Below are 57,225 nucleotides of genomic sequence, written 5' to 3'. Positions count from 1 at the left end.
ACCATTATATTGGTACATTTTGTATCTAAACAATTACATGGCCATTATATTGGTACATTTTTATCTTTACATGGCCATTATAGTGGTACTCTTTGTATCTTTACATGGCCATTAGATTTGTACTCTTTGTATTTTTACATGACCATTATATTGGTACACTTTGTATCTAAAAATGGCCATTAGATTGGTACTTTTGTATATTTATTATGTTTATATGGTCATTAGATTTGTACACTTTGTATTTTTACATGATTATTATATTGGTACAATTTGTATCTTAACATTATCATGAGATTGGTACTCTTTGTTTCTTTACATGGACATTATATTGGTACTCTTTGTATCTTACATGACCATTAGATTGGTACTCTTTGTATTTTTACATGGCAATCATATTGGTACTCTTTATATCTTTACATGGCTATAATATTGGCACACTTTGTGTTTAAACATGGCCATTATATTGATACTTTTTGTATGTTTATCATGTTTAAATGGTCATTAAATGTGTACATTTTGTATATTTACATGACCATTAGATTAGTAAACTTTGTATCTAAACATGGACATTATATTGGTATCCTTTGTATCTTTCCATGGTCATTATATTGGTACTCTTTGTATCTTTCCATGGCCATTATATTGGTACACTTTATATCTTTACATGGTCATTTGATTGGTTCGCTTTATATCTTTACATGGCCATTATATTGGTACTCTTTGTATCTTTACATGGCCATTATATTGGTACTCTTTGTATCTTTACATGGTCAGTATATTGGTACTTTTTGTGTCTTTACGTGCCCATTAGATTATTTTTTTCTTTGTGTCTTTACATGATCGTTATATGGATTTTCTCGGTATCTTGACATGGCCATTATATAGGTTATTGTTTTGTTCTTACATGTATGCCCATTAGATAAGTACTCGTTGTGTCTTTACATTGTATTAGATTGGTATTGTTTGTATCTTTACATGACCATTATATTGTCACTATGTGTATATTTACATGGCCATTATATTGTCACTCTTACTGACTATACAGGCCATTACATTGATACTCACTGTATCTTTACATGGCCATTAGATTGATACTCTATGTACATGTACATTACCATTATATTGTTAGTTTTTGTGTCTTTACATGGCCATTAGATTGGTACTCTTTGTATTTTTACATGGCCATTATATTGGTATTCTTTGTATCTTGGCATGACCATCCAATCTATACCATATGTGTCTTTACATTTTCGTTATATTGATACTAATTTTTTTTATGTTTACATGACAATAAGATTGTTACTTTTTGTATCTTTACATCGCCTTCAGATTGGTACTCTTTGTGTCTTTTCGTGGCTATACAATATATATACGCTTTAATCTTTACTTTAGCAAGAGATACTTTAATTTGCATAGCTTCGATGGAACATTCATAATTTGATGCAATGTATCAATTTATTTTTTGCAAAAACAAAACCAGGTGAGCGATACAGGATCGCAACAGCCTCGTGTTGTTCTTTGACCTGAATATGCATGGGATATTTGAAACTGGACGTGGAGTAAATAATAATCAATAAACTGTTCCTGCAAAATACGCGACACATTATTGTCATTGATTGGTTGTTGCACCATAAATGTCCAGTGGAACATATAGATTAACTCAATTTGTTGATTAATTGATGCTTGCTTAATTAACGTGTCATATGCATTTATATACAGTTATATAAGTGATCAGTTAACTCATTGTTAATTCATTGATTAAAGTTAATGATAATGCATGGCACTTATCTATTTCATCAGCTGAATCCGTTACTCTTCTTCAAGGTATAGAATTTGCCGATTTGTGACGAATGTTATCTTTTTTAAAATGAACCTATTTCACTCTGAGAAGAAAGGGGAAGTGTGATGCAGTTCATTGTTTTAAGAAATAGAATAAAAAATAAATTTTCATCAAGATGTCACATAAATTTAATTTTTTTGTCTAATTTTGTTCTGTCTCAGTTGACACAATCTGTTACATTTTTGATGATATAAAAAATATATTTCGCATCTAAAGAAATCTTATTCAGGACTGTACGTTTTCACTGCTCAGTTTTGATATTAATCAAGATGAAATTTGTCGCAATTTTGTCCTTCTGGTTTGTTTGTTTAGGAAGTGTTAATTTCGTGAACACGGCAAGGGTACGCAAAACCATAACTAAAAACGAGGACCCCACAAGCCCTCCATCGGACGTCGACCAGCATCACACAAGTAAGTTGACTTTTTCTAAATAGTTATACAAACCCTCCATTGGACCAATATCACGAAAGTAAGTTAACTACAATATATCTACCTTTCTACATAGTGATACATTTTGGCACAACTATTTTGAATTTGAATTAGTTTTCTGTACTCTTCAAATTACCTTTTGGTCCACTCCTGTATGATATGTTGCCACTCCAAATTGAGTACTTGTTCTTCGGACTTTAATAGTCAAAAGTTGGAGCGTCTGTCGTTTTAAATTATAATCCTGATACCTTTGATAATAATTAGAAAGCAATACATGAATTTGGCGAGCGAAAGCGTAGTTTCATATTTCTTTATACAAAACTTCAGTTTTCAGGAGCGAGAACTATTTTTTAAGACTAAGAAAATTGTTAGTTTCGACGAAATGTAAAGAGGAGGGGGGTGTCAATGGTTTTTAGAATAAATTTGTTGATTATATATCAATCGAGCAATATATGTTCATTAGGTTTGGAAGAACTTTGAATTAATCTCTGATAGCCTTCTTAATTTTGATTTAATTCAAAGAGATGTTATTCACTGCAATTAGGTACTAAAGTTGATGTGTAACCCTTGTTGAAATACAGGTGGTGATCTATTATTTATTTAAGGTAAAAATGTTCATGGAGGGCTAATGTTTGGATACTTTCAAAAGTTTTTCCCTGAAACTGGTCAAGTATTAACATCAGAATTAAAGCACAAATGACTAAAGTTTGGGTTAACCGTGAGATTGGCTACTTGTAACAAATTACAGATCGGACATAACCATCACCATATAACTAAGATGTGGAAAGGAGAGGGTTTGGATCTCAAATTACCGATTTTCATCTGCGTGTTTCCAGTCAGAACAAGTTTGTTTATTCTTTGAAACCTTAAGAGTTTGGAAATTCATGTAGACACTTGTTTTTTGTATTTTAATCTCTAAATATGTTGTTATTATCATTTGTTTGTCATTTGCTTGCTCTTGTTAACATATATACATACTTTATCGTCCGAATCTCTTTTCGTGATTCACCTTCATTCAAACGTCCACACCCAAATATTTGATAATAGATCCATCAAAGTGCATACGTTTATAACAATAATATTTGGTTTGCTTTTAATTTACTGATAAAAAAAATCAATATTTGTATCAATAAAACAATATTCAAAGATATAATGTTGAATTGGTAACTTTTTAGATAAAACAATATTCAAAGATCTAATGTTGAGTTGGTAACCTTTTAGATAAAACAATATTCAAAGATCTAATGTTAAATTGGTAACCTTTTAGATAAAACAATATTCAAAGATCTAATGTTGAATTGGTAACCTTTTAGATAAAACAATATTCAAAGATCTAATGTTGAATTGGTAACCTTTTAGATAAAACAATATTCAAAGATCTAATGTTGAATTGGTAACCTTTTAGATAAAACAATATTCAAAGATCTAATGTTAAATTGGTAACCTTTTAGATAAAACAATATTCAAAGATCTAATGTTGAGTTGGTAACCTTTTAGATAAAACAATATTCAAAGATCTAATGTTAAATTGGTAACCTTTTAGATAAAACAATATTCAAAGTTCTAATGTTGAATTGGTAACCTTTTAGATAAAACAATATTCAAAGATCTAATGTTGAATTGGTAACCTTTTAGATGAAACAATATTCAAAGATCTAATGTTGAATTGGTAACCTTTTAGATGAAACAATATTCAAAGATCTAATGTTGAATTGGTAACCTTTTAGATAAAACAATATTCAAAGATCTAATGTTGAATTGGTAACCTTTTAGATGAAACAATATTCAAAGATCTAATGTTGAATTGGTAACCCGTTAGATAAAACAATATTCAAAGATCTAATGTTGAATTGGTAACCTTTTAGATAAATCAATATTCAAAAATATAATGTTAAATTTTGTAACCTTTTAGATAAAACAATATTCAAAGATCTAATGTTGAATTGGTAGCCTTTTAGATAAAACAATATGCAAAAATCTAATGTTGAATTGGTAACCTTTTAGAATAAGTTTATTTAAGGATCGGTAAGACCGTTTTACTTTAGTTCATATTGACCTATTTTTTGTTAATTTCTGTGTTATTGTGCTCTTGTGAAGAGTTGTCTCAATGGCAGTTATACCACATCTTTTTTATATTGATACGGGAACGGAGTTAAAGGCCAAAGCCAGATCTGGTGTGGACAATACTAGCATTTTCTATGCTTAAATTTAATTCCAGTAAAAATAAAAAGTTTGCAACTGTTTACTTTCAGACGGTGACTCTAGATATGATTCTGGAAAAGGAAAAGGTCCTGATCATGCAGGAAAAGGAAAAGGTCATGGCCACACAGGCAAAGGGAAAGGTCATGGCCATACAGGCAAAGGAAAAGGCAAAGGTCATGGCCATGCAGGAAAAGGTAACGGCTATGGTTCTGACGGAAAGAGTAATGGTCATGGTTATGATGGCAATGGCAAAGGTTATGGCTCTGTCTATGGAGGAAATGGTAAAGGTCATGGTTATGGAGGAAATGGCAAAGGATATGGTTATGGCTATGAAGGGAATGGTAATGGATATGGAGGAAAGGGTGAAGGCCATGGTTATGGAGGGAATGGCAAAGGATATGGTTATGGAGGAAATGGTAAAGGTCATGGTTATGGAGGAAATGGCAAAGGATATGGTTATGGCTATATAGGGAATGGTAATGGATATGGAGGAAAGGGTGAAGGCCATGGTTATGGAGGAAATGGTGAAGGTCATGGTTATGGTAACTATGGTTACGGAGGAAATGGTAAAGGTTATGGTTATGGAGGAAAGGACGAAGGTCATGGTCATGGTTACGGATATGGCTATGTAGGAAATGATAAAGGTTATGGATATGGAGGAAAGGGTGAAGGTCATGGTTATACAGGAAATGGCTATGGCTATGGAGGAAATGAAAATGGTCATGGTTACGGAGGAAAGGGTAAAGGTTATGGACATGGTGGCTATCGCTTTAGAAATGTCAAAGGTTATGGATATGGCAGCATGTATGAATAGAAAAAGACAGTAAACACCACTTAAAACCAAGACACTGATATTCCAACATTAACATAGAGATATAGGAGTACTGGAAAAAAAGAACACATCAAGATTATAAATTAAGTTAGATTGATACATTGATATAATAAAGATACTGATTGATGATATTGAAAAAAATAAAGTATTCCTTTATCTTAAATTTAATTGTTAGTCTTTTGAGTCTATGGCTTCAATTTGCTTTTTTGGTATAGAGTTGTACCATACAACTTAAATGATGATGTTACTATATACTAAGGTGTGAGATTTTCTAAATGGTCTTACAGTCTGATTAATCAACTTTACAGTAACTGTATGAACCTTTGAAATACAGTGAACTAAATATGTCAGACAGTTTTCTTACAATGAATTTACAGATTTTTATTAGTTTTGATATACTTCCGTTTTATAACGAGGACCTGATATCAGTACCAATATTTGGTGGGATTTGTGTTGCTGTTTACTTTTTTATGCTCCATTTACATGTATTATGCTTTCTGGTCTGTGCAACCTTTCGTTCATTCATCTGTCCTTCCTGCTTTAGGTTAAAGTTTATGGTCGAGGTAGTTATTGAAGAAGTTGAAGTTCAATCAACTTGAAACTTAGTACACATGTTCCTTATGATTATGATTTCCCCCATTTTTCACGATCCATTGAACATAGAAAATGATAGTGCAGATGGGGCATCTGTGTACTAGATACACATTCTTGATTTGTAATGTTTTAAGACTTGTTTTTTAATACTTTTTTTGCCATGTTTTTTTTCAGTCTTTCTTTGGCAAATAGTCTTTATTCTCTATTTGGTATCTTCCTGCTCTTTTCAAACGTCTGGGAAAACATCCTGGATTTAGAATTTATCAAAATAAGAATACGTGGTATGCACCAATAAAAATATAATGATGTAGGGGAAATGTTAACCTAGGTTTGCAGTTTTCAGACACAAGACATCACAAACAGCCCTGCTCTAAATGCAGTGTTCACTAATCTATGATTTAAGTATTACTTTAATAATAGATCTACCTTATGAATTAGACATTGAATACATACCTTGTTTGATTTTAAGCTTTTATGTGTCAAGTTTTGTATATTGTTGCCTGACTTTACAAACTTATATTTTAGGTTATGGTATAGTTTTTTTCTTACATACAAGGGTTTTGTTTAGACAACTCTATACCTTTATATAAAATTGATCTAAAACATTTTCAAATTTTAATATGAGGCTTCACACGAAAAATGGAAGTCAAGATTGGTTTATTATTTCCAAATTTCTGTTGAGGAGTTATGGTCGCTGGTTAAATTAAAATTTGCATGTTATTGAATAGAGAATAGAAACGGAATATGTGACAACAACCTGAACCACAGAGCAGAAAATAAACAAAGTCCTCCAATGGGTCTTCAACGCCGTGAGAAAATCCTGCCTCAAGGTAGCTTCAGCTGGCCCCTAAACAATAATGTTTTACCAGGGAAATAGAAGCTACACTAACTTTGAAACATACAAATGAACCAAAATTTCAAAAACACACAAGATTTAGCAAGGCTATAAATTCCTGACATGAGACAGGCACAAATATGGCAGGGCTGAACATATAAAAAATGTCTAATTCTGTGAAAACTTGAGATAATGCTTGATTCAATTCCTTTAAATATGAATTTGCTGTTCTCATGACAATATGGAGCTCACTATTGGTTTGTTGCTTTAATAATTACAAAAATAAATGTACTAAAAACCTGGTTTGCTTTTCTATGACAGGCAGATACCCCAACAAAATATTAACATTTCAATGTTTAGAATTTTATTGTGTATAGAAAATCAGAATTTCACATGGACGGAAAACTCGGATATAAAAACAAATATTCAATAACTTAGACAATAAAAGTTTACAACAAATTGTACAAAAATAACAATTTCATATTATCTACCTTGAAGAAAACCAAAGCAGAAATAAGTAATAAGAGTAAAATTTTAGATTCCCAGACAAAAGTTTGACATTTCAAAAATGTAAAATACTTTTGTCTGTTTTGTTAAATGTATCTATAGAAAAAATAAATTATAATCAGAATTAAATTACTCTGTACTATCTTCTCTTCTTTTCATAAATGTTAGCAATTTTCTCAAACTTGAGTTCAAATTTAATATTACACATCAGTAGTCAATAACTCCATTAAGAGTAGATTTGGAATGTTTTTTTCTTAGAAGAAAATAAATTAAATTGAATACATATATCTAATTACTTTCATAGTGTTAAACTTGTGTATGACAGAGAGGACATGTTTGACGATTTGAAATTTCTGTTTCATAAGCTCGATGTTTGCATGCGCTACACATCCAAAATTGGTATTCCATCAGTGGTCTTCCTGTAACAATGCATGTTGGGAATTTTGTATCACAATTTGGACAAACTGTACACCTGAAAAATAATATAAATATAATTTAAAAGGTATATACCTTCTAGAAACTTCTGTATATAAGAAAATTGATGCATTGGTTTAAATAAGATTTGTTTTCGTGGTGAACATTTAAAGCTGAACTACATGAAAATATCATGTTGTTATCTAGATGTCTTTCAGTTATTTATGTTGTTGGGTTGCTTGGTCATTTCCCCCCTTGTACATCTCAATTTATTCATAATAATTTAAACAAAAACAGTGCAGAAACAAGATGACAAATAATATGTAGCATAAATACATCTTATCAGTGTTTGGAATTGGAGACAGTTGACCTGAAAACTTGCACCGTTTGAACTATTGACGTTATACAACAATCAGTTTTCCATTGTGGGGTCAAAGATTTTGTATTATAACGTCAAAATATTTCGGGAACCTTTTTGATGTCCAGTTATGGCAGAAAATAGGAATAAGGTGTAATTATCATACTTACCAATCTGGTATACTTGTAGCACAGCTGGTACATTCTACTTTGTTAGCTCTGTTATCTTTAGGACTGTGTCTACAAACATATACAACCATCAAGATTCAATCAAGGCATTATTATTTATTAACAATAGGTAATTTATCTGTATTTCAAGATTGTAGTCCAGTATCACATATTTTTTTTTGTTCATTATTTAGAATTACATGTATTCTACTGAAACATTGTTTTCGGGTTCATTTTGATTGGATAATGTCACCAACTTTAATGGTATCAATTCATGATTAATGCTATGAAAATGTATGGGCAAGTGCAGACAATGTATGATTTGAAGTTATTTCATGTCAGTTTCATTAGAATGTAGATAACAATTATATATTTAAAGCAATGAAACATCAATTGGTGATTTGATGGAAGCAAATACCTGTTTACTGACCAGATAACGTGTCACTAGTAAACAGGTATTTGTGACCATCAAATCCTACTTGATGCAGTCAGACCTTAAAATAAAATACAGTTACCTCTTAAATACCCTGTTTTTATTTTGATCTAATAGAACTGAATTTTCTGTCATTTTGTATCAAATAAGTACCCTATATTTGACAATGTGTTTGTAGTCAGGCAATGAAGGACAGTGTTTCAATTATTTTTCAATTGTTTATTTTGTCCAATAAATGATTTTCAATCACTGGTCTATCACATGTAAATAGATTCATATACATAAAATATGCGAGTGTGTTTATTGTGTATATTCTACTATTTAATTAAATGTAGTTGAAGTTGGCATAATAAAATGTTTACAAATAAATTAACTGTAGACGGGAGGCCTGTAAAACTTGGTTTGATATGAAACCGTTTTCCCATTATAGAAAATATGTATTGTTTTTCATATTTTTGGTGCTCTTTCAGTATTTTCGGCACTTTCTCTATACTTCATATTTTGACTGACCTCCCTACTATTGTTATTCATACCTAGTAAATATTTCCAGAGCTAATTCTTCATAAGGATTTCTCTGTTCAGGTGTTAATGTTTCTAATGTTTCCAGTTTTATAAAAGCTTTAGAACACATTCCAAAGGCTTTGTTTGCCGTGGCTGCCAAGGCTGAAATTTTAAAATAAATGAAGAGAAATTTTAACATTGTCAAAATTGATAACAACATCAGTCGAATATTATACAAATACTGTCTTTTGATGGGGTAAATATGGGGTTTTATTGACTTTTGAAAAAACTAAAAATCACTGAGTCCAAGTGAATATTTAGTTTTCAAAAGGCAATTAAACCACATATTTATGAAATATGATATTTACTGAGGCCAACAGTACAACATAAGAACAAAAAACTATAAAAATCAGTTGAAAAGGCTAAAAGCATCAGGTGGATTAAGTAACTCACCAACCATAACATTTACACAAAGTTAAAGCATCTGTGACACATATCTAACGGTATTCTAGGGATTCACTGTATTAGAACATAATCAATAAATAAGATGTTCATCAGATAAAACAAAATCATTTGACAAACTTCTTAGTTAACGGTTCTAAGGATTCACCGTTTTAGAACATAATCTATAAATAAGAAGTTATTTAGATAAAACTAAATAATTATAGCATAACAATAGACACTTGTTTAATTTAAAGACAATAAAGATATTTCTAGAGTTTGATCATCTTGAAAATGAAATTCCTCAAGCAAAAATAAAATGAGACAAGTAAATTTGAGCTCTTTAGACAATATTGGAAAGTTTTTCAGCATCCACCAGAATATTCAATGGGGAAACTGCCAAAATTAAAACTGCCAATTTTTTTTCGTATACTTTGATGCCTCTCAGTCTTGAAAAATAAAACCCAAGAAAAAACTTGATATACAGAAACTTCATGTTCTCACTATTGATAAAACCTTCCTGTTGATTGATTGTTGGTATTTTGAACTAGTTTGTGGCCACCAGATTTTATTGGTGGAGGAAACCTGAGTGCTGGGAGAAAACCATTGACCTTTGATGAAAAACTGACAATCATAGTCACATAAGAATGGAGTTGAGTGCACCTGCACGAGCGGGGTTTGAAATCAAAACCTCAGTGCTGACTGGCTAGAGTTTACAGTAGTAGAACAACTAAGACCACTTGGTCACCAAGGCCCCCACTCCAGATAAAACCTACCTAACAATGAATAAGCATCACATGGGTCTATGATATCTTCATATTCTCTGAGATACAAAGCAGTTTTCATGGCAGCATCAACATAACCTGAAAACCAAAGAAAATACTTATAAAAAATATGTTTGCTATTAGCTAGATTTTGATATAAAAGAAATAATGGGGATTCATTTATGTCTTTATTTGTATCAACTTTTCATGAATTCAGGAAATATTGTAGTTTTGAAGACACTTAAGTTCATACTGTATTCTGTATACAAGCCTACAAGAAATGTGTATTTTGTTTAACATTTGAACATGGTTCACTTATATCCATGAAATCCGGAAAAAACAGTGCTGAACAAATAATAACGATTCAAGAGTAAGCCATTTGAATATGTTATATGATATTTGTTGTTATCTCTTTGGCGTATTCCACATGTCCATTCTCAATTTTACTGTCTAATGATTGATTGATTGTTGGTTGCTTAACGTCCAGTGGCACTTTCTAATTTGTAATGTTCTGTTCTAAAAAAAAAATTAACCCAAACCTTCATTTAACTGTCTCTGTGCTAGTAAGTAGAAATGATAGGCCTCTGCTCCTCTCCATGCATTATCTATAATACTTGTATCTGTAATGGCTGAAGCATCCTCCTCTAAGAACCCTGCTAAAGCTGAAGCCGCCTGTATAACAATGTCAAAGTTATAAATCATATCTGTTAAATACAACAAAATTCTTTTTGTAACAAAATAATTGGTTATCTTTTGTGTCACACACAGGTTTTAAGTTGATGAGAAAAGTAGACCATTCTATTGTAATAGACCTATTAAAAGAAGATTAACATATAACCATAAGGAGATGTATAGTATGATTGCCATTAGACAAATATCCGCCAAATTTCAAATGAAGAAGATGTAAGCAATTCTAGGCAACCAAACTAATCTGATATTTACATAGTATACTTAAATAGATTATAATATTTATTAAGTATTAATAATTGTTTTAGTCTAATCTTAAAAAAATCAAATAGACCTACCATTGCCCCTTTCTTATCCTTGACCTTTGCCCTTGAGGTCATTTTCATCTGTTCATGATAATGTTCTACCAGTAGGCCTCCTAGAACATACATCTTCTTGATATGCAGAGGTTTTAATTTCTTCTTTGTCTGCTCATTGGCTAGCTGTTGATGGCAAAAAAATAAAACAATATAATTTTGTTATTTTATAGTAATGTAAGAAGATTATTCATTATTGCTGACATTTGAAAAAGTTTTGTATTTCAGACCTGTTTACCCATTCTGATGTCTATCAGTAGAATTGTCAGTAGTTTAGCAATGTTGTCAGTAGTCCTCTCGATGAGTGCTGCTTAGCGGCACGAACCTTCTAGGGGGGTTTGGGGGCATGTCCCCCCAAGAAAATTTTTAAAAATCAGATGCAATTTCCTGCATTCTGACAGTATCTGCAGTCTTATTCAGACATGTTTGGAACAAAGATTTTGACTAAGATTATATCCTATAATTTGCATGATTTGACCAAAAAAATTCTGAAAAAGTTCAACTTTCATAAAAATTTGGGCAGCACAGCTCCTAGAAAATCAAAATTTCCCATTTTTTTTCAAACAAATTAAGGCCTTGAAAGATTGGGCAATTGAGGAAGAGCTTGCACTAAGAAGGAGGGCAGTTCCCCTTATCCTAAAGGAACATCTTCTTAGCACAGTGAATTATAGACTTTACAAAAAATAAATTACTTACCAGCCTCCCCCCATTCAGCAGTTGCAATAAAGCAGTAAACAAATGTTGGGCCCTTCTTCGAAACCCCAAAAGAAGGGAAAGTTTCCCTGTAACAATCTACGAATTTTTGGCATGATTTCTTTGTCGGTGTTGGTCCGGTTGTATTATTATTATTATTGTTATCAGTGGTTCTTGGACATGCTTTCAATTTACCTTGTCTTATATGCGCTTTACAGCATTGATATTCTAATTAATTCAATCATTTAACTGATCAAGATCAAAATTTAACGGATTTTGAAACAAAATGATTAAAATTTAACGGATTTTGAAACGAAACAATTTTTTTTCAAACCCGTAGTTTTTGATATGACAATCGTAGTCCGTATTTTTTCACTGAAATCCGTAGAAACTACGGCAAAATCGTAGATGTAAACACCTCTGGTATTTGCATGTTTCTTGCATTTTCCTAATAATTTAGATTAAGGATAATATTTATATTTATAAACTGAAAGTGAGATGTACATCATTGGGAAAATTTTGAAACAAAATAACTTCTGTGTGAAAAATTCCAAAAATTCCAATTTGCTGTCACAATTTTTTTTTAGCAATAATTAGCAAAAACATTCACCATGTTAGATTTTACCATTTAAATATGATATAAACAAATTATGTCTAGGGGACAGCAACACATAAACCAAAAGAAAGTTACTTATTGAAAGTATGATATCACCAATAAAAACTAAAGATCTAAAGAAATTTCTTTTTATCAAACAATAGATATAAGAAAATTCAGCATGTTTGATTTTAAATCTAAAATTAATAAAAGGAGGAATGCTATAAGAGGGACTTAATGGGGTTATTTTGTCTGTCTCTTATTTCTAAATCTGTCAATCCTAAAGAGATCCACCTATAAGTCTCAAAGAGACAGCAACACAACAACATAAAGAAGATAATTTTTGTACATTTGTAACTTACTTTGAACAATAATTTAGCAGCCTCCAGGTAGTGTCCAGCCTTCCTATACAACTCTATAGCATTGACAAACTTACTTTAAACAATAATTTAGCAGCCTCCAGGTAGTGTCCAGCCTTCCTATACAACTCTATAGCATTGACCACTTTGTTTTTCTCCAGTAGATGTTGAGCATATTTGGCCAGTAGAGAGTCGATCTCCCGTACATTATGTGTCTTGGCCAGTTCTATCGCTTGATTCCATTGGTTAAGGTGGACACAACAATCTATAGCTTTCTTTATATGGTTACACTGAAAATGAAAATAACACTGTATAAAGTAAAAACACTCATAAATTCTATGTGTCCAAATTGCTTATCTGGAATCAACTTCATCCGAACACTCCAACCTACTTTTTATTTGGCATTCATTCTGACTTCTTTCAGTTCTGACACTTACCCTGATATATGCATTAACTGTCTGTTCACACATTCTGACACTTACCCTGGTGTAAGCATTAACTGCCTGTTCACACGTTCTGACACTTACCCTGATATAAGCATTAACTGCTTTTTTACTCATTCTGACACTTACCCTGACAAGCATTAACTGCCTGTTCACACATTCTGACATTTACCCTGATGTAAGCATTAACTGCCTGTTCACACATTCTGACACTTACCCTGATATAAGCATTAACTGTTGAAACATTCTGACACTTACCCTGATATAAGCATTGACTGCCTGTTCACACATTCCAACAGTAACAAACATGGCTGCTATTTCCTACAGAAAAATACAATAAATGATATTTACATTAAGATTTGTAGTAACCATATCAATTACTCATGCATAAAATGTACATGCAAGGTTCTCTATTCCAATTCCAATACAGTACTGCTTTTTAGACATTAAATAGCTGATAGGTCTTTATATCACTAATTTGCAAAAATGTAGGGGAATGCAAATAATATTTTATAACTTTTTGTGTGTCCAACTAACTTTTATGGAATGACCTTCAGGAGAGCTGACTACTGAGGTGATGATACAAATTAATGATAACACCAATTATCTCTTTTTAAGGAAATTTTCTTTTAATCTAACTGACTGATAATTTCATTTCTCAGCACAGTAGAGTGATATAAAATATTTATCGCTAGAAACTAAGGGTGCAGGCGCCCGTCATCAATGAAATTAACAACGTAGTCATAGGTAAAATAGCAATAAACAGATTATCATTGGTTATCTCAACTTGATTGCTTTTCTCGCTTTCACCATACAGCTCAAGCAAGAAAATCAATCTTATTAAGATAATCAATGATAATCTATAAATCAATGTAATCCATTTTATGTAGTGACCTTTATTACTATCTAAACAGCGAATATCAATCTATTGATGGCTATTACCAAGTGTAGTTGCTATGATGTAGACATTAAATAAAATTATCAGAAAAGTGAATGCACAAAAAGCCATATCCTTTTCTCAAAATTGTTAGATATTGTTTACTATTTAGTATTAATACTTACAGGCAGTAGTTTATGATTTTCTGGCAATGCCATCACCATTTTCTCTAACCCCATGTAGTCCTCTAACATGTAGTAACATTCTGACAGTCTCTCTTGGTTACGACCTTGAACATAGTAGGTCACTGCCTGTTGCCTAAAAATTATAATATATTGATACGATTTCTCAACAAACATTGATAGATTACTACAAAAATGTATGCATGACTTGAGTGGGAATCTTATTGTTCAGGTTTTGTGATTAGTTCTGATGTGATATTGATAAAATATACCAGTCTTCTTTTAAACCAGATTTTAAATAGCAGACTGACTATATTCATCAGGCTACCCTTAAATAAAAAAGAAATAGAGCATCATAAATGCAAGCTGATACCTGCTATATTTTTCATAAAAAAGCAAATCATAAATATAGGTTGAAGTGAACTAATTTCATTGTTGACCTACATCACTTAATATTAAATTTCAATTGAAAATATGATCATTCTTCTATAATTTGAAGTCGCATGATTTTCATATAATGATTGTTACCATTTCTGTCTGTCTGCATAGTAATCTCCTATAGCGTTCCAAGCCTCCTCTAACTGTACATCATCTCCACCAGAACCAGTCTTCAGTAACTGTACAACACGGAACCAGTCACCTAACTTCTTCCTTAAGCTCACTGCTAGATCTCTAAAATAAACAATAATAAACTAGAGGCCCAGTCGACTAATTTCTACCTTAATCTCACTGCTAGATCTCTACAATAGAAAGGAAAAAGTAACAAATTCAGAGATGAGGCCTTGACAATAAAGCTATCCAGCCAGCGACAATACAGTTTTGACTGCGTTTCATGCAATCTTTACTATCATCAAAACTGTTTTCTCATCTTGAATATGCAGGTGATATTTTTCTTTAGAAGTTGAGCAATGATCAACCTTTCTAATCCAACATTGTTTGTAAAGTACAATTTGATTGGATAATGCCACACAATTATTACTGTAAAGTACAATTTGATTGGATAATGCCACACAATTATTACTGTAAAGTAAAATTTGATTGGATAATGCCACACAATTATTACAGGCCGGAAATGTGTTTCCAAGCACAGATGTTGTGCCACTAATTTTAAAATGTCAGATTTGGTTGTGTTTGACTACAATTGCATTTAAATGGAGATAAAAGTATTGTAATTGATGGTTTTCTGCCATCAAACTTTGATAATGTGTAGACAGCAAACTCAATTTGGAACCATCAGATTGCCAAATAATGCATTCAAATCTTCAAATACAATATATATAAAACAAGAAATAGTATTGTTTTTTAGTCTAAACTATCATGATATCTAAGTTTAATTTGACAAACCTCCTATCCATATCCAGGTACTTCCTCTCTGCCTCCTCAAATCTCCTGAAGTAAGCAGCTACCTCAGCCTGCTTCATATCTTCTCTCTGGAAATAGCGATCACAAATTGAATAAATGCATGAATAAAACTTTACCAAAGTTGAGTTACGATTTTTGAATGATAAAATTCTTAAAATGGCATGTAAGTTAAGGTCAGTTATAATCTATGGTAGAAGGTCAAATTCTTAATCTTTTAAATATTAACATAAAATATTAACTTAAATTATACATGAATTATGTCCTTGAACCTTATTTCATATAATTTACATTTTTTTAAATGACAACACCTTACTATATTTCTACTTTATTATACTTAAATCAACTGATCTTTTTTTAATCTCTTTTTCAAATGAAGGCATATAGCGTATACACTTTAGAGAAAAGAAATGTATTCAAAATGAGGCTTGGTTTCTACTATCAAACAAAGTGTCCATATATAATAGAATTTTATGTGCAAACAAAAGATAATCAAATAGCTATATTTTCATTCCAGTTTCATCTTTTAATATCCTCACACTTATATATTAATCCCAATATGAATCTCACCACAGTCACCTGTTTATTACCTTTATATAATGACACCATCTAACTTGACTCACCTGTAGATTACCAAGCCTTTTAACGAACTCTATCCCCTGATAATCTTTACATCTCACAAACGCCTGCTCAGCTACTTTTAGATTCAGTTGTTCCAATGCTGATTCAGCCAAAAGTCTCCTGTTTATAAAAAATAAAAGTTATTTATAAAACTTGGAACAAAAGCTATCTAAGAAAAAATTGTTAACTTGTAAATACTCAAAGCTCTAAAATAATTGGCTATAATCTAATAAATTTCTTAACTTGTTTTTCTCTCAAGATTAAATACTGTTATTTCAGGAATTTTAGCGATGTTTATATTATTGTGAGTATTGAGACAATATAGATTTCATTAAATCTGGCATTTCAAATAGTATTAGTATATTCATAAGCAGCATTGTCTGAAATCTGAATTATCAACAATTGTAACAATGAATGCACACAATTATTTCTAACATGTTTAATTATTCAATCAGGGTTATAGGTCAAAGACCCCCCCTCCCCCATTCTTCCTTAATAAATCCACAAAGTAACTGTGGATTCAGTCTTCTTCCTTAGAACCGTGTTTAGTGGATTCAGTGGTACAGGTGAACCACAATATTTAATGTTCAAATATTAACAAATTTCTATGGGTTTTGTATGCAGACTTTGGCAAAACCATGAAATCAAGTATCCACAAACATGCAAGGTTTCCTTAATTCACAATAAAAATGAACGATTTCAGAATAAATACAAACCAAAGTCTTGGATGAGGGTTGTCCTCTATAAACTGTTGGGCATCAGCTATACCAACTTTCTCTAACAGATCTCTCGTGTCTCTTAACGACTGAAAAAATATATAAATATTTAAAAATTAAATGTGTTTTTTTATGATTATACATGTACACATGTACAATTTCTGTAGGTTCATATTTTTCTTTTCTATTATTAACAAAATTATCATCTATATATTTAGACTAATTGTATGTATATATATTATATGCTGAAGAATGTCAAACACCTATTCAAAGGTTTGTTTTAAGTGGTGCTATCTTTTCTCTGATCTATACATGTCTTTTGTCTATTTGTACTGTTTGGTTGCTGTCTAATTGACCTATATCCCAAATAATCTTTTATTCTTTACATTATCTTCAGCCATCAGAAAGAAGTATTAAATTTTTCCTATTTATCTTGAAGTACATACTTTAATCTCCATCTCTGCCATGCTTTCTTTGGTTGGATTTTCTGGATCCCTCATAATTTCATCCAACAGGACAGACTTGATCTGTAGATCATTGAAGTTACAGATGTAACCACTGCTTAAGATGGGTTCCTGCAAAATATAACCCCTAGATTATTTATTATCTGTTCAAGATTAACATAACTTTGGAAGCATTATCTGTATATGAACAATATGTGGTAAAAAGTCATTCTTTTATCAATATTTCCCCTTTAATTCTAAAATTTTACAAAAAGTACCTTCAAATCATTTCCCAACTGTTTTTCTTGAAATTTTCGTATTAAATTAAACTCAAAAATATTTCATTTTGTATTTTTGTTTATAAAAATTTTCATATTTTTGATTGATAAATTTTCTAGTATTCAAAAGTTAAACACTAACTTAATTTGTGCATATCACATTTTTATTAGTATATACATGTAGTTATCTCTTGATATCAAAACTAAAGTTTGCAATCGTTTTTTTGCTATTAGTGTTTTATTTACCCAATCTATGAATAAATACAATGTAGCTTCTTACCTCAGGGTCCAGATTTCTAAAGATGTACATTCTAGTCTTCTCCATCATAGCAAACAACTCGGGATTATCCTGAAATTATATATAACATAGGGACATTCAATTCAAACTTTAAAGAATTAACTTCAAAACTGTCAATATGGGAGTGTGTCGTAAGTAGCAGAAGGGGAAAATGAATTCATGAGTGTAGAACTGTTTTCACGTAGATAACCTCTTTCTAGAACACCTTCCTGGGTAAGCGTGTACCTAACACTACAGGGAGATAACTCTGTGAAATCAGCTAAACGTTTTAATTACCTTGTTTTGTTAAGGGAATATTAAGCTTCTCAATGATCAAAATAAGTTTTGTTAAACTGCTATATAACCAGTGTAATTGTTCTGATAAATGGTTGGTTCAAATTTTTTTAAATTTTTATATTTTTGTCACAGGGTCAAAGTAAATACTTTGTCAAAATTTCAAGAAAAATTAAACGAGCCAAATTAATTTTAGTTAGAATGTTGGGTACCACCTTAATGTGAAAAATGGTATAAAATAAAAAAGTTATTCTAATTATATCCTACCTCTGCCCACTTCATATCCCAGACATCTTTACGTTCAAATTTCAAATGTTCTCCAACGACTTCTTTTCCGTCAGTATCTGTTATCCTGGTGTCAATGTCAAAGAAGGTCAACACACCACTAATGTCAATAATTGACAAACGACTAAAAGAATAATAAACATGTTTAAAAAATATTATTGAACAAAATATTCCCGTTATAAAAAATATTGACTCCATCTGAATAAGCTTTATTGTACATAAACAACGTTTTTATGTTAGTCAGTAACACCACTGTCCAACATTGGCTCATAAATATGTTAAACCCAGCCTTATTTACTATGTGCCTGTCCTAAGCAGTCATGAGCTTGTAGTTAAGTGGATGCTGTTGTTTCAAGTTTGTTTATAAATTAGGCTGCTCAGTTTCTAAACTGAATTATTCCATATTTTTTCATGGCCTGGTGGATAGTTGTCTCATTGGCAATCATACCATATTTCCTTATTTTTATATTTATATATAAAACTAAATAGTTTATGTTTCTTATTGGAATGTTAAATAGTGTGAATTTTAGTAGAATTTTATTTTTTTCATGTTCAATTCATGTAACCATTTTAATGATTTTTTTTTATTGCACTCACCAGATAAACTTAAAACATAATGATTTTATTTTTGTGTGTGATATTTCCAAGACAGGAAAAAACCCAATCAATTTTATGTAATGCCCAAATTGATACGTAGGATGTAATCTAGGGTACATATTATTTGACTATCTTTACCTTGAAGTTGAGTTAAGAGATAGCTGATGTGGTCTACAGTTCAAGGCATATTTATGTGTCAGTGACAACATTGGCATAGAGTATCTGTTTAGTGTCCCGGATTCTCTCCCCTGAAATCAAATATAAAACGTTAATTTTAATTGATAAAACAAAACAAGCATGTACTATTGTTAAAAATTCACGTCTCTTTCTGAAATGCATAACTTGTACATTATGTTTTCCATAGAAGGACCTTGTAGTGTTTTTTTTTTATATAAAATAGTATTTTATTTAAAAAAAACAACACTCCAATGTCCTTCTATTTAGGTATTTAATACCTATCTATTTTTTAATATAATATTATATCATACAAAATTTAGAACTAGTGAGCCTCTGGCTTTGTTAGTCTTGTATGTTTTTTTAATCTTAATCATTTATATGTTTTTTGAGTTTAGTGTGACATCCATTTTCCCTTAAGTAGTACACACATTTGTTAAGGGGCCAGTTAAAGCCTGCCTCTGGATGCAGGTTTTTCTCACTGTGTTGAAGACCCATTGTTGGTTTTTTGTTTCAGTAAAAATTATTAAAGTAATTTGTTGTGCCTACTTACCACAATCAACACTTTATCTGAGGAACAGATACAACATATAGGATCTTCTGTATTCTGAAATTATAAACAGAAAATTACTAACTAATCATGCTTACTGTTTTTTTTGTATATTATAAATAGAGTTGCACAATGCAGTATGTATTATTTACATATACCTTGCATTTCCTTCTTAATTTCAATTTGAATTTATTTTTTTTCAAGCAAAAGAATAAAAATCTTCATTTTCAAAACGTGGAGAATTGAGACATTAAAGCAAGAAAATATTTTTTTTTAAGGAGATAACCCATTTCATGAATTTCAATATTTGTAGAAATTTCAGAGCAAGAAGCTTAAATACTCTGCACAATTAGTTTGTGTTTTTGATTGAAATATCAAGCGTAAATGTTATGTTATATTTATTTACCATAATTGAATCAATGAAACACAATATTAAGATAAAATGAACAAACATTAACTTTGATTTTTTTTCTTCAAAAACACTGACAAAATAAAACAATCAACAATACATCTGAAACATTTCTCTGTGTAATACAACAATGGTATAGGACACACACATTTACATATTTATCTGCTGTGTGTTTTAGATATTACAATACGATGTTGGTATGAAATGTAACAATACATAGTAGATGCTATAAAACATCAGAACAACAGTTATGAGGGGGGATCGGGTGTTTTTAAGCTCAGGATTTTGGGGATTGACCCTTTCAGGAACCAAGATTTTTTTTTCGAATTTTGGAATGTCAGGATTTAAATTTATTTAAATTCAGGACCTCTAGAATTTGTATTTTAATCCCGGGATTTCAGGTTCAGGACCAGTCCTCTCCCCAGTTATTCTTATCAATTCTCAGCTGAAATACCTCACTTTTATTTTCAATCTTCAGAGATGAAGATTCAGTGAAAGGAATTTACTTGGTGCAATATGAAGATAAATTTGGAACATATTTTTTTCCTTAACATACTGAAATGCATGCAAATAATAACTCAACAAGAATTAGTTTCAGGAACAATATAAATACAACAGAATACTGTAATTACCAGTCTTTTCTGATAGAAACTCTAGTCACAATAAAAATAAAATTATATTTTTTTTCAATTTCAACAAAATTTCCGAATGTCCAGTCAAACTACCGTCTTTCATTAACAAAGCATTGCATTACTCAAAAATTTCTCAAAAAAGGAAATTCCCCAAAAGAAAAAAAATCAAAACAAAAATTAGGAGCAGATGAAATTCTATCATAAGTTTTTTTCTTTTCGAATGAAAAACCATGAGTTACTTTAAAATAGTCAGTACCAACTATAATGTGGATTGAGGACACATTGAATTGTATTTAATGAATTCATTTTTTTTAATATTTTCTTTAATAAAGTATGTCTACAAGATGTTGGCTTTGTTAAACACCTGAATTTTGGTTCACTTATATTCATGTAAATTAGTTCTTTAAAAATTATGTACAATCTACATGAGTTTTCCCAATTTTTTGCTGAACTACAATAATGTTATTAAGAATTGCCATTATCTATGGATATCGACTGAATATAAAACAGTAGAACAAAATCCATCCCAACTATTTAAATTCTTGACAATACCTGGAAAGCTTTTGAGAAATCTACTTCATCTTGGGCTGCACCTCCTGATGGCTGTTCATCTATGTGGTGTAATCTGTAAAAGGGGAGACAATCATTATTACACAAGGGAGATTATTGACACTGTAATGAATTAGTTTTGTCAATATATTTTGAGTAGATATACAATTGACACTATTGGATACTAAAAAGATGATAAAAACATTAGTTAAAGATATAACTAAATCAAATATGTAGATTAAAATATCAAAAGATGAATGCTTTGATACCATGCAGTGATTGAGGTAATCTGATCAATATTGTGTTTCTTGTATGATATCACCATACCAAGCAACAGACAAGCATAGAAAATTGATTGAAATAAAAACATTTCTAATATTCAGGAAAGGTATAAAACAACAACAAATTAGAGAGAGATAAATGTTCTGACCTTTCTGTACCCGTCCTTCTCCTTCCTGCTACTTCAAGGGTAGACAACTTCTTAGGATTTTTAAACTGCCATGTGTAGAAGGCTTCCTTGGATCCTGTAATGATGTGGGTCTTCGTCATAGTCAGATAAACAGGATCAATCTCAACATACTTAGAGTCTAGAGGAGTTCCAATGGAATTACACAACACTAAAACATACTGCAAAATAAAACAGGACCAATCTCAACATACTTAGAGTCTAGAGGGGTTCCAATTGAATTACACAACAGTAAAACATACTGCAAAACAAAACAGGATCAATCTCCACATACTTAGAGTCTAGAGGAGTTCCAATGGAATTACACAATACTAAAACATACTGCAAAATAAAACAGGATCAATCTCAACATACTTAGAGTCTAGAGGAGTTCCAATGGAATTACACAATACTAAAACATACTGCAAAATAAAACAGGATCAATCTCAACATACTTAGAGTCTAGAGGAGTTCCAATGGAATTACACAATACTAAAACATACTGCAAAATAAAAATAGGGTCAATCTTAACATACTTAGAGTCTAGAGGAGTTCCAATGGAATTACACAATACTAAAACATACTGCAAAATAAAAATAGGGTCAATCTTAACATACTTCTGTCTAGAGGAGTTCCAATGGAATTAAACAACACTAATGCATAATGCAAAATAAAAAAGGGTCAATCTTAACATATTACCATCTAGAGGGGTTCCAATGGAATAACACAATGTTAACATATACTGTTGAGTAATAAACTAATTAACTTGCTGTTTAGTTACAAAATGATAGCTTAAAATTTATGTTGTTAAATCTAAGAAGCATTGGGATGAGAATGGCTTTATGCATAAGTCTAAGCTTAATCAAAGTTCATTTCTTTTCTGATTTATCAACAACCCAATAGTAAGTTCTACTTTTACTGTATTTTATTAGTAAGAAGGATTCAAACAAAGTAGAGATTCACATATGGACCAAGGGTCCGGAAACGGTCATATTTGCCAGTCATGTCCTAAACTGAAACTATAATGTCCTAAACTTTTAATTGGGATTTAGGTCAAATTTTATTTTTCAACCGTAATAATTTCGGTCATTTCATTGAGATCGACTTTCAAAATCGCCATTATGAATGCATTTTGTTTTGTTATCGACTTCCTGTAATTAAACTGCCACTTCAATAAAGTGTTATAATCCTGAGGGCCCTCCTAATAACTATATTAATGCCTCGGGGAGCTATTGGCTAATGATTGCTAATCTCATTACCTGTGTTTTTAATTCACACCTGGCAATTAATCACAAGCTCAAAACTATTATTATAAAGAAATAAAAATTCCATACCAACTGGCTTTATTATTTAATTACTCAACAGGTCAGACAATTGTCAATTATGATTTAAAATTAAATTAAAACTTTGTTTAATTTACGTAGAAATTAGATTTAGACAATAAATTGTAAATTTAAAATAATTTCATCCTAAATAAAGATTGTGCAACTATTTTAATTAATATTCTTACACTATTAAAGGTAAAATATTAAAAAGCCGATGATTTCCTGTCATTTGGATAAACAAAACTAATCCCGGAAATGAGTCCGGAATTGTTCATTTTAGGATTGTCGCTGTACATCCGGTTTGAAATTTGACTTCAGAATCAAATGATTCGTAAGGGATAACTGAGAATATTATCGTTTTGAGTCATTAAAATCATTTTATTTTTAAACTGTTGCCTTCCCTTAATTGCTCTTAAACGATTTTTGGAAAATGGTAGGACAAATCATGAAGTAAATGCGATGCAACAGTGAAACAAGTTTGTTGATGCTACGAACATTGACGATCGAGTATGAGCATACTCATAATGAGTCTCATGCAGTAATGTGATTTTGACAATCATTTTTTGAAAAGGGGCATCAACTTTTAAGTTGTATGAAAATGACCGAAATTAGGTGAAAAAATTTCCGGATCCTTGATATGGACCCAAGTTATTGATATCAAAGTTCTAAATCTACGAACAAACCTGGTTGGTTGTATCGTCAGCTTTGGTTGCTAAGCAACAGTAATCTCCACAGGCAGTGATAGCAATCAAATTTCTAACATACTTTACATATTTCTGAAATTGAAATAACAAATTGATCCAATTATTGTTGTTAGATTTTTAAAAAAGAAGGCGAGATAATGTTGTTTAGTCGAACCCTTACAAATTTTAAATAATATTTGTTCTTTTATTAAATCATATTGCTTCTATGTATGAAATATTGGACTATAATAGCTATTATAGTCACAACAGAAAAAAAAATCAATAATACTAATTATTATAATCACCTCTCCATTCTTTGTATCCCAGAATATAACACAATGCTCAACTCTCTCTGGTTTGGTGAAGGAATATACTACAGTGTTAGAACAATATCCCCACTGAAATATACAAACAGACACATTTAAATTTAAATATGTTAAAGCAAGTAAGGCAATCAATTATCAATCGACAGAATGACTGAGCCAACATTTTCCACATTTATTTTCAACTTATTAGTTAGTAATTTTGTGATTGTAAAATAATAGATGTCTAAGGCTGCCAGCAATCTCTACAATTATTGTGTAATACATGTACTGTTAATGGCCCACATTTTAATATTTACATAAACCTATAACCTTTTGTGTAGCTTTCAAAACCAGCTGTGGTAATATATAAAAGTCAATGACAAATTAAGCATCCAAACCAATTTTTGTCATATTTTAATGTAGAGTAACCAAAAGTTGTATATTTCCATCAATTTGTGTTGTTGGTTTTCTACCTTGTTAATGTTAACTGTCTCATCTCATGTCTTCTATCAATCATATAAACTATCACTATTTTTAAATTAAAAGTAAAAACAGAACAAGAACAGTGACATATTATGTCGAAAAAATAATATTTTTGAAGTTTTTTGAAGGTTTCAATTATACCTTATAATCAGGTCTTATGTTAGCGAAGTAAATAAAACTGTCAACAGCTAAAGCTATACGTAAACTTCCACCTTCCCATGAACATGAGGCTATCTGTTTACCAGGAACCTTCAGTGTCCTCAAATGCTGAAAGATAATGTAAAATTTGATATTAAATATAATTTAAGCACAGAAAACTTTAATATTACAAAGTGCATACTGATTTTAAGAGGTCCTTTTTACAAGTTGTCAGCATTAGATTTTTCAAATATTTACTTTTTGGGTGGATTAAAACACCACTTCACATTATAGTTTGCATGCAATGGTTTTACAATATACTCCAACCTGGCTTTTCTATAATACAATAACAAGAGAGGGAACAAAAGCACCCACCCTGGACAAAACACTCCAAGACAGGCATTCAATACATGGAATGTACAAAAATATGAAGACAACAAAGGAAATCTACTACTATCCTTTATCCACTCATGTCCTTTTTCTAGCTGAATTTGAATATTGGACTCTTTACATGCTTTGACTACTATGCTAAAGTGGTATTTACTATCAGTGAACAGCTACTTGCAACATATCCCTTTAGAAACATGACAAATTCACCATGTACTTACCTCACCAAATGGAGCATAGAACTGGACCACATTGACCTCCTTATCTTGTCCCATTGCTCTCTGTGATCCAGCCACTGCTAACACAGAACCAGTATGGTTCCAGGCTATCTGTTGAACCTGCATTCCTGTGTCTATCAGGACTGGATCTAAAACATAAAACATTTGTTACCTCCCTTGCAATTGACATCATGATTTAACACTGAACATGACAGTTTATTATAGCAGTATGCAAGGTAAAAATTGAAACTGTTATTTTAGATTTTGTTTTACCTTTTTTAATTGTGAAAATTGCTACAGCATCTATTTTGCATTTCAATGCTACTATAAAATTTCATTAAATGTTAATTTTAACATTTTTAAAGTACAGCATATTAAAAAGTACCCATGAAAAACTTGAATGGTGGTGCAGTTGCTGCTCATGTCACAAAATTTTGTAAGCAATTTGTCAAATGTATATTTTAATAGAACAGCCCTTATCAAAATCTGATCATATTAGAATTTTAAGCACAATTTTTTAATGAATCTCAGCCCCATGTTTTGTTGACTTACTTTCATCTAGTTCACTTCTCATGATCTGACATCTACCAGAATCAAAACAGATAGCCAGACTTGGACAATTAGGTTCAACGTAGCCATGTACGCCATTATACCACTGTAATCCTGCAATGTGTAGGGCCCCAGACACACCAGAGAGACAATACACTTGTACCTTAGACTGAAAAAAACAAAATCGTACTGTCAAAAGCACAGAATATATTCACATAGGGATACTGACGCATAATGATTTGCTAACAATAGCTGTATTTGTAATAATGGCAGAAGTTTTTTCAACTAATAAAGTAGCCCAGATCGTCATATCATTTGAAGACTTGCAAAGAATAATATTATGTAATTTTAAATCTCATTTAATTGATTAACTATGACCTTAGATATAGAAACCAAGAAATTATGTCTGAACCAAGTCCCTGTAATTTATACAAATAAGAATGTTTAAGTTAGATTTTATTCCTAGTAAAAAATAAATAAGTTTATATATATGTTGTCAATTTACTGGATAGAATGCAATGAAGAAATAGCCAAAAATATTACGCTCTTCTGTATCCTGTGTCTCAAAAAATATATAAATAAAACAAAGCATATACTTACAATGAAGTTTCCTGTGTTGTCATAAATATGTACCTCTCCATTTGTCATACCAAACAACAAAATCTTCCCATCTGCTGACCACTAAATTACAAGAGTAAAAAAGATTTTTATTCAGATATAAAAAAAAAAGCACACAAAACTTAACTTTTCAACGTCAGAGATGATTCTACATGAATGTGGACTTGTAAGATAATTAATTCAACAGATAGAGTGATCTGTTGTCTGTTATATTGACTTATTACTGATGACAAATTCCATTTCCCAAGACATCTGGTCGGTCAAATAATTTGTCCCAAAAGTTTTTAGCATTTCCCTTTGACAATTTTTCAGTATTCCTAAATGATACTTTTTTTTTCCGATTTGATCTAAATCTGGAATTTGAAGCAAACAAACAACTCAGGAAAAATCCTCGCTTATCACCATTTCAAATTAAGAAACATCATTAAGATGTTAAGATAGTTAAAAATGTATTATTAAATTTGTCCCAGAATAAACTAAAATTGATCTAAACAACCATTAGTCGGAATCTATTAAGGTACTTACAGCGACATGAGCTAGCTGTTGTCCTTTTAATTCTTTGCCCCAAATCCTGTTACCATCTACTGATCCGACTATGACTGCACCTGTATATAAGTTAATAGAGTGTGATACAACTTGGTCAATATCCCTAATGCGCCTCAAAATGAGGAACTTAAAAGTTTTGTGTAAACAAAAACCTCTGTGTAGTGATATTGGGCGTATTACTGTTTTTAACAAGTGACTGAGCTTAACCATTTGTGTTGATTTGGAATGTAGAGGAACACAGATTAAATGTGTTGATATTATGGAGCTATTAAATGTGTTCAAAGTATTAATTTTTCAAAGAACTTAATGTGTTACAAAAGAGATTTTTTTTACCACGAGGCAACATGCACAAAAGGATTTTCAGGGTATGCTTATTTATGAAAAAGTAATCTCACTTCGTACCCCGAAAATTTAACCACATATGTGAAATTGTCACAGCATAGAAACAAGCCATCATACATGTCCAAGTTGACTAGATGGACTGAGCTACAGAAGAAAACATTACCATTGTAGTAGTGTCATTTTTACGTCTATTAAATAATAGTAAAAATATCTTTAAAGTTCTGTAATTAATTGTAGTTATTATAAACGTTTAACTTGAATTTTGATAAAGGAATATTATTATTTAAATCAAATCTACACTTTACTTTTTATATTGAGTTCATGAATATTCAAAAGGTTCTTACTTTAAATTACGTATTTGATTGGTCATTGTGATTTCGCGGTCAATTTATATTTGGTATTGACCAGGTATATTTTGCACGGGAACTTGAAAATTACAGACGCATTGTATTGTATCCCGAATTATTACCTGTTATGTTTTCATTCATTGTGGACACAACATATTACATATTGATGTAAGTTAACTTCTTTATTATATTATTAATATTTGCACATGTAAATGACAAATTTAGCAAAGTTTCCATTATATGATTTCGTTCTCCTCGTAGAGTTTTGTTATTACATAAGTATGATAGATGTACCCGAGAATCTTTTATTTAGCTTCGTGCTACATGTATTTTATTATCTACCGTTAATTTGTCACGGTAGAACTAGATATTTGCTTAGCTATTTGATTATTGATACAGATAATTTATATTTCATAAATGGCGGCATATTAGACAAAATAAGGAAAAGTGTTAAAGTGGATATTTATTAGTACACTTATATTATACATTGTAATGATAGAAGTATAACTATAAACGAACTGGAGTTATTTTGTCATATCGTATATTTTAATATTTTACGAGTCCGAATGTTTATGATTGCATTTTGGTTTTAGGACTCCATTGATGTAATTATATACAGAGTATACATTGTGAACTGTGCCTTGTCCTTGCCAGTAAGAACTCACTCCACAAGTGGTAAGAGTCAATCTATTTTTAACTATGTAATGTTGTAAACAAGACGTTATAGATTATTTCCCTTTAAATATGCGGTTTTAAGCATATTTAGTATATTGGCTTAATTAGTCTTTATGAGAATAGTTTCTACATTTTAATTATTGTTGTAATGTAATTGTATGTAAAGAACAAACAATATATTATGTTCCGATCAGTTTAATGTAATGTTCGCAGTTTTAACTTTAGTTTTGTACCGTACTTAAAGTAAACCAGTAAACACTATATAGTATATTATTTACGATCAAGGGTTACATTCTTGTGTAGTGTATCACAATTAGAAGTAAAAGTACACGTGACATCAGCTCACTGATTGTCTATTAAATGTATTCGCAGTATAGTACACAGTATTAAAGTGCATTGTATTTTACCATAACTATATGTGATAATGTATAACTTAGGGTACTTGAGTTTTGTAATAGATCTGTTATTTATAATTGTGATATTGTTATTTCAGAGTTTATTTTTATACTACTGGTATAATAAATAATCCGAACCCTACACAGAGTTTGTTATATCTTTATCCAAGAATCGACCCTGTTACAAAATGGCGCCCAACGTGGTTTAATGGATTGATGGCACAGTAAGATTAGGGTACCAGTGTGTGTGTGTGACCACCGAAGCAGACGACAGACGAGACCACGTGATGTTTGTTTACCAACAATGCGCAGATGTCCAAAGACGCACGTGCCAGTGTTTACATCCGTTGATGTCCACATGTGTTTGTTTACATTAACATGTTATACCGTGTTCCAGTTATGAAGATTTGTGAAACCGGAAGTTACTTTGAGTAACTTAGACCGCCGATAGAGAAATAATTGCGAATGTTGACCCAACTGTAGAGTGGAGAAATATAAAATTGCACAATATTGTTTTAACTTTATGAAACTTAGCAGATATGTTTGCAGAATATGATGACAGTCACAAAATACATGTAACAAGGGGAAAAATATGAACTGTATGAAATGTAATCAATTTCTTTAATTCTAAGTCTTTCATCAAATACAACCATCTGATTCCCATCATGTTCATAATTAGCTTTCAAAAGACACCTTTCTGATTTACCTTCATCATTGAAAATTTGAAAACCAAGGATCTATAAAAAAACTGAATATGTGAAGAGAAATTTTATCATGTAAGAGCAAAAACTTATAGCTAAATCTATCTTAGTTAAACTTTGCTTAAAGGAGTTGATAACATTAGTTCTAAATTATAGTTATACTAACCATCTTCATAAACAATACAGATCTTCTGTCCATCAGCGTTCCATCCCATACTACGTACTACAGACTTATTCCTGTTGTTGATCATCTCTTCATACCACATTCCTACAACAATACTACAACATTATAAAGGGACATAACTCAAGAAGGATAAAAGCTAATGGTTAAGTTCTTTAGGTAAATAGAATCCGTTACAGGTGCACAAACACTGAAAACGTATACTGTAGATTCATTATTATTCGTTGGATACCAATTTTCATGGATTTTAGGGTACAGGTGAACCACGAAATTAAATGATCAACAAACATGTAAGTTTTGCTAAATCCACGAAAATTGATACCCACGAAAATAATTGAATCCTCAGTACATTTTGCAGATTGATACATTCATCATTGTAATGAATTTACTTTTTAAATTCAATCATTAATTAACAATTTGTTTAGGGATATCTCTAAAAATAAAAACATAATTCCAAAATAAGGGGAAATAACCACTGCACTTACATTGTCACATTTACAGAATAAATTGCCAAATTTTATTTTTGAATTTTAATATGTCTTCTGATTGGCTAAAAGTTTTTATCTATCAGCTTATAGACGTTATTTTGACATACCAAAGTAAAACAACTGTGTAATCTAGGACTAATATAGGTAGTTTCATATCATACTGAAATGTTCTCATTCTTTACATTGTCAATAAAAATCTCTGAATGATAAAATTCTTCAATTCTAATTACTAAAACGTAAAATATAAATATGAAAAGCATCTGTATTATTTGTGATAGTAAAAGGTTAATTCCCTTAATAACAATAATAAGCCTTATATCAAATCTGGTTGTTTGTTTTCTCTTTTGAATTATTTCACATTTTCCATGTCAGGACCTTCTATATAGATCTATATAAGAAGATGTGGTATGAGTGCCAATGAGACAACTCTCTCATCCAAGTCACAATTTAAAAAGGGAACCCTTATAGGTCAAAGTATAGATTTCAACAAAGAGCCTGGGCTCAAACCAAACATCAAGCTATAAAGGGCCCCAAAAATGACATGTGTAAAACCATTCAAACGGGAAAAACAACAATCTAATTTATATAAAGAATGAAAAAACAAGAAACACTTTTAAACCGCATCAACAAACAACAACTACTGAACATCAGATTCCTGACTTAGGACACATGCAAACAAATGCAGCAGGTTTAAACATGTTTTAAAATAGGTACAAACTTTCGCCAATATCTGAAACAATAGTATAACATCAAAACATAAAAAAGACACACCATAAAATATCAATTGAAATGGCTTAACTCAATCAAAAGACATATTACACAAGGGAACATGTACACAGAACAAATTAATTTGATCTATGACACAATGTAAATACAAAATCAATAAAATAAGGGGTTATCTGTTAAAGAATTTTAGAAAAAACAAAACTGAACAAAATGCTGCCAAAAGAATAATGCACACATTTGTAATTCATAGAACAGAATTTATAGTCATAACAAACCCTTATCAAAGCTGGTTTATATTTAAAATAGAGATAAATAAAAAGCATTACAAGCTAATAAGAAAGTAAAACTTGAGAGTACTCACAGTTACTGAAAGCGAGTTAAAGCCCAAAACAATTAATGATAAAATGGATGAATTGGAGACTAATGATCTAAAACACATCTAAGGGATTTAGTATTTTAACGTCATTGACAGTCAAATAATATAGCTTACTGATAAGGTTGTACAGTGAAATATATACATTCTTGTTCTTACTGGCAATCATACCACACCTACTTATTCTATTTTTTAATTCTGACCTTTGTACAACATCCATACAATAATTAGACCATGCTGGTCACTTGTGGTCAGTTTTTGGTATTGTTCATTCCATGTTACGACTTGGACAGCACCTGTAATATACAAACAGAAATAACAAACCTATTCTCAACAAATCAGGGGTGAATCAAGCAATTTGTAAAAGAGGGGTTTCCAACTATATTTCAAATGAATTGATCGTCAAAATAAAAGAAGGGGGGCTCTGAATCCGCCACTGACTTGATTATGTCATCTTTAAAGAAGAACTTTTTCTAATTATAGATTATCGTTGATTATCTCAAGAGATTGATTTTCTCGCTTGAGCTGGTACAGCGAAAGTGAGAAAAGCAATCGAGTTGATGAGATGACCAATGATAATCTGTTTATCGCTATTTTACCTATGACGAGGTTGTCAATTTCAATGTAAATTTCATTAGCAACACCACGTGGCCTCCTTAGTTTCTAGCGATAATTTTTCCATCTCAAGCGAGAAGCATGATATGAAAATTATCACAAAAAAGGATCAAAGGAAAAATGCACAATATAGCGATAATGCACCTTACGGCTTTTTAGTCCATTCCAGAAAATAAACAGCCATTTACGGTTCAAGTGTATCACAAACAAAGGTCAAAAGCAATGAGCTGAGAAAAACTATGAAATTGAATATTTTGAAATTTTTATAGTTTATGATCCAATTTTTGAAGCAACATACTTTGTTTAAAGTGTTTACAACCTAACTAAAATGCATATGCAAAGAACAAATGTTTAAACAAGGCCCTAGATAGCTTCCACTGCATTGTAAGAGTTGGGTTACTGAGAACTTATCCAGAATGGATTAAATATTTTTCATATGCTATTTAATAATTTATAAGTCTCTTCTTTTACAAAAGAAGCCTGGTTTAGTAAAGCATCAGCCCTATTTGTAGTACACTTCAGGTGTAACAGTGTTCCATTAATGTTTATAATTAAATCTAAACATCTGAATTGTGGTCAAATATCACCATTAACACGAGCTTTGCATACTAAAATAGGACCACTTCATGCTTGGTCCCGTAAGCGTTTCATTTAGTATGTACAGACACTTTTAATATTATCGGTCTCATCCAAGCACTCCTAAACAGGAAATTAGTCCCAAATGTTTATAAACATATATCATACAAATGAATATAACTTTGTAAAAAGTAAAATTCTCTTCGTTAACAATTAATTTTAAAAAAGGTAAACAGTAAATAGTACAACAATAAAATCTAACCACTATGTCCTTCTAGGGTCTGGTTCATTGACAGGTTACTTGGAGCTGCAAGTCCTTTCACTTTAGCATCTTTCCCTGAATGTAAAATTAAACAAAGGATATTTATAAAGAATATAAACCATAAATATAAAAAGTGTTTTGTTTTTAGCTGTAACATGTGTATATTTAGATTGAATGTGCAGATATTTTATTGTGCTATTTAGGCGGAGGAAGGTGCACAAATACAAGTGGTTAAACCTCACCACAATTTGTGTTAGTATCAAATCAGTCCAGAATTTTTGGGTTCGTTATTGTTTAAAACATCTAATTTAATTTTTTTTTAATAGTCAGATGTTGACTGTTGTACTGTTTTATATTTCAGGTAATTCATTTCATTCTTTTTATGTATTATATGTATGAATATAATGCTTGTAAATAAACTAAAACAAGAATGTGTCCATAGTACACAGATGCCCCACTCGCACTATCATTTTCTATGTTCAGTGGGGTCAAAACTTTAATTTGGAATTAAAATTAGAAAGATCATATCATACTCATAGGGAACATGTGTACTAAGTTTCAAGTTGATGTTACTTTAACTTCATCAAAAACTACTTTGACCAAAAACTTTAACCTGAACTTCGATCGCACTATCATTTTCTATGTTCAGTGGACCATGAAATTGGGGGTCAAAACTATAATTTGGCAATAAAATTAAAAAGATCATATCATGGGGAACATGTGTACTAAGTTTCAAGTTGATTGGACTTTAACTACTTCAAAAACTACCTAGACCAAAAACTTTAACCTGAAGCGAACGGACGCACGGACAAACGAACGAACAGAGGCACAGACCAGAAAACATAATGCCCCTCTTCTATCGTAGGTGGGACATAAAAACAGGCTTTGATGAGTTTTACCTTTCCTTCCTTTTACATAAAAAGTACAACTTTTATAAATCAGTTAAGCCTGTGAACCATCATACATGTACATGTACCTGAAGCTGTTTCTGACTTAATGCAGTCCCAAACATACTTGAAGCTGTTTCTGACTTAATGAAGTCCCAAACATACCTGAAGCTGTTTCTGACTTAATGAAGTCCCAAACATACCTGAAGCTGTTTTTGACTTAATGAAGTCCCAAACATACCTGAAGCTGTTTCTGACTTAAGGAAGTCCCAAACATACCTGAAGCTGTTTTTGACTTATAAATGAAGTCCCAAACATACCTGAAGCTATTTCTGACTTAAGGAAGTCCCACACATACCTGAAGCTGTTTCTAAATTCTAACAAAAGGACTCTAACTTCTTAGAAGTACCAAACATACCTGTAGCTGTTCCTAAATTCTAACTAAAGGACTCTAACTTCTAAGAAGTACCAAACATACCTGTAGCTGTTCCTCAATTCTAACTAAAGGACTCTAACTTCTAAGAAGTCCCAAACATACCTGAAGCTGTTCCTCAATTCTAACTAAAGGACTCTAACTTCTAAGAAGTACCAAACATACCTGAAGCTGTTCCTAAACTCTAACTAAAGGACTCTAACTTCTAAGAAGTACCAAACATACCTGAAGCTGTTCCTTAATTCTAACTAAAGGACTCTAACTTCTAAGAAGTACCAAACATACCTGAAGCTGTTCCTCAATTCTAACTAAAGGACTCTAACTTCTTAGAAGTACCAAACATACCTGAAGCTGTTCCTAAATTCTAACTAAAGGACTCTAACTTCTAAGAAGTACCAAACATACCTGAAGATGTTCCTTAATTCTAACTAAAGGACTCTAACTTCTAAGAAGTACCAAACATACCTGAAGCTGTTCCTCAATTCTAACTAAAGGACTCTAACTTCTAAGAAGTACCAAACATACCTGAAGCTGTTCCTCAATTCTAACTAAAGGACTCTAACTTCTAAGAAGTACCAAACATACCTGAAGCTGTTCCTCAATTCTAACTAAAGGACTCTAACTTCTAAGAAGTACCAAACATACCTGAAGCTGTTCCTTAATTCTAACTAAAGGACCCTAACTTCTAAGAAGTACCAAACATACCTGAAGCTGTTCCTCAATTCTAACTAAAGGACTCTAACTTCTAAGAAGTACCAAACATACCTGAAGCTGTTCCTCAATTCTAACTAAAGGACTCTAACTTCTAAGAAGTACCAAACATACCTGAAGCTGTTCCTTAATTCTAACTAAAGGACCCTAACTTCTAAGAAGTACCAAACATACCTGAAGCTGTTCCTCAATTCTAACTAAAGGACTCTAACTTCTAAGAAGTACCAAACATACCTGTAGCAGTTTCTAAATTCTAACTAAAGGACTCTAACTTCTTAGAAGTACCAAACATACCTGAAGCTGTTCCTTAATTCTAACTAAAGGACTCTAACTTCTAAGAAGTACCAAACATACCTGAAGCTGTTCCTTAATTCTAACTAAAGGACTCTAACTTCTAAGAAGTACCAAACATACCTGAAGCTGTTCCTTAATTCTAACTAAAGGACTCTAACTTCTAAGAAGTACCAAACATACCTGAAGCTGTTCCTAAATTCTAACTAAAGGACTCTAACTTCTAAGAAGTACCAAACATACCTGAAGCTGTTCCTTAATTCTAACTAAAGGACTCTAACTTCTAAGAAGTACCAAACATACCTGAAGATGTTCCTTAATTCTAACTAAAGGACTCTAACTTCTAAGAAGTACCAAACATACCTGAAGCTGTTCCTCAATTCTAACTAAAGGACTCTAACTTCTAAGAAGTACCAAACATACCTGAAGCTGTTCCTCAATTCTAACTAAAGGACCCTAACTTCTAAGAAGTCCCAAACATACCTGAAGCTGTTCCTCAATTCTAACTAAAGGACTCTAACTTCTAAGAAGTACCAAACATACCTGTAGCTGTTCCTCAATTCTAACTAAAGGACTCTAACTTCTAAGAAGTCCCAAACATACCTGAAGCTGTTCCTCAATTCTAACTAAAGGACTCTAACTTCTAAGAAGTCCCAAACATACCTGAAGCTGTTCCTCAATTCTAACTAAAGGACTCTAACTTCTAAGAAGTACCAAACATACCTGAAGCTGTTCCTCAATTCTAACTAAAGGACTCTAACTTCTAAGAAGTACCAAACATACCTGAAGCTGTTCCTCAATTCTAACTAAAGGACTCTAACTTCTAAGAAGTACCAAACATACCTGTAGCAGTTTCTAATTTTAGGACTTTAAGAAGTACCAAACATACCTGAAGCTGTTTCTGACTTAAGGAAGTCCTAAACATACCTGAAGCTGTTTCTGACTTAAGGAAGTCCCAAACATAACTGAAGCTGTTTTTGACTTAATGAAGTCCTAAACATACCTGAAGCTGTTTCTGACTTAATGAAGTCCAAAACATACCTGAAGCTGTTCCTAAATTCTAACTAAAGGACTCTAACTTCTAAGAAGTACCAAACATACCTGAAGCTGTTCCTTAATTCTAACTAAAGGACTCTAACTTCTAAGAAGTACCAAACATACCTGAAGCTGTTCCTCAATTCTAACTAAAGGACTCTAACTTCTAAGAAGTACCAAACATACCTGAAGCTGTTCCTTAATTCTAACTAAAGGACTCTAACTTCTAAGAAGTACCAAACATACCTGAAGCTGTTCCTCAATTCTAACTAAAGGACTCTAACTTCTAAGAAGTACCAAACATACCTGTAGCTGTTCCTCAATTCTAACTAAAGGACTCTAACTTCTAAGAAGTACCAAACATACCTGTAGCTGTTCCTAAATTCTAACTAAAGGACTAACTTCTAAGAAGTACCAAACATACCTGTAGCTGTTCCTAAATTCTAACTAAAGGACCCTAACTTCTAAGAAGTACCAAACATACCTGTAGCTGTTCCTAAATTCTAACTAAAGGACTCTAACTTCTAAGAAGTACCAAACATACCTGTAGCTGTTCCTTAATTCAAACTAAAGGACTCTAACTTCTAAGAAGTACCAAACATACCTGAAGCTGTTCCTTAATTCTAACTAAAGGACTCTAACTTCTAAGAAGTACCAAACATACCTGAAGCTGTTCCTAAACTCTAACTAAAGGACTCTAACTTCTAAGAAGTACCAAACATACCTGAAGCTGTTCCTTAATTCTAACTAAAGGACTCTAACTTCTAAGAAGTACCAGACATACCTGAAGCTGTTCCTCAATTCAAACTAAAGGACTCTAACTTCTAAGAAGTACCAAACATACCTGAAGCTGTTCCTCAATTCTAACTAAAGGACTCTAACTTCTAAGAAGTACCAAACATACCTGAAGCTGTTCCTCAATTCTAACTAAAGGACTCTAACTTCTAAGAAGTACCAAACATACCTGTAGCTGTTCCTCAATTCTAACTAAAGGACCCTAACTTCTAAGAAGTACCAAACATACCTGAAGCTGTTCCTCAATTCAAACTAAAGGACCCTAACTTCTAAGAAGTACCAAACATACCTGAAGCTGTTCCTCAATTCAAACTAAAGGACTCTAACTTCTAAGAAGTCCCAAACATACCTGAAGCTGTTCCTCAATTCTAACTAAAGGACTCTAACTTCTAAGAAGTACCAAACATACCTGAAGCTGTTCCTCAATTCTAACAAAAGGACTCTAACTTCTTAGAAGTACCAAACATACCTGAAGCTGTTCCTCAATTCTAACAAAAGGACTCTAACTTCTTAGAAGTACCAAACATACCTGAAGCTGTTCCTCAATTCTAACTAAAGGACTCTAACTTCTAAGAAGTACCAAACATACCTGTAGCTGTTCCTTAATTCTAACTAAAGGACTCTAACTTCTAAGAAGTACCAAACATACCTGAAGCTGTTCCTTAATTCTAACTAAAGGACTCTAACTTCTAAGAAGTCCCAAACATACCTGAAGCTGTTCCTCAATTCTAACTAAAGGACTCTAACTTCTAAGAAGTACCAAACATACCTGAAGCTGTTCCTCAATTCTAACTAAAGGACTCTAACTTCTAAGAAGTACCAAACATACCTGAAGCTGTTCCTTAATTCTAACTAAAGGACTCTAACTTCTAAGAAGTCCCAAACATACCTGAAGCTGTTCCTCAATTCTAACTAAAGGACTCTAACTTCTAAGAAGTACCAAACATACCTGAAGCTGTTCCTCAATTCTAACTAAAGGACTCTAACTTCTAAGAAGTACCAAACATACCTGTAGCTGTTCCTAAATTCTAACTAAAGGACTCTAACTTCTAAGAAGTACCAAACATACCTGTAGCTGTTCCTTAATTCTAACTAAAGGACTCTAACTTCTAAGAAGTACCAAACATACCTGAAGCTGTTCCTCAATTCTAACTAAAGGACTCTAACTTCTAAGAAGTCCCAAACATACCTGAAGCTGTTCCTCAATTCTAACTAAAGGACTCTAACTTCTAAGAAGTACCAAACATACCTGAAGCTGTTCCTCAATTCTAACTAAAGGACTCTAACTTCTAAGAAGTACCAAACATACCTGAAGCTGTTCCTTAATTCTAACTAAAGGACCCTAACTTCTAAGAAGTACCAAACATACCTGAAGCTGTTCCTCAATTCTAACTAAAGGACTCTAACTTCTAAGAAGTACCAAACATACCTGAAGCTGTTCCTTAATTCTAACTAAAGGACCCTAACTTCTAAGAAGTACCAAACATACCTGTAGCTGTTCCTAAATTCTAACTAAAGGACTCTAACTTCTAAGAAGTACCAAACATACCTGAAGCTGTTCCTTAATTCTAACTAAAGGACTCTAACTTCTAAGAAGTACCAAACATACCTGAAGCTGTTCCTTAATTCTAACAAAAGGACTCTAACTTCTAAGAAGTACCAAACATACCTGTAGCTGTTCCTCAATTCTAACTAAAGGACCCTAACTTCTAAGAAGTACCAAACATACCTGAAGCTGTTCCTCAATTCTAACTAAAGGACTCTAACTTCTAAGAAGTACCAAACATACCTGAAGCTGTTCCTAAATTCTAACTAAAGGACTAACTTCTAAGAAGTACCAAACATACCTGAAGCTGTTCCTCAATTCAAACTAAAGGACCCTAACTTCTAAGAAGTACCATACATACCTGTAGCTGTTCCTAAATTCAAACTAAAGGACCCTAACTTCTAAGAAGTACCAAACATACCTGTAGCTGTTCCTAAATTCTAACTAAAGGACTCTAACTTCTAAGAAGTACCAGACATACCTGAAGCTGTTCCTCAATTCAAACTAAAGGACTCTAACTTCTAAGAAGTACAAAACATACCTGTAGCTGTTCCTTAATTCTAACTAAAGGACTCTAACTTCTAAGAAGTACCAAACATACCTGTAGCTGTTCCTCAATTCTAACTAAAGGACTCTAACTTCTAAGAAGTACCAAACATACCTGTAGCTGTTCCTCAATTCTAACTAAAGGACTCTAACTTCTAAGAAGTACCAAACATACCTGAAGCTGTTCCTCAATTCTAACTAAAGGACTCTAACTTCTAAGAAGTCCCAAACATACCTGTAGCTGTTCCTCAATTCTAACTAAAGGACTCTAACTTCTAAGAAGTCCCAAACATACCTGTAGCTGTTCCTCAATTCTAACTAAAGGACCCTAACTTCTAAGAAGTACCAAACATACCTGAAGCTGTTCCTTAATTCTAACTAAAGGACTCTAACTTCTAAGAAGTACCAAACATACCTGAAGCTGTTCCTTAATTCTAACTAAAGGACTCTAACTTCTAAGAAGTCCCAAACATACCTGAAGCTGTTCCTTAATTCTAACTAAAGGACCCTAACTTCTAAGAAGTACCAAACATACCTGAAGCTGTTCCTCAATTCTAACTAAAGGACTCTAACTTCTAAGAAGTACCAAACATACCTGAAGCTGTTCCTTAATTCTAACTAAAGGACCCTAACTTCTAAGAAGTACCAAACATACCTGTAGCTGTTCCTAAATTCTAACTAAAGGACTCTAACTTCTAAGAAGTACCAAACATACCTGAAGCTGTTCCTTAATTCTAACTAAAGGACTCTAACTTCTAAGAAGTACCAAACATACCTGAAGCTGTTCCTTAATTCTAACAAAAGGACTCTAACTTCTAAGAAGTACCAAACATACCTGTAGCTGTTCCTCAATTCTAACTAAAGGACCCTAACTTCTAAGAAGTACCAAACATACCTGAAGCTGTTCCTCAATTCTAACTAAAGGACTCTAACTTCTAAGAAGTACCAAACATACCTGAAGCTGTTCCTAAATTCTAACTAAAGGACTAACTTCTAAGAAGTACCAAACATACCTGAAGCTGTTCCTCAATTCAAACTAAAGGACCCTAACTTCTAAGAAGTACCATACATACCTGTAGCTGTTCCTAAATTCAAACTAAAGGACCCTAACTTCTAAGAAGTACCAAACATACCTGTAGCTGTTCCTAAATTCTAACTAAAGGACTCTAACTTCTAAGAAGTACCAGACATACCTGAAGCTGTTCCTCAATTCAAACTAAAGGACTCTAACTTCTAAGAAGTACAAAACATACCTGTAGCTGTTCCTTAATTCTAACTAAAGGACTCTAACTTCTAAGAAGTACCAAACATACCTGTAGCTGTTCCTCAATTCTAACTAAAGGACTCTAACTTCTAAGAAGTACCAAACATACCTGTAGCTGTTCCTCAATTCTAACTAAAGGACTCTAACTTCTAAGAAGTACCAAACATACCTGAAGCTGTTCCTCAATTCTAACTAAAGGACTCTAACTTCTAAGAAGTCCCAAACATACCTGTAGCTGTTCCTCAATTCTAACTAAAGGACTCTAACTTCTAAGAAGTCCCAAACATACCTGTAGCTGTTCCTCAATTCTAACTAAAGGACCCTAACTTCTAAGAAGTACCAAACATACCTGAAGCTGTTCCTTAATTCTAACTAAAGGACTCTAACTTCTAAGAAGTACCAAACATACCTGAAGCTGTTCCTTAATTCTAACTAAAGGACTCTAACTTCTAAGAAGTACCAAACATACCTGTAGCTGTTCCTTAATTCTAACTAAAGGACTCTAACTTCTAAGAAGTACCAAACATACCTGAAGCTGTTCCTTAATTCTAACTAAAGGACTCTAACTTCTAAGAAGTACCAAACATACCTGAAGATGTTCCTTAATTCTAACTAAAGGACTCTAACTTCTAAGAAGTACCAAACATACCTGAAGATGTTCCTTAATTCTAACTAAAGGACTCTAACTTCTAAGAAGTACCAAACATACCTGAAGCTGTTCCTCAATTCTAACTAAAGGACTCTAACTTCTAAGAAGTCCCAAACATACCTGTAGCTGTTCCTCAATTCTAACTAAAGGACTCTAACTTCTAAGAAGTACCAAACATACCTGAAGCTGTTCCTCAATTCAAACTAAAGGACTCTAACTTCTAAGAAGTACCAAACATACCTGAAGCTGTTCCTAAACTCTAACAAAAGGACTCTAACTTCTAAGAAGTACCAAACATACCTGAAGCTGTTCCTTAATTCTAACTAAAGGACTCTAACTTCTAAGAAGTACCAAACATACCTGTAGCTGTTCCTAAATTCTAACAAAAGGACTCTAACTTCTAAGAAGTACCAAACATACCTGTAGCTGTTCCTAAATTCTAACTAAAGGACTCTAACTTCTAAGAAGTACCAAACATACCTGAAGCTGTTCCTCAATTCAAACTAAAGGACTCTAACTTCTAAGAAGTACCAAACATACCTGAAGCTGTTCCTCAATTCTAACTAAAGGACTCTAACTTCTAAGAAGTACCAAACATACCTGAAGCTGTTCCTTAATTCTAACTAAAGGACCCTAACTTCTAAGAAGTACCAAACATACCTGAAGCTGTTCCTTAATTCTAACTAAAGGACCCTAACTTCTAAGAAGTACCAAACATACCTGAAGCTGTTCCTTAATTCTAACTAAAGGACCCTAACTTCTAAGAAGTACCAAACATACCTGAAGATGTTCCTTAATTCTAACTAAAGGACCCTAACTTCTAAGAAGTACCAAACATACCTGAAGCTGTTCCTCAATTCTAACTAAAGGACCCTAACTTCTAAGAAGTACCAAACATACCTGAAGCTGTTCCTTAATTCTAACTAAAGGACTCTAACTTCTAAGAAGTACCAAACATACCTGAAGCTGTTCCTCAATTCTAACTAAAGGACTCTAACTTCTAAGAAGTACCAAACATACCTGAAGCTGTTCCTTAATTCTAACTAAAGGACTCTAACTTCTAAGAAGTACCAAACATACCTGAAGCTGTTCCTCAATTCTAACTAAAGGACTCTAACTTCTAAGAAGTACCAAACATACCTGAAGCTGTTCCTTAATTCTAACTAAAGGACTCTAACTTCTAAGAAGTACCAAACATACCTGTAGCTGTTCCTCAATTCTAACTAAAGGACCCTAACTTCTAAGAAGTACCAAACATACCTGAAGCTGTTCCTCAATTCAAACTAAAGGACTCTAACTTCTAAGAAGTACCAAACATACCTGAAGCTGTTCCTCAATTCTAACTAAAGGACTCTAACTTCTAAGAAGTCCCAAACATACCTGTAGCTGTTCCTCAATTCTAACTAAAGGACCCTAACTTCTAAGAAGTACCAAACATACCTGAAGCTGTTCCTTAATTCTAACTAAAGGACTCTAACTTCTAAGAAGTACCAAACATACCTGAAGCTGTTCCTTAATTCTAACTAAAGGACCCTAACTTCTAAGAAGTACCAAACATACCTGAAGCTGTTCCTAAATTCTAACTAAAGGACTCTAACTTCTAAGAAGTACCAAACATACCTGTAGCTGTTCCTCAATTCTAACTAAAGGACTCTAACTTCTAAGAAGTCCCAAACATACCTGAAGCTGTTCCTCAATTCTAACTAAAGGACTCTAACTTCTAAGAAGTACCAAACATACCTGAAGCTGTTCCTTAATTCTAACTAAAGGACTCTAACTTCTAAGAAGTACCAAACATACCTGAAGCTGTTCCTCAATTCTAACTAAAGGACTCTAACTTCTAAGAAGTACCAAACATACCTGAAGCTGTTCCTTAATTCTAACTAAAGGACTCTAACTTCTAAGAAGTACCAAACATACCTGAAGCTGTTCCTCAATTCTAACTAAAGGACTCTAACTTCTAAGAAGTACCAAACATACCTGAAGCTGTTCCTCAATTCTAACTAAAGGACTCTAACTTCTAAGAAGTACCAAACATACCTGAAGCTGTTTCTAATTTTAAGACTTTAAGAAGGCCCTCTTCACCACCACAAGCAATATATCCTTGATCTTTGTTCCAGGAAACATATTTCAACTTAGTGTTGTTAGGGATGGCAATCTATAAAACAAAAATAAAGATCGTTAGCACAACAATAAGGTATGGATCAATCTATAAAAAAGGGTACTTCATGTATTATCTGGCATTAATTGGAAGAGTTAACAAGGTTAAAGTTTGCGTGTGTTTTTAACAAGTTCTCTTTTGTCTTCCATTTGAATATGTATTAACTTGATTATGTCTTTTAACTTTTAGAAATGTCAAACGTCCAGATCTAAAAGGTCAAATTTTATCACGTCTGAAGCTGTCAAACTGAATTTTACACCCCCTTAACACAGAATTGTCAATATTTTGAGTTAGAGCTGGTACAAGTTTCTATAATTTTGATATTATTTGTCTCACTGGTAGTAAACTACACTGTAAAAAGCTTTTTGAGAAAGAGCAGGTGAGATTTTTTTAATTTGAATTTATTGTCTAAAAGAAATGCACTACGAAATAACTGTGTTCTTGGGCCATATTAAGTGTTATAAGACATTTATCTCAAATATTTATTCTACAATTCATATAATCACAAGTTACAAAATGTCAGTCTTGAAAGTACCTAATGTACATTGACTAGGTAAGAACTGACCTTGTAAACCATATCGATCACATGTATCTATTAACTTTAACCTGATTACATGTCTAGCTCTTTCCTATTTCAAGTACCACTTCCTGAAGTTGAACTGAATATATTATATGTATATGAAATTGTGTCCCTGTTCGGAAATAAATTTCAGCAATAAGTTAACAATACTTGTGTCTTATGCTGCATTTACACATAATTTTGAATTACATTTGCATTAACATGATTAACTGATTTGAATTTCAATCAAAACAGTGTAGGTCAGAAGGTAAAATGTAATATAAATTGCAATTCACGTCGTCGAATTTTCTTTAACTGTCCAAATCACTTTCACTTTTAATTGTGCATCATTAAGTTATTGATTATAATTTAATTCAAATTACAAATATAATTTAGAAAGTGTCCACATCATGTTTTAAATCTAGTTAACTTATTTGTATTAACGAAAAGGCATTTATAATACAGTAACACCTTATCGCTATTTGTCCGCCATTACTGGATATTACACAGGTTCCCGTAAAATTTGACATCACAATACAAAAAATCTGATGCCACAATGGAAAAGTGATTGTTGTATGCCTCAAAAGTTCAAGCGGCCAGGTCAGCCGGGATAAGCGATAAGGTGTATGCTAAATTGGATAATGCAATTAGCCAGTTCGAATTCAATTCAAATTATTAACAGAAGAGTGTGTAAACTCGATTAAAGAATTTGATTGGAATTAAATGTACTTGTGAATGAATATATAATATATTGATACTTTTTGGGGGTTATCATAACCAGTATTTACTATTTATCATGTAAATAAAAACAACAAAAGTAACTGAATGAATAACAGATTTACAGAACAAACCATGCAAATGCAGGGATTTGGAAATGTCTAAAAATCATGTCATATTAGAGTTCAAATACAAAAATCGTGTAAATAATATTAATTAACCACCTATTTTTTTAAGTTCTGTTATTGAAAAGATTATTATCTATCTTAAAAATATCTTCAATCTTCAATCTTTGTCGTGATGACAGAGTAATCTCTCTTGTAAATTATCCTCTCTTGTAAAATAATTATCACAATTGTAGTTTCTCCTTTGTACTTATATATTGTAGGTGGCGCTTTAAAAATATTATAGAATTATTGTATGAAGTGAAATAAATTTAAAAAAAAAAAAAAAATGGTTTATTAGGTTATTGAAATGGCATGAAAAATTAAAAATATAAAAAATTTAAAGAAATTTGTATCAAATTATCCACTAAAACGGTTTGTTTCCTCTATGTACTCCGCTAATAATTGATTGATATTTTCTGCATTTGGCAAATTGATTGTTAATAATTGGTCTAGATCTGTTGGAATTTGTCCTGTTATGAAGTATATTTGATGAAATAATTTGTCTCTGGCATCTGAATACAGGTCACATTCAAAAAGGTAGTGTTGTACATTTTCTTTTTGTTTGCAGTGATCACAGGTTTCCGAGTTGATGTGCTGGTTTATTATAAATTGGTATGCATTTAATTTAGAATAACCTGTTCGTAAACTGTTGATTATGTTGTACATTTTTTTTGACGGGAAGTCTTTTTTAACTTTATCTTTAACTTCAGGATGAAATCTGAAATAATGACGTCCAGTATCACTATTTTCCCATCTGCGTTGCCATTTTTTTGTAACAGAATTTCTAGCTGCTTTTTTTACATCTTGTTTTGTAAACACTATGTCATCAACTGCTAGTGTTTCTGCTTCTTTAGCAGCTTCTTTTGCCAGGGAGTCTGCCTCGTCATTTCCTTTTATGTTGGCATGTCCTGGTGTCCAGTTTAAGTTTATTAAAAATCCATGTTCGTTTAAATTTTTTATTTTCCCTTTGATTTCGTTAATGGTTTGATGATAGCTGTCACTTTTCCAATTGAGAGTTAAGATACCTAATGCTGTCTGACTGTCAGAAAATAAAGTTAAAGTATTAATTTGCTCTTTTGAAAAAGATTCTATATAATCCAGAACCATTTTTATTGCTATAAGTTCAGCTAACAAGATTGATCCTTTGTTAGAGACAGGTCTTTTTAATTTTTCTTCTTTATCATTAATGTAAATTATAGCTCCTGCACCGCAGGGGCCTGGATTTCCTAAACATGACCCATCTGTAAAAGCAACTGCTGTGTTTGGTGTTTGAGATTGGAGTTGTTCCGAGATGATTTGTTTTCCTGCCTCTATTTGGGCTGTTGTTCTAGATTTTGAGATGCCAATGTTACGCCAGTAGTCAGGGGCTCTAATGACTGATACTAGACCTTGGTATTCATACTGCGGTTCTATCTTGTCTATATCAACCAATTCTGTATCTTTCATATCTTCAGTTTGTTGGTACATTTTTCCTAGTGGTGATATAAATTTTTCTGGATTTTTCTCCTCTTTCCAAATTTCAAATTTTTTTTTAATAGGGACATTATTACTATAAGAATTAATTTTTCCTAATTCTCTGATGGCCATTTCCTCTCTTCTTAAATCTATTGGTATGTTCCACTTAGTACTTCTAATGCTTCAAGGGATGATTGAGATGGTAGGTCTAAACACAATGCTAGCCCTTTTCTTTGTATTTCATTTAATTTGTCCAGATGACTTGAAGTGCTGGATTGCCAAATACTACTAGCATAATTAAAAATGGAACATACTAAGCTGTCATATATTTGAATGAGTGTCTTTGTTGGTATTAATGCAATTCCCTTGATTTCTCTTATAATTCCTAAAGATCTTTTGGCTTTCTTTACTGTAGATTCTATGTGACTATTGAAATTTAGTTGTTCATCTAATTTTAATCCAAGTTTTTAATTTAAAAATATTTATAAATCTAAAAGCTTCATTGGCAACCAATAAAATTTTCCCTGTTGAAATGTTTTCAGTGATCATAACAAACGTTTCTTCCAGTTAAATAAAAGAAAATCACCTTCTTGCTCAGATACACAAACATTGTGACTACTTAAAACAATAAGTTTCTGCAAAATATTGAAGGAAACGTGAAGACAACAATTCATGCCATCACCGCCATCGCTGGAATGTAGACTGACATTTCAGCCGTGCTTATTGTCGTTCTCTGTTGTAGCACTGCGCGACCTGACAGTCAAGGGAAACAACTTAAATTTTCTTCCGGAAATCGGAATTTTATATGCATCACGGGAATCTATCTTTTCTAACCTCGTGGTCGCAAGGTACGGACGTGTTCCAGTAGAATTTTTAAAATTGACACTGTTTTATGGATAAATATTCTCCATATACACAGGAAAATACCTTAATGATACAATTGTCTATGACTGCATTTGTACTAAATCTAAACACTATTTAATTTGCTGTGCTATATCTATAAATTAAAAAGGGGGAGGGTGGTAGAAACATATTTAAGCAATAATTAGACGATCACATTAAATGTATATGAAATTTCGTGTACGGGAGAACAATTAAGATATTCAAATGTGTCATTTAATAATATTAAGTGACTTGTTTAAAGTTTTATTCATCACTTTCGAGCTTTATCTGCTTTGACGTCCAAATGAACTTTTCTTGATTTTCGTGACGTCACCACGAGATTCAATATGGCTGAACAAAATAGGCGGAGAATGTATACAAATGGAAATAATTAGATAATAGTGTTAAGGAAATGAATATTCAAACATAAATAGGTACGTCATATCCTAGAAAAATATCTAACGAAACGAACTAGATATATTGACAAGCTTTGCATGGATTATAAAGAATAAATTTTAGGGAAATAAGTGCGACCTGAACGTGGGTCGCAATTCCGAACGTTTTGAAATAGGAAAAATCCGTAGCTCTATGGTCCGCAAATAGTCCAAAAATTTCAAAAGGACCTCAAGAGCTACGATACCGCAGCTAGGTGCGAGATGTGATGGATTCAAATATTCAGTAAAGAATTAGAAAAATTATCGATATCCTGTCTTGTGGAGCTCTTAAATTAAATTTCTTAATTTTTATTGTAGTGATTTTGTGTAACAACTTCACCAAAGAAGAAAAAATGGCACCCGCAAAGAAAACCGTAAGTTGAAATGTTGGTTTTAGCACAATCATGTGATAAAAAAGGGAAAGAGAATAATCTACAAACAAATGTGACAAATAGTATTAAGATTTAAATGTTGAGCAACACAAAAAACACCACAAATGCTGTCTAATCTATAGTTCTATGGAAGGTTGAGCATATGTGCTCTAAGTGGCAGTTTATACTGAACTCCTTGTTATTTTAAAAGCAAAAGATTTTATATTTTCTGTTAAAGGTAATATTTAAATAAACTTCAGGCTTATTCTTCGCTATAAAATATTTCAGAACTAAGGTATATTATGGATAGCTATAGATATTTAGACCAAAATAGAAAATAAGAATTAAATTGTTTGCCTTACAGAAAAAGAACATTGAGAACATCAATTCTCGACTTGGTCTTGTTATGAAGAGTGGCAAGTTTGTACTTGGATACAAACAAACCCTGAAGACCCTCCGTCAAGGCAAAGCTAAACTGGTGATCATTGCTAACAACACACCTCCATTAAGGTATGTTATTACTGGATAAGTAAGCATTCGACTCTATGATATTACGCCAAAATGTTTTAAGTGTTTTTATATCATCTGTCAAATCAGAAAACCCTATTGTGTAGAGATGGTTTAATTTGTACGCTGATGAATTTGCTTATTGGTAAAGGATACCAACTTTTTATGGATCTTTTCAATTTTTAAAGGATTAAGGAAAATGAGTGATGGCTAAATAATGGTTTCATTAAGTAGGTGGAACTCCGCAATTGGTTTTGTAAGATCATAGTTTTGGCAGGTATTTCATTGTATCATATATATAATATAAGTTTATATAGGTAAATAAAATCTTTATAAGTATTAACCTTTTCCCATATAATAAAAAATAAACCTAAAGGAAAGGGACATCACTGAAGTTTTATTTTGCTTCATTGACCTGAAAGAAATTATGTGTACAAGAAAAGATGTTGGTTTATAATCTCCCTTATATTTTTGTGTAAACTATAAAATTATATTTATGTTTAATGTTTTCAATTAAAAATTGAAAAATTGAAAATCTACGGGAATGAAGTATAGGGTTAAAATTCAAATGGATTCATTAGTTTGGGAAAGGAAGGACATTTTGCACAAGTTCAGACTTGTGTACTGATAGTGATTGAATCCGGAGCCATTATTTGAAATGGTGAAGATGGATTCATGATCTTTCAGATGTTTTCTTTTCTGTTCAAAGCTTGTTTATATGAAACAGCTGTATGACTCTGATGTCTAACCTAGGACAAGCCAAGTGTGTAGAGCTCATTATGGTAAGCAAATCAAAAGGTTTTAGTCAGAACAACATCAATAAAGACTTGGGAGTTTATTTATGCTTGTTCAACAGTCCACACCAAATACTTTTTCTAAAAGTCTGAAGACCAATATTCAAACAAATTGTCTTATTGGTCCAAACAAAGTTTTGCAATAATTTTCTAGTCCGAATAAAATTTCATTAGTCTGGGGCATCGGACTAGTAGCTAACCGTGCAGACTGGTACAATGTACTTGTTACCAGCATGATAGGCTCAAACTTTATTGTACAGATAGCAAAAAGGTTATCTTTAATGTTCCTCTTAATCTTGAGGCTATTAAATTATGAATGTGGATTCAGATATAAAATTAATACATCCTGTGAAATAAATATAGTTTGCAGGTAATTTGACCTTGACCTTATTATCCTTCAATGGTCAACAATTAAATTTAATAATAAGGTCTGTATCTCAGTTTCTATATTTTATTTTTAAAGCAATATGACAACTTTATTTTGTGTATTTGGATTAGTTATTTATATTATTTTGACAGGTTTCTTCTGGTCGTGATCTTGTTTTAATAATTAATTGGTTGGTGTCAATTTTCTGTTGTACCGAAACCAAGACTTTCAGCATGAAATTTAATATTAAAATTAAACTATTTGAAATATATATCAAGAGTGTGCATTCTTGTTTTAAGAAGTTTTAGTAACCTCAATATTTTATTACAATATTAAAATTGCAACTGAAATATATTACCAATAAATTAATAAAATCTTATTATTTTCACAGGAAAAGTGAGATAGAATACTATGCTATGTTGGCCAAGACAGGTGTCCATCATTACACTGGAAATAATATTGAACTGGGAACTGCCTGTGGTAAATACTTCCGAGTCTGTACCTTAGGAATCACTGATCCAGGTTAGTTACACCATGTCAAAATAAAACTGGGTACTCCTTGTAGAAAATCATCATTGCATGCATTTATTTTGATATTTTGCAATATCATATTGAGAAAAATCCTGGTTAATTCATATAATAAAGGGCGAGTTTAAAATATTGCAATTATTACCCTGTCTCATTTTTTCGCAAATTTACAATATATGTAACAAGACTGGGAACTCCTTGTGCTTAATTAAAATAATGAGGTTTCTATATCTATGGCAACATAAAACTGAGAAACACCAGTTTAATACAATAACTGCAAAGTTTTATACAATTTGGATTCAGATGTGCATGCTAAAGAAACGAAAAGTTGGAAAACTTTATGCTGGTTTCAATTTTACAAATTGTTCAGTTCAGTATCAACTTTCTTTATGAAATAGTGAAGGGGAATGGAGGGAGTTGAACAGTATTGTCTACAATACATTTTGTTGTATTTGTAGCCTGAATTGGACAACATTTTCAGTACACACAGATCAATTGGACAAAAGACCATCTGGACTTTAAAACATACAATCTTCAACAATAGACAAGTGTTATGCAATATGTTGAGCAATAAATCACCTAAGGCATATATAAATTTTCCTGACTGATTCGACTACCATCAATAAATGTTCCAATTGTATAGTAATGTTATTATAGGTTTATAATTTCACTGGCCCACATAATTTAACTGGTTATTTTCTATTTGTAGGAGATTCAGATATCATCAGGAACATGCCAACAGACACACAACAGTAATCGGACAATAAAATATTTCTGGTCAAAATTTGTTTAAATAGAAAAAAGACGTATGATTGTCAGTGAGACAGACAACCAGAGACGATCACATCAGGAACATGCCAACAGACGCACAACAGTAATCAGACAATAAAATATTACTGGTCAAAATTTGTTTGAATAGAAAAAAGATGTGGTATGATTGTCCGAGAGAAAACTCTCAACCAGAGACGATCACATCAAAAGACATAATTAAAAAAGTTACTGTATGGCCTTCAACAATGAGTAAAACATGTACCTCAGTGATCTTTCAAAGGTGTTGAAATAAAACATCAAACCAGAAAACTAACTTTAATATTGGTATCGGATGAGTTTCAGTGGATACAGTAGTTTGATTTTTGTATGAGGGTCTAAATTAAACCTGTGTGACTGACATAGATCATAAAATAATTCCATACACCACATATAGTTGACCTATTCCATAAAATACAAGAAAAATGCACTAAAATTCAAAAACTTAACCTTTGACCACTGAACTATGAAAATGAGGTCAAGGTCAGGTGTCAGCTAGACATGTACACCTTACAATCAGAGGAATTTAAGTACCTTTTGTGAGCACACTCACTGGGCAAACGAAATCTGACAAGATTCCCAAGTTCAAAAACTCCCAACTCTATAAAAGTCAACTGATAAAAAAAATCTTGTGGTTATGCTTATTAACATATGTCCTCTTATAATTACAAAGTTTAATGAAATTCTGTTGCCTAGTTCTGATGACAAGTTGTTGCAGTAGTGGAATGATGCCAATAAGTTGAAAGGTGCACAAAACTCTTAGAAAACCTACATAGTATGTCCTTATTGTTTACAAAGTTCAAAGGGGCACAGCTCCTGGAAAAAAAGTAATCACAATTGCCTTTCAACATGCACATCTAAGTTCAATGAAATTCTGTTGAGTGGTTTCAGAGGAGTTGCTATGATGCACAGTTATAGTAGTAGATGGAGGCCAAGAAGTTCAAAGGTGCAGAACTCGCAAGAAAAATAATTAAATCATAATTTTCTTGTATACAAAGTTTCATGGAATTTCTGTTGTGCTGTTTCATTAGTGTTGCTATGAGCTATTTTAGTATATTGAGGCTAATAAGTTCAAAGGGACAACAATTGGAACTTAATTTCCTGTCGACATGCACATCTTAGTATTTCTTTATTACCTGCAAAGTTTCATTAAATTCTGGTGTCGAAGGGGATATGGAAAGCAATTTTAGTATATTGGGGTCGATATGTTCAAATAGGCATAACCCCTTGAAAAAAATAATTCCGAGTTCTTGGAAGATGTGCACATCTACATAGTATGTCCCTATTGTCAACTTTAAAGTTTCATGAAGTTGTGTTTTAAGAGAAGTCATGTTAAGCTGTTGCAGTAGGATATTTTGGCCAATAAGTTCAAAGGGATGAAACTCTTGGAAAACAAATTGAATCATTGCAAATCTTCATAGTATTTCATGACAAGCTGTTACATGTAATTAGGCCAATAAGTTCAAAAGGATGTAACTCTTACAACATAAATAAAACCCCAATTTTATGTTGGTATGTCATTATCTACAAAGTTTCATGAAAGTCTGCACTGCTGTTAAAGAAGGCTCGACAAAAACCCAAGGGGTAAGAATGAGTAGGAAAATTCTTCGTTTTGTTTCTAAATTTACTTATTTAGTACTGCGCATCCTGTCAACTTAAATGATTTGCCATGCTGGTCAATGTTTAGTTTACGTGACAGTTGTAATAAAGGTTTATATTTAAGACTATCAACACAATATCAATGATAAATAAAGATGGTGAGACATTTCAGCGTAAGTACTCTTGTTTCAATATCCGACAGAAATATTATTTAAGAAATCGATTTTTTGGAAAGTTTGATACACCTTTGAATTTCGTTCAACCGATGTTACCTCGTATGTTTGTTTGCAATAAACAATTTTGGGATTTTATAAAACAAATTGCAATTCGTGGATAGAAACACTAACCGTCAAGGGAGTGTATTGTTTTTCTGGCAGAAAAACAAGATCCATTTATAAGTAAAATACGAAACTTTTACAAACTTTTCTTATGGAACTATTTTATGATCAAAAACAAGTTTTTGTTCAAAGTTTGGTACACAAAGGATAGGATCCTCAATGCTCTTCAACTTTGTACTTGTTCACGGCCGACACTCGGCTAACCGAGAGCAGAGACATATATACATGTGTATATATGTCTCTGCTGTTACTAATGGGAAAAGTTCATGATAGATATAATTGTAAGAAGCAAAATCGTTCAGTAAAGTAAGAACTTCAAACACATCACCATCACCAAAATACAATTTTGTCATGAATCCATTTGTGTCCTTTGTTTAATATGCACATAGACCAAGGTGAGCGACACAGGCTCTTTAAATAGAGCCTCTAGTTTTTTTTATTATTTTGAACTATGCTAGGTATAAATAGATTGTTGACTGTGAATGCTATACTTAGATAAATAAGTCAAGGTACATTTAATCTATATATAAACATAAACAAGGAAGATAAATACGGCAGACATTTTGAGATTTTTACACAAATAAGTTATGGCCCATGGAGGTGGACAGGTTCCAGTTTTCTGTAGCCTTTGTGAGGAGGATACTAGAATAGAATGGAAGTGCCTAAACTGTGACATGCTCATGTGTGATAAATGCAAAGAGAAAATACATGTGAAATTCAAGTTTGCCAAGGATCACAAAGTTGTTTCAATTGAGGAGGTGGGGCTTCATAAGGATGAAATAGATTTTTCCAATATCAGCTGCAATAAACACCCAGTTCAATCATGTGTGATGTTTTGCAAGTCTTGTGTCTACTTAGTATGTCCACAATGTATCTCCGAAACCCATAATGGTCATGGCTTGGTGACCATCAGAGAGGGATATGAAATCCTGATAGGCAAATTGAAGACCGGAGGAAAGAATATCGGAACTAATATTAATGAATTGGAAAAAAGAAAAGAAGAAGTGAAGGATGTGGATAGGACTGAACTTTCCAATTTCGAAAACACTATGAAGAAAATCAAAGATCAGAATGTCCGACTCAAGAAGGAAGTTGATCAACATACTAAAAAATTAGAGGCTGAGTTAATTGATAAGTGGGGAGATTTACATCTGTGTACTGAAACAGAAGAAAAAGAGGTGTCCCTGCTCATTGAAAGTCTGGCTTCCAAAAAGTCAGAAGTTGATGAAATCATCCAATCCACAGATGGTAAGAGAGTCTTTGTGGATGGTTTGGGGTTATTCCAATCAATGGATGAAACAATCACACCACCTTGCAACAAGTTTGATTCTATTCCAATGTTTCTTCCTGGACAAATAACACCTTATAACATTGGTTCACTAGAAAATGTTTCTACTAAGGGTGAAATTAAAATTATAAAACAGTTTGACACTGAAATCTCTGATGTTTTTTTTATGGCAGCCTGTTCTGAAGATACATTGTGGATAACTGACCAGGAAGTACTACAGAAAGTTAATATAGAAGGGAGAAGTTTGAAGATAATTGATCAGAAAGACATTGAAATCTATGGTATGGCAAGTACTCCATCTAAAGATCTACTTTTAGTTACGGAAGGACCTAGACTGATGCAGATCAGTGGTCAGACAGGTGAAATGACTGATTCTTTGTACGAAGTAAAGGGTTTAGATGAGACATCAGCTGTTCATGTAAACCCAGATGGAAAAGTCACTGTTGGTACTTTTAGTGGGGAAGAAGTTTACCCAGCAGTAGGAAGACGTGTTGTGGTTGTGATGGATAAACATGGGAAACATGAAAGTACTTATGAATATGACAGACAAGGAAATCCTATATTTACATTTGTGTTGAATATAACCAGAACAAAGAATGGTAATATTTGTGTAGTGGACAAATTATCTGAAGATAACAGAGGTAGAATGGTAATACTGAGTGAGGATGGAGATGTTCTTAATATCTTCAGTGGACATCCAGAAGTAAACACAGACAAAATTCCTTTCAAACCAGCTCATGCATTCACTACTCCATCTGACAATATCATTGTGTTAAACTTAAACAATGACATATACTTTCTAAACAATTCTGGGAATTATATTGGATATTGTGACACAAGTATAAAGGGAATAAAATTACCACGCTCTTTCTGTAGTACAGAAGCTGGACATACTTATGTAGGATGTGTTGTACCTAATGGTAGTAGTGATAAGGCCAAAATATATGAAGTGGATTTTTTGTGAGTTAGAAACATTTCAGTTCATGTAAGGGACGTTAGATTCTTTTGATACTATAGTTTCAAAACTGTGAGTGCTTGATATTTATGTAAATGACAGAAGTTAGATTCTTTTGACTTTGATACTAGTTCAGAAAGAGTGTTTGACTTTTGATACTAGTTCAGAGAGAGTGTTTGACTTTTGATTATAATTCAGAGAAAGTGAGTGTTAATGACTTTTGATACTAATTCAGAAAGAGTATTTGATTTTTGATACTAGTTCAGAGAAAGTGTTTGACTTTTGATACTAGTTCAGAGAGAGCGTTTGACATTGATGTTTTGCCATGTAAATAAATATAATTTAGATATTTGTTAGAGTATAAATATAGTGAAAGATCTGGGGGAAATAAACTTCAATTATTAAATTTTTTTGAAGTTCATCTAATAAAAATAGACTGATGTTATATGCAAACAAAACCTTCACAATTTATTATAAATAGAACTATACATTCATACGAGACAAGAAAAGTTCACAGTTATTGAAATTAACACCAAAATCCTAGATTACAAAAGACAATATGATAGATATGGATATGCATCATGTGCCTCTTTATAACTCCATTGTCTTAGATGCATGATTCTTTTGGCTTTGAACAAGCTGTCAGTAACTGTCAGTACTCTCAGATCTGTACTTAGTGTCTTTTTGTTGTTGGGAATTTACAAGTACCCGGCCACGTCCACTTGATTTTGTAGTAATTTTGTATTTTTATCCATCTGATGAGCTAAGCATTTTTCATCTGATTTTTATAGTTCGTCTAATGTTGTACTGTTACACCACTGTCCCACTGGTTAGGGGATGGTTGGATCCCGCCAACATGTTTAACCCTACCACATTCTGTATGTATTTGCCTGTCCTAAGTCAGATCACCCTGTAATTCAGTGGTTGTCGTTTGTTTATGTGTTACATATTTGTTTTTTATTCATCTTTTTAACATAAATTAGGCTGTTAGTTTTCTTGTTTGAATATGTTTTAAATTGTCATTTTAGGGCCTTTTATAACCTACTATGTGGTATGGGCTTTGCTCATTGTTGAATGCTGTACAGTGACCTATAGGTGTTAATTTCTATGTCTTTTGGTCTCTTGTGGAGAGTTGTCTCATTGGCAATCATACCACATTTTCTTTTTTATATATACCATGATTTAATTGCTGGGTAAATTCTATTTATTATATAAGCTGTGTATAAAGTTTATACATGTATGTATTCCAAATTTTAAAGATTGAGATGACAAGTTAAAAATGGCTGGGTGCGCCTCAGACAGACACCAGAAAGAAAAGTTAATCACACTACACAAATTAATTAAGATTGAACAAATGAACCCAAATCAAGGGGAGTTAACTCAGGTGAATATCTGAAGGGTATGCAGATCCTACTACATTTTAACTTACAACTCACTGTTTAACTACTGGTAATTGTACTTCTTTTAATAGAATAGATTTTTTTTTAATACTTGGAACATCATAATTTTGACTGGTTATGATCATAGTTAAATTTTTGAGGATGCTAATTATAAAAAAGAAGATTTGTTATGATTGCCAATGAGACAACCCACCACAAGAGACCAAATGACACAGAAATTAAAAACCATAGGTCACCGTACGGTCTTCATCAATGAGAAAAGTTAATGCTGCATAAGTCAGCTATAAAAGGCCTGAAATGACAATGTAAAACAATTCAAGCGAGAAAACTAATGGCCAAATTTAGATTGCACTTAATTTTGAACATTAGGGACAAAAATCATGGTTTTGTCAATTATTGATTTCTTCATTTTTCTGATGGGATAAACCATGAGGAAAGCCCAGGGTATAGAAATTTGACCCGTATATCCCAACTCCCTATTTCCTCAACTCATCTCTAGGTAATTTTTCCATCATACCTATATATCTGTGATATGAGATGGAAATTTTCACAAGTTGATTGGTGAAGAAAAAAAAACAGGAGAAAAAAGTTTTTCCCATTAACAGGAAACAAAAATGACGATTAGGAATTAAAATATAAATTTACTGTATATTTTTTTCTAGCATCAC

General features: G+C 32.2%; 4 protein-coding genes and 1 long non-coding RNA gene across 8 annotated transcripts; 4 read left to right on the top strand and 1 right to left on the bottom strand.

Annotated features, from left to right (window-relative positions):
* The first annotated feature begins 3,047 nt into the window (after positions 1-3,047).
* LOC134689702 (uncharacterized) lies at positions 3,048-5,285 on the top strand. Its single transcript, XM_063549669.1, has 2 exons — positions 3,048-3,114; positions 4,522-5,285. The coding sequence occupies exons 1-2, from the start codon at positions 3,048-3,050 to the stop codon at positions 5,283-5,285; spliced, it is 831 nt and encodes a 276-aa protein (XP_063405739.1).
* A 1,788-nt stretch (positions 5,286-7,073) lies between these two features.
* LOC134690706 (WD repeat-containing protein 35-like) lies at positions 7,074-47,046 on the bottom strand. 4 transcript variants are annotated; one of them, XM_063550725.1, is made up of 34 exons: positions 46,874-47,046; positions 43,269-43,386; positions 33,072-33,146; positions 31,822-31,914; positions 30,017-30,118; positions 27,370-27,449; positions 26,827-26,907; positions 26,230-26,395; positions 25,681-25,826; positions 25,076-25,201; positions 24,452-24,544; positions 24,147-24,239; positions 22,124-22,320; positions 21,697-21,769; positions 21,145-21,165; positions 20,107-20,160; positions 19,518-19,627; positions 18,765-18,906; positions 18,207-18,275; positions 17,652-17,780; positions 17,206-17,294; positions 16,492-16,609; positions 15,854-15,939; positions 15,038-15,181; positions 14,513-14,645; positions 13,709-13,771; positions 13,154-13,297; positions 13,011-13,079; positions 11,343-11,486; positions 10,857-10,989; positions 10,330-10,416; positions 9,145-9,274; positions 8,182-8,250; positions 7,074-7,711 (listed from the first exon to the last, which is right to left on the bottom strand). In XM_063550725.1, exons 1-34 carry the CDS (start codon positions 46,895-46,897, stop codon positions 7,546-7,548), a joined length of 3,567 nt encoding a protein of 1,188 aa, XP_063406795.1. In that variant the 5' UTR covers positions 46,898-47,046; the 3' UTR covers positions 7,074-7,545. The 4 variants fall into 4 exon arrangements, with proteins under 4 accessions (XP_063406795.1, XP_063406797.1, XP_063406794.1 ...); XM_063550727.1 differs by lacking the exon at positions 13,011-13,079 and adding an exon at positions 36,237-36,271 and having other exon boundaries at positions 13,085-13,297; positions 43,304-43,386; XM_063550724.1 differs by lacking the exon at positions 13,011-13,079 and having other exon boundaries at positions 13,085-13,297.
* On the top strand, positions 28,029-29,518 carry LOC134691695 (uncharacterized). Its single transcript, XR_010102183.1, has 3 exons — positions 28,029-28,247; positions 28,673-28,754; positions 29,248-29,518. It is a non-coding gene; the product is annotated as an uncharacterized LOC134691695 (long non-coding RNA).
* A 31-nt stretch (positions 47,047-47,077) lies between the features above and the next one.
* LOC134690707 (large ribosomal subunit protein eL30-like) lies at positions 47,078-50,954 on the top strand. Its single transcript, XM_063550729.1, has 5 exons — positions 47,078-47,135; positions 47,922-47,977; positions 48,339-48,484; positions 50,034-50,164; positions 50,880-50,954. Exons 1-5 carry the CDS (start codon positions 47,093-47,095, stop codon positions 50,924-50,926), a joined length of 423 nt encoding a protein of 140 aa, XP_063406799.1. The 5' UTR covers positions 47,078-47,092; the 3' UTR covers positions 50,927-50,954.
* Positions 50,955-53,501: 2,547 nt separating this feature from the next.
* Positions 53,502-55,166, top strand: LOC134689701 (uncharacterized). Its single transcript, XM_063549668.1, has one exon. The coding sequence runs from the start codon at positions 53,502-53,504 to the stop codon at positions 55,164-55,166; it is 1,665 nt and encodes a 554-aa protein (XP_063405738.1).
* Positions 55,167-57,225: the final 2,059 nt, after the last annotated feature.

Source organism: Mytilus trossulus, chromosome 11 (assembly GCF_036588685.1).
Source record: "Mytilus trossulus isolate FHL-02 chromosome 11, PNRI_Mtr1.1.1.hap1, whole genome shotgun sequence".
Taxonomy (NCBI): domain Eukaryota; kingdom Metazoa; phylum Mollusca; class Bivalvia; order Mytilida; family Mytilidae; genus Mytilus; species Mytilus trossulus.
This window is presented reverse-complemented; position numbering and strand designations above follow the sequence as displayed.

What these genes read in the sequence shown, in the direction of transcription:
- LOC134690706 (XM_063550724.1), bottom strand. Translation starts at nt 46,897, where the DNA reads ATGTTTGTGTATCTGAGCAAGAAG. An exon ending in TGGCAGAGATGGAGATTAAA is followed by an intron (nt 17,295 to 17,651) that starts GTATGTACTTCA and finishes ATATTTTTTCAG; the next exon opens with TCGTTAAGAGACACGAGAGA. An exon ending in CAGTCAATGCTTATATCAGG is followed by an intron (nt 13,298 to 13,708) that starts GTAAGTGTCAGA and finishes TTTCATTTTCAG; the next exon opens with TGTAACCATATAAAGAAAGC.
- LOC134689701 (XM_063549668.1), top strand. Translation starts at nt 53,502, where the DNA reads ATGGCCCATGGAGGTGGACAGGTTCCAGTTTTCTGTAGCCTTTGTGAG.
- LOC134690707 (XM_063550729.1), top strand. Translation starts at nt 47,093, where the DNA reads ATGCATCACGGGAATCTATCTTTTCTAACCTCGTGGTCGCAAG. An exon ending in TCTAACCTCGTGGTCGCAAG is followed by an intron (nt 47,136 to 47,921) that starts GTACGGACGTGT and finishes TTTTTATTGTAG; the next exon opens with TGATTTTGTGTAACAACTTC. An exon ending in TGGCACCCGCAAAGAAAACC is followed by an intron (nt 47,978 to 48,338) that starts GTAAGTTGAAAT and finishes TTTGCCTTACAG; the next exon opens with AAAAAGAACATTGAGAACAT.
- LOC134689702 (XM_063549669.1), top strand. Translation starts at nt 3,048, where the DNA reads ATGTGGAAAGGAGAGGGTTTGGATCTCAAATTACCGATTTTCATCTGC. An exon ending in CGTGTTTCCAGTCAGAACAA is followed by an intron (nt 3,115 to 4,521) that starts GTTTGTTTATTC and finishes GTTTACTTTCAG; the next exon opens with ACGGTGACTCTAGATATGAT.